Consider the following 72,089-nt stretch of genomic DNA (forward strand, 5'->3'; position numbering starts at 1 on the left):
TTAAGGGGGGCGTATTGTCACAAAGTAAACCATTTTGTAAATGATCAGAAGTGCTTTCAAGTACTTTGATTTTTACATAATTTGTAAATGCTCAGAAGTGCTCTCAGTACTTTGATTTTTGTAGTGCATGTATTCCATTTTCATACCGAACCTCAGTTTAATGCTGAATCCAATGTAAATTATTGCATCATTGTAAAATTCAGAGTTATGAAGTAAAATTACTTATTTCAGTAAATTTATTTATTTCTTAAATTTCTTGGTATCATTCCAAGCATTTTGACATATTTTTTCATAAAATTCGGTCCAGTAATAAGAAAGTTAGATTTTTTGTGATAAAGTGTAAATTTATTTATGGTCCATAAATTTGATATTATGGGCCTGTATATTTTGTTATACATGCGTTATGGAATGTAAGAAAATCGTGTAAGTTATGTTTCACGCTTTCTGCTCAGGATAGCTATGCATAGATATTGAACGATTTTAAATCTTCTTTGGGACTCACATTCAGACGTGTAAAGACGCACAAGGTCATTATATACAGACAAATTTATTCTTGCGGTGTAAATTTTTAAGCTTGCGCAAGGTAAATTTTCTTTTCTTGTTGTTTATTTAAGTAGATTTTTGTTATTTCAGAAGATCGTAATTCAGTTAAATTTTTATTACATATTCGTTTTATAGAAATTTTATTTTGCATTTTGACAGTAATGTTTCGTTCTCTTATTTTTTGTCTTCTGTAGATTTATGACTCTTGTGTTTCATTCAGTACTTGAATATTTGTAATTCTTTTTATTATCATTGATAGTTGTTGTATGTATGGAAGGCCGTTAACGCCTTTAGTGCACGTACGTTATTTTATCATGCATATGTTTCATGTTTATTTACTAAAATAAGTTTTCTTGTTCATGTTTAATACAGTAAAAGTCATTTATAATTAAGTCTGCTGCAGATGTTCTTTTTATATAATTCTTCTTTCTTAAAGTAATTTTCATATCACTACATCATCATTATTTTTTTGTACGAAATAATATTGATTCGATTCAGGGAAGGATTTCGTCGATATTTAGGTGACATCCGGTCTGCTTTTATGTTTTATATCTTACGACGTGCTACGATATATAATCAACGTTGAATTTATTACACCAGGGTGTATGGCGTTCCATAAGGGTCATTATATTTTTAGAAGCTTTGTTTATACATGTTATAGGAATCCGACAAAGGTCCGGCTTTTCCAAAGGGACATACTTATACCCTCATATTTGTGTACCATGGATATTTCCTACCAAGATTTAAAATCGTTCAATATACATGTATATGCATAGTTATCCTGAACATAACTTTCACGATTTTTTTTTGCATTCCAGAACACATGTATAACAAAATATACAGGCCCGAATATCAAATTTATAGACCATATATAAATTTACACTTTATCACAAAAATCTAACTTTCTTATTACTGGACCGAATCTTATGAAAAATTTGTCAAAATGCTTGGAATGATACCAAGAAATTTAAGCAATAAATAAAAATACTGAAATAAGTAATTTCACTCGATAAATCTGAATTTTACAAAAAGGTGATACAATAATTTATATTTGATTTAGTATAAAACTGAGGTTCTGCATGAAAATAGAATACTACAAAAATCAAAGTACTGAGAGCACTTCTGAGCATTTACAAACTATGTAAAAATCAAAGTACTGAAAGCACTTCTGAGCATTTACGAAATGGTTTACTTTGTGACAAAAGGTATATATAAAGAAAAAATCACTTTGAGAGATTTTTTCTATCATTTTTGTGAAGTTGGCGGCCCGGCGGCCCAGCGGCCTAACGGCCAAAAATTTTCAATGTTATTTAAACAATAAAACTGCCTTTAATGAAGTTTATAAGACAATTCTTGTTATTTAAATGATATATAAAAAGAAAAAAAATCACTTTGAGAAAACTTTTTTAATTTAATCATTTTTGTGGAGATGGCGGCCCAGCGACCTAGCGGCCTGAAATTTTAATGTTGTAAAAAAGTTTGGAAAAGATTTGTAAAGCGACTCTTAATTAACTTTTAAAGACACATCTTATCATTTAACAGTTATATAAAAGACAAAAATCACATTTTGAAAGATTCTCTAGCGACCTGGCAGTTGGAAATTTTACAGTTGTAGAAATGTTATAAATATGATAAAAACGGGACTTTTGAAGTTCTTAAGACTATTCTTGAGATTTAAAAGGTAAACAAAAAGAAAAAAAATTACTTTGAAAGATCTTTTTATTCTATCATTTTGTGGAGTTGGCGGCCTGGCACCCTAAATTTTTGATGTTGTAAAAGTTTGAAAAGAATTAAAAACGACTCCTCAAGTTCAAGTTCTGGTTTCTTTTTCGCCATTTCAAGTCTTAAAATATTTTTCCGATGCCAATTGCCAGCGACGAGCACGCTTTAAAGGGAAGTGAGAAGCTGTTTAGTTTAGCCAATGTAATTGTATTTACATGTATATGAGTATCAAATCAAATCGAATCAAATTTATATATATAAACATATCACAAAAACATAAGCTATGTATACATAACTTTTGACCGACATACATTTCACATTATATTTAAGCACCCTACAGACCCCTGGTAACCACTTTAAGTTCATTAGTGTTTATATTACTTATTGAACACGGCAATCATATGAAACTATATTTAATAAACAAATGTTTATCGACAATATTAATTCCTTTGCATAATTTACATTTGACCGCATGTCTGTCAGATACTAAGCATTTAACAACATATACAACATTATCAAAACATGCATAATACTTGTAAAAGTACACATGCCATTTTATACAGAATTATATGAGATATGTTAGCAAAGCTTACATACGTAAATATACTAGGACGAAAAAGAAACGCCAGGTACATAAAATATGCAACACATATTTTATTGCTTGGCCTAAAATAATGAAAATCGGTCAGATTTATATAATACCCCATGTCGCCAAAGTTTGCCAGCAATTTCTTGCCAACAGTAACATACACCCACTCGATTGGCCAGCATTCAGTCCAGATTTGTCCCCAATGGAACATTTGTGGGACGAACTGGATAGGAGGGTAAGGAGACGTCCAAATGCCCCCACTAATCATGTCCAGCTCACACATGCCTTGCATGAAGAATGGAATAACATCCCCATGGCCATGATTAACACCCTGGTGAATTCCATGCATAGACGGATCAGGTCTGCCCCAGCTGCGCATGGAGGACAAACAAGATACTGATATGTACGGCCGTGTTTCGCAAAACAAGAAGGGTCATCGTTAAAAGGGGGTATTTTTTTCACATAATCAGCATCGGAAATCGATTGAAACCTCAACAGCTGGTTCCATACAGATGACAATTCTTACAAAAATGAATATAATAATCCAATAATACAATTTATCCCTTAAAACCATCATTATAGGTTACCCGGCGTTTCTTTTTCGTCCTAGTGTATAATAAAAATCATATTTACATATATAATTATATACAATACACATATTACTTTAAATGTGTAGGGAATACCTTTTGTATCATTCATATTTCTTGTGAAATTAGGTAAACAAATACGAGTGTGGACTTTATTCTAATTAAATAAGATTACACATGACAAAAGACATGTAAATTGTTTTATCCTTTGTTTTTTGTAGTATGTTGTAATCATAGTACTTTTGTAGTGCACGAGTATTGCGAGCCAACTGAACTATAGTTGAAACAATTTGTGTAATTGTATGCAGTATAAGGTTTCACCAACTTGCTAGATATGCGTACATTGAAAACAAAAGAAAAAAAATGAAATGAGAAGAAAATAAAAGTAACACAACACAGTAAAAATAAACATATTATTCATACAAAAATATTTTTGCGAATCGAACCTGCCTTGCATTGATATTCAACTAGAAATTTAACTGACAGTCTTACCTAATGCGTTACGTGGGCAGTTGATGTAAAAAAAATGATAACTGTTTTACACCGTTATAGTGGACTTGACCGCCGTGTCACTAAATAATTTTTTTAAACGTACTCAACACTTTTACCTATGTCTCTGATAAAAATAATAAACACAAAAAAAAATATTGTTTGAAAATTTTTGTAATATTAGCGGGAAATCACTGACCCGCGCATTGCGTAGCTGATCTACACAAAAGATATCACTGATCTATTTGACTTTAATCTTTAAGCTACAATCTGTTTTAAACAACATTAGAACAGAAAAGGCCCTATATCGCAAATTATGAATCTTTTGTTTTTAATTTATAAGCGGCGTCTAGTAGATATGCATTTGTCCATACAGCAATGGGAAAAATTTTAGACTTGATTTTGTGTATTTTTGTTTTTTTGTTTAACAAAATCACATTGTTTTCAAATTTTCTAATACAAATAGCTTTTCTGATGTACAACATGTCATAGAGCTTTAAGTGATTAGAATAAACGTTTTAATGAAGTGATAGTGCCATGTTTGAATATCATATTCTTTTTATCATTATCTAATTTTATCTACATAATATATAACGTGCCAATGATCCAGTTTATAGTCGATTGTTCTAAAACTGTACCGTTCGGAGAGGTGGCGACTGAGGCAGTGTCAATTACTTCTTTTGCTTCGCCTCTGCTGAAGTTCGCTCCGCCTTAAATTGTCATATTAAATTTGATATTATGCACTCTATGCTAGCATTTAGTCTTTGTTGACGGGGCAAAAGGGAACCAGGACAACTTTGATCAATATTACTTGTCGAATCATTAAATAACAAGTTACAAAGCCTAAACCACGCCTACTACCAGAGAGGCGATTCTCCCTCAATCGTTAAGAAAGTACAACAAACCGGTAACGCTACGGCCTGTAAGGGAAGATCACTGCAGAACAGTTTGTCCTCATTATGCAATTCGTACCAATATTTAAATGGGTCTATTCTCGGCACATATTGTCTTGAATTTATTTTTAGTATACCAATCATTTCAATGTTATATGTTATCCAATTTATTTTGATTCGACCAGACGTTTCAGTCTTTGTCGCAACAGACAAACATTTAAGAATTTCAGACCTGGCATTACTTTGTGAATTTATGCTCTACTTTTCACAAAAATATGTAACTTATTATTAAACAAAGAGCACATACCAAGAACATGGAGAAAAAATTGATTTGTGCTTCGGATATTCAACAGTAATAGAGAATGATTTTCAATGCTGTTCACATTATTTGGCGGCGTCTTTGATGTGCAGCATCAACATTCAACTTGATATCTCTCATGATTAGACTCCAAAGAAAATAGAGACTGCAAGTGTCAACAATAAATATTTGCTTTGGAATATTGCTCTTGAGGGATCTCCACTTTTACAGAATACAACAAACATCCACACATTGAAGAATTTGTACAAAGAGGAAAGGAATATATATAGAAGTCAACACAAAAATAAATTTATTACGAGCTCGAAGAGCATGTACAATGGGCCTGCTTAATAATGAGCATTACTGTTACGCAAGTAAAAAATTATAAATAAATTATCAATAAAATGATGACTGTTAGTTATTGTTTGTAAAAGTAAACGTAAGTAAATGTTAGTAAATGTTAGTTACATCATGGGCTCCAATTCAGAAAATACTAGGTGATGAAATAAAGCTCAGCTCTTGTAAGTTGTATCCAGTATATATGTGTAGTATCAACTTGTCGTAGATCTATAATGTTTAACTGAGGATTCCTTTTAATTAACCTAGTAAAAAGAAACTAAGTAAAATGGTTAGACTTAAATGATCTGTCCAGTGACCGAATCCAGTAAGCTGAAGGATAACGCCGTACCGGCAATATATTGAAATTCCCGGCGTTAGGAACTAAGCACAGCTAACGCTCTCATCCACTCAGATTGCGGAACGTCCAAAGCCCTCCATATCGAACAATGGCTAGCTGTTCGACTCCTACAGCTAAAAGAAATAGGTCCGAACAGGCCACGACGATTTCCAATAAAATAGAATCACCGATTGCACTTAGTCATCAAAATATTTCTACTGAGTACAAAAAGGTAGAATTGAACACCTAATATGAGGTCATTTTATGATTTTGTATAGCCATGGTTGCTACTAAATATAGATATAAATATGCTTCAGCGAGAGCTAACAAACATTCTTCCAAAAATTTTAGTTCTCGTAATAATTTAAGTATCATATATTTGATTAAATCATCGAAACATGGTTTAATGAAAAAAAGTTATATTCCTTCTAACGTAAATTATCTGTCACTAAAAATTATGCCTTGGTGTGATTGATATAGATAAAAAAGAGAAGTGACGAATCTATTAACAATATATAAAATGAAAAATAAACACACACTGTTAGTAACGCGTCTATTGAGGAACCTCAGTTACAATTGTTAAAACCAAAATGGTGACTAGAGTTTTTATGTCTCTAGTGTTAGTAACAGCATTCTATATAATATTCTAATAAAACCTGTCAATAAATAGCCTAACTGGGAGTATATAACGAAATAGAAAAATGTATAAAGATAGCTTAAAAAAGCATCGACTTATACGAAAGTCAATTGTGTAATTAGAATTATAAGTAAAGATATTCTAATAATAAGCTGATCCTTATCAATAAAATGAGGAGTGGGCTTGGGTAATGAAAAACAATGAATCAATCTGAATCATATTTCTTTTAAAAAAATGAGTTTTCCCGATGTTCCTCAACCGAAACAAAAAAATGAAGAAAATGAACCATGAAATTCTCAGAATAATTAGGAGAATTGAATAAATGTTTTACAGCTCCTCCTCACCTTAGTGAGAGAGGTAATTCACTCAGAATCTTTTGCCTCAAATTTTACTATATTCTCGTTAATATTTCCTGTTAAGAAAACATATTTAATGTAAATATAGACAGAAAACATAACGAAAAATGATAAGAGCCGAAAACAAAGAAAGAGTTATGAATAGCTCAATCGGTTAACATCATGTTATATATGTGGACAAATTTCATATTTTAAAAATTACAGAGCTAGGTAATATCCAATTACGAGTAACGTATAGTCAATTCAAAAATTGTCTATAAATTCAAATAAACACCATTTCTGTTGAGAGAGACAGGTAAATCTTAAATCATTAGATGCTATAATGAAAATCTCAACGTATTTATGAACTCACCAATCAACAAATACACCAACCTCTATAAATAATCAATAGTTTATATTATATCAGATTAAGGTCTTTGGAACTTTTATCCCTCTAGGGTTCTGATGAATAACAACATCTATCATGAAGCACGAGACATACAATCTATGGAACATATTTTCGATAAACAAGATATATGTAGAGGTGTTTCTAATCACCCTTTTTGTGTTACGAGCCAACCCTTACAAACAACACAAAAATAAAGACAGTACTAATAATTATAATCATACTATGTGAATACCTACATCTGGTCTCTCACATGTCAGCACTACGACATATTTATATGCCAATAGAGATTCTAACACACGCAGTAATATTTCTTTTATAGAATTGCCTTCACGTAGCACTTTTAGTTTTGAGAATATTAGGTCCTGGGACTCATAGCTAAAACCATTTGATTGAGTTGAAGTATCCCTTTTATATCTAAAAAATACGAAAGATAAAAATATATATTATTTAGTCTCTGAAGAATTGTTTGTTCTCACATGGTATATGCTTTTTCTCATATCGTTTCAAGACGGAGTGCACAGTTTTCCATGTCGTCAATAGGCCTTCTATCCTGAGCGAGAGTTGCCAACCAGAGCTACAAATATAAGAAGTTACCGCATACTTTGTCAGCAGAGCTAATTTTAAAAACGAATATCTTTAAAGGAAAATGTCAGACCGTGGGTTATGAAATTCAATACCTATAATATGTTATTGTCCCTCTAATTAAATATGATAAAAGCAATGATTAGCTAATAGAGCCATTTTATTGTGTTCCAATTGGCTATCTTTTTCTTTTGACAATGTTATAGAACGAACTTTCGCAGTGTCTCATCACTTGGCATTAAACTGGAGAGAGAGTACGATCACTAAGAGACGTTCTATCTTCTCTTAATTTTTCACTAACACGAATCTAATAGCCTGCCATAAATTATACTTCTTTTTTTCTCTACAACCTCAGAGGCTGGGTACAGCAAGATAGCACCACCTCAGCAACAGAAGCACAGATCATGTCTATGTCAACAAATAGTATTCATAATGAACAATAACTCGCTAGAGCATTCTGAACATTTTTCTGCATATTGGGTAGAATTAATTTTAGGTATATATTTTTTATTCAATCGGTTCACAACTTTTCACTCATAACACTAGATTAGTACTATGTACTCTACATCTTCTGTTATTGTCCGCAAGTGTAACTCTTGCTCTCCATGTTACACTAATAGTTCGCGTGAGCGGGGCTGCCAATGTCCTACTTTAATGTTACCCTATCATTTACCTCCTTGCGCTCTTCACTACTAACAACTCCTTTCGCCCGTCTTTTTTATTCCTCTTATCAACAGTTGGGCAGTTTGAGTGTAGTTCAACCTCTGCAGAGCGCGCGATTTACAAATATATTCTCAGCAGCTATCTCCACACTATAAACGGTCTCCATCTTGATTCCGTACTCCATACTCTAGACATCTATCGGAGAATTATATCTGTAATGTTTAATGATAAAGTTCCTGTTGTTTGTAACGCTTTTTCTCCAAATCCATCTGAGTCGAAGAACTCTCATGAGGAAAGGATATAACTTCTCATCACTGTCCTAATCTTATTTTTAAACCAATCTCCTTTTCGAAACATTTAGAGATATATATTCTAATATTATTTTATCTCAATCTATTTGCTCATAAGCCGAAATTTAAACAACTTATACCGAATACCCCTATTCAACTTTTTAACCTTTCTATTTGAATATATTACCGTAGGATTATCTTTCTTGGAATGCGCATAACGATGCGCACAAGAAAACTAACGAAACGTCTTTAAAACAAGTTAAAGAGTAAAGGATGCGACACTCATATGTGCGACGAATAAATGTCCACATCGTTTCCAAATTCAACTAGGTCTGAAAAACATAATTCGACAATGAGAGTTCTTCCAATTCCTACTCTCATGCACAATTGAGTCATTGTCTTTCGGATCTTTTGACATGATGTATGCAATCTATCTATCATTTTCGTCTTTTCGAGAGCATTGTGAGATTCCGAGTTAGGAGCTCTCGCGTCTTGCTATGATTATGTACGAGTATATCCTATTATCCGCCTACATATGTCCACGACTATCAACAGTGTCAGGAACTCAATCATTGATGGAATAATATTTTACTTGTCTATCTGATCTACTGAGAGGTGTTCACTAGATGACTCAGTATAATCCCAGCCAACGTTCCTGCTTTCTCGTGTATATAGTCTTTCTTTTTTCATAACTCACAGAATTAACGGAAGGTTGTTGTTATATTTTGTTTAGAATCACAGCACTTTTATAACGGGCTTTTCTATTATGTCTATAGGTGCAAAAAGCCTCACATGAGAGACTAAGGGGCATATTCCACTATACATAGATGGTTGTTGTTTTGTTTCATGTCACATCATACAGGTACTATTTTTTGTCATTTCATGTCATGGTATAAATGTTCTCATTTTTGTTCCCTTCTCTTCACGCACTCTCTCAATTTGCTCACGATTATGCTTTTATTGTTGTTCGCGAGTCTTTTGGCCAAAGTTTTACTGATTTCTTTATCAACATATTGATTCTAATGTTCTTCAACAACAACAGGTCTGCTTGCTTGTTTAGCCTATTTTTGTCCCGGCAACAAAACGGGCACCTAATGTAGAAGCTCTGAATTTATTCATAAAGCCCGTAGCTGGGTACTTAGTTAATTTCAGTTGACGATCTCAATGGAATTCCGGCATCAAAGTAAATGTGCGCCATAGGATCTCTTCATCCCTCGGATTAGGGGCGATTGGTTTGGAAGGTCCGACAATCAAATACCTAAGTGTTACCGTTGAAATATAAATACTATATGGCAGTTATAAAAATTCTCCGCTTTCCCTTTTTCCCACATGGTCGTGGTCAATGCTTTTCTCTCTCTGTTACCTTTATTAATATGATACATGTCTCACCCATATGGCCGTTCACTTTAAAACTAATAGCTCTGATCTAACCCCTTCAGAACGTAAACCTATATTGTCATATTTTAGTGACGAGACACTACCGTAAATTGGAAAACACCCTCCTTCACTTTTCTCAAAACCGTTGTTGGTTATTAATCGAGTGAGTCAGTATATCTCATTTCCCGTTTTAGATATAAGTGAATCAATCCCTCTGCCCAATCTTCGGAAACTCCTCCTGGAGAGATGATATATGCTCACCTATTTCACTTCCATATGGGGACACCGACTCAAGTGGACCTTTTTGCTAAATAATCTATAGGCTTCATAAATTCGTTATCAAAAAAGTAAAAACAATGCACACTCGAGCGGGAAAGAGCACATCTTACACATTTATGCACCTCCAGTTAAATTACACTTAGTATGTTAGAATATATGCACAAGGGAAAATAGCATATAATGTAATATCGAGCTGTGATCAAACATGTTTGAAAATGCCAAAGGCTTTTAGGCTATTACGCAATCTAGTTCGATTGGTGCTATGGTTTATGGGAAGATGAGTCTGAGATTCTAGTGAATGTCTTCTCCTTTCCGTGACACCATGGACATACTACTGTCAGAAACCGGTGGGCAGAACCAATCAGATGCGACTTGAGAGCTCCCCAGGTGCGGAACATCGCAGGACAAAGCCAACATGATTCCCTGTAAAGAACACCTTCTGTTAGTTTTGTTAGTTATGTATGTTTATTTCTTTAAGGACACACAATGAAATATTTATTGATTTATTTTTGTAGCGGGAAATAAAAATTTAGGTTGGCAGCCCACAGGAGTTGCGACGAAGACTATACCTGCTCTGCTAAAAAAAAAAAAAAACGCGAAAGACTCCGTTGTGAAGAATTAACGTTTCCGATATTTTGTATTTATTCAAGTTTTAAAAAGGTTTTTATGTTTACATATGTTGTCTGTTGAACACATATACATTTATTTTTATTCATTTACTATTATGTTTTACATAGTTCTATGCATAAATTAACTGTGGAATTTTTTAACATTTGAATTGTTTATTAACATATATCGTTAACAGTAAAATCAAGTTTGTGAACACGTGACCAAGTCCTTTAACTATCTATCCTACATGTCATAACGTTGTTTGCCTTTCTAACCCAACTAGGGACCTTATTACCACAGTAGGGATATAATCTATCAATGTGATAAGCTTTTGGTTTGCCAGTTGAAGTCCGTTTTACTGTACAAACCAAATCGTCTACCGTCCTTGTCACAATGAACGGTCTTTTCCATTTGTTGACAAGTTTTGAGTTTCGACCTTCCTCGTTGGGTCGTGTAGCCAAACCAACTGCCTTTGCGAAAATGCATTGCGTTTCCGAGATTTGCAGTCATAATGCTTCTTTTGGTATCTAGCTGCAACCTTCAAATTTGTCTTTGCAATATCATGACATGTTTTCAGTTTGTCTTCAAGATTTAACACATACTCACTTAAGTCTGAATTGTTTTCCGGTTTGAGACGGCCGATAAATGCATGCATTGGTAAAGCCCCAGTCACATTAGAGCTTACGACCAGTGAAGACCTGTTCACGATCACCAGTGACCTCTGGTCGCGGACAATCTTTAAAACGTCTAACGACGGTCATCAGTGATCTTTGACAGTCTCAGGTTATCTTATTTAGGTCCCACGACCAATTTCAGTCGTAGAGAGGTTTTTGAGCTTGCACAAAAACCTCCTTGCGATCAAACAGGTCTTATAAGGTCTTAAGGCTGTCGCACGATGGTCGTTCGGAAGTGCGACAATCTTACGACAGTCTTTACAAATTTCCACTAGTCACTGATAATCTTAAGTAGTCTTCAGTTATCGTGTGATGGTCGTACGACAAGTTGTAGGTGATCACATGTTATGTCACGGGTAGTCGTAAGTAATCCCAGGCAATCTTGAGACCATCGTACGCTTACTTATGACCTGTCGTGCGATTGTCAATGATGACTTGTCTTACGATACTAGCAAAAGTAAATTTATTTGTGCAAAAATGGTTTTAGTCGCAGACAATCGCTGATGATCGTCAGTTTTACAAGTCGCCGGAGGTCGCAAGTAATCGTAAGCTCTAGTGTGACTGGGGTTTAACATGATCTCTCGACCAAACACCATCTTATTTGGACTAAATTTTGAACTACTATGCGGAGAGCTACGGTAGGCCATCATTACTTGTTGAAGGTAAGTGTCCCAGCAATTTTGTTGATCACTGCAATATGCTTTCAGCATCGAAATCAGAGTTTTATTAAAAACCTCAATTAATCCATTGGCCTGGGGCCGTAGGGATGTAGCATGTGTCTTTTCTATATCTAAAAGCTTGCATAGTTCTTCCATAAGTTTCGACTCAAAACATTTTCCTTGGTCCGTATATATCTGTAAAGGCACGCCAAATCGGCATATGTACGTTTCAACAAGTGCTTTAGCAACCGTTTTTGATTCTATGTCATGTAAAGCAACACAGTCAGTCCATTTTGTGAACCAGTCAGCCATAACAAGAATGTACTTGTTTCCATTTGTTGTAACCGGAAGTGGTCCAAGAATATCCATCATTTGCCTCTCTCCTGGTTCATCAACAAAGTATTGTTAAAGAGGAGCCTTATTTGCAGTTCTTGATAATTTTGCTGCTGCACATTTGTCACATTCTTGATAATATCTTTTAACAGTATCAACCATCCCCGGCCAATAGAATGATTGTCTGATATTTCCAAGTGTTTTCTCTATGCCAAGATGTCCATTGCATTTGGTGTCGTGGTGATGTCTTATTACATCGCGTTGTCTATCCTTTGGGGTAACCAGTTGATAAATTTGGTCTCCATCGTCAGTTTCGAATCTCCGATATAGCAAGTCACAAACTATTTCCAGTCGATCCCATTGCCGCCACAATGTTTTCAAATAAGAGGAATAAGCAGAAATGTCAGTCCAAGTTGGTCTTTGTTTACCATCCTGCAAGGCCATTTTAATCTTCGCTATGTCTAAATTTTGAGTTTGGCTGATTGATAATTCAAAAGGGTCCCACCCATCTAAAGAAAGTGATTGTTTGACGATGCAGATGATGCATCCTGCGTCTGACTTCTGGTAGAGATCCTGATATGTTCTGCCTTGTATTCATCTGACGGTTTGTTATTTTTCTCAAAGTTATCTTGTATCTCTTGTTGGTGTTTACATGATTTACATGGCCTTCTGGAGAGTGCATGTGCATTTGCATGGCTCTTCCCACTTCGGTGTACTACGGTTAGATTTTAGGTATTCAATTCTTGTAGCCGCCATCGAGCAACTTGTCCTGTTGGAACTTTTAAGGATCTCATCCAACTGACAGCTGCATTATCAGTCCTTAAAAGTACTTCCTGGCCATACAGATAACTGTGGAAAAGTTTCAAAGCCACCACAACTGCTAGCATTTCCTTTCTGAATACACAATAGGACTTTTCATGCACATTCATGGCTTTGCTCAAATACGCAATTACCTTTTCTTTACCATCTTGCATTTGACTTAGCACAGCTCCAGATGAAGTATCAGAAGAATCAGTATCAAGTATAAATGGTGCACCTAATACCGGATATGCAAGTATGGGCGTTGTAGTCAGTGCATTTTTCAACTGGTCGAATGACTCTTGACACTCGTTTTTCCAAATAAACTTACTGTTTTTCTCAGAGAGTTTGTGCAACTGTCTAGACATATTGGAAAAGCCTTTAACAAACTTTCTGTAATAAGAAGCTAACCCAAGAAAACTGCACATTTCCTTGCTGTTCCTTGATGAAATAAACCTTGGCTACTTGTAGAAAATGCTGTCTTCATTTTGTCTTCTTCTACCATTTTTATTTGCCAGAACCCACTACAAAGGTCCATGGTGTTGAACCATTTGGATTCAGAAAGAGAATCAAGACAATCATCTACCCTTGGTATTGGATATGCATCTTGAACAGTCACTTTATTTAGTTTCCGGTAATCAATGCAGAATCTAGTTTGAGCCATCCTTTTTCGACACAAGTACAATTGGCGAGGACCAAGGGCTGTTCGAAGGTTCGATGATTCCTCTGTCAAGCATTTTGTTTACTTCCTCAGTTTCAGTATCACGTTTTCCATAGGGTTGTCTTCTAACTGGTTGTCGTATGGGTGGGGAATTTCCTGTGTTGATCTTATGTTTTACCATATTAGTACATCCAAGGTCATCAGAACCTTTCGAAAAGACGTCTTGATATTTGTACAGCAATGTCGCAAATTTTTCTTTGTCACTTTCTTCCAAATGTTCTTTCCCTTTGTCAAACATTGACTTTATGTGATCCGGTAATATATCTTGCTTGGCTTTTCCTTGATCTTTACCGTCGCTGTACATTATTGCAGCACATGTTTGAGTTTTGTCATTTCCATAATCCATGTCCCCTGATACTTCCTTTGTAGGATAACACTGACCTATTTCTTGACCACTTTTCAAAGTATGCACAGCCCCACTCTCATTCATAACTCCTATAAATGCCTCAATTCGATGGGGATCTAATAAACCGTTGATTATCTTTACTCTATCTTTTTGTTCACCTTTTGTCTCACTGAAACGCAACTTCAGGAATCATTTGGTGTCTCAATATTCTCACTGGCACTTTAATGCATGTGTTTGATGGCACTTGTATGTCACTCTTAACAGTAACTCTACATACTCTATTGTTATTATCCTTCATCATCCTACATTGTATTTTATGTCCACTTCTAGTACCAAGCTCCAACGTTTCAAGCTCCCAATGTTTGATATTTCCCATTGTAAAATTCTGTACGAAGAGGCCTGGCAATGATATATCACATACGATAAGAGTCATTTTAACTCTGAAGGGTCCAAACCCTATTTCGACCTCTATCTGGCCATGTATTGTGATATTTGTTCCATCCACTGATTGAACATTAATTTTCCTTTTACTAAGTGGATATGTGCCTTCTCCTCCGCATTGCTCATATGTTTCTTTAGATATCAAAGATTAAGTAGCGCCACTGTCAAGAAGAAAGTCTATATGATTGTTGTTCATGCTACCCCGTATATATAATCCATTATCTTCAGAAAATTGTTTAACTCCTACCCGGCCAATTCAAAATGGCATATTATTTTGTTTGAATGTTGTTTCACAATGACTAGGTCGATTTCCCTCCATCTCAGCCTTTGTCATCACACGACCTAACGAGATGACGGTTTGAAATTTTCCTGGTTACTTAGGTGGGGTTTGTTTTGTAACCTATTCTTTTGTGGGCATTGCCTCCAAAAATGATCCCTGGCCCCACAAGTAAAGCAGGATCTGTCATTTATAGGCTTCCTATCAGTTGTCTTAAGTTTATCCAGGCGTGCCTCTATCCTCTGTATAGCTCCTATTATAGTCTTAAGTTCTGTGTCTTCTTTTAAGTCTGCAGGTCTGACATCTCTAAACTTTTCTGAGACTACACCACTTATCAGTCCTGCCGATGTGGTTGCTCTTCCTAGCACATCCTCGTATCGTTCGACTATTTCTACTGCTTCCCTGATTGTTTTACAACTTTTTTCCATCAGTCGACACATCATTTCCGGTAAAAAGCTCTTGTAGAAATGTTCCAGTGCTAGCATCTCTTTGGCCACTGGATCAAGTGCCACATATGCTTTTTCAGCATACAGCCTAATCTTATCTCCAAACTCGGCATCTGTTTCATTCTTTTGTCTAGTACGTGTCTATAATTTCTTGGATAGCCCATCGTTAGACTGTCTTTTTGCGTACCTCTAGGTTGGTTGTAATTGAGGGTTTTGCGGGTTTTGGTGTGTTGCTCTGGGTGGTTTAATATTTGCAACTTTACTGTGATATTATTAGTATCTTTGGTTAAGTTGGTTTAGTGTGGGTTTGAGCATGTATGTATATACATGATGTGCATAGATTGTAGCTCTGTTATTAGAATCGCCCCTAGTTTGCCATTATGAGAATACGCCTCATCTTAAGCAATAGCTCGTGATGTCGAGGGTAAGTAAATAATTACGAGTATATGAGATTGATCATTTCTGCTGTCCTGCCAGGAATTTCTTGTCATAGTTTCCTTGCCTATCTCTCTAGTGATACCACAGAAGAGGAGACATGGTATCAGTAAAGCGGTTTTAAGAAATAAACGGATCGGCACTTTCTTGACTTCGACATCACTCAATAGATTTAATGTAACTTAGAAGTTTATACAACGATGATAATACATTTAGAGCAAGAAAGAGTGATCAATAGGATTAAGGAGGTGTTTTTTATTTTATTCTGTCGTTGACAATTTTGAATACGGTGCTAGTGCTGTGTTTACATTGAGATCGAGTACCTCCTTTAGGGAGCTTATTAAGTAAGGATTCAAATAGTATAGGTCTCTTATTTTCTATAACTATCTCATACACGAGTGCGTCATAAATACTCCAGTAACTCAGTCGTGAATTTTTACGTGGATTTCATTATATATAACAGCTCAGGGAACGGTGATTGTATTAGATTGCCATTTATTGTTTAACTATGAGATATGGACTTTCAGAGACCGGTAATCATTGGTATGATCTGCTCATACTTAAAATTAATATTTTGAGGCTTCTGGGTAATAAGAGATATGAAGAATAAATAAAAAGAAAACACAACGTTCTCGTGTATTATGTAAGATATGCTTAATTCGGATCCAAACAGGTGCACGGAATCGAACGAGTGTAAGGCGTCGAACAGGTCCACGGATCCGAACAGGTGTACGGAATAAAACGGGTGTACGGCGTCGAACAGGTCCACGGAATCAAACGGGTGTACGGCGTCGAACAGGTGCGCAGATCCGAACAGGTGTACGGAAACGAACGGGTGTGTGGATCCAAACAGGTGTGCGGCGTCGAACGGGTCTAGAACCTTTTACTTCAAAGTTATCTCTCTAGCTGTGTTCTTCTATTCTCCCAGTCAAAGAGTATCTCTACGTCCAAAATTGCTCCGTAATTTTGAAAATATATCAAAATCCAACTTCTCTAACACCAGTGTGATGCTTTTTGGGAAGGAAAGATAGCCGTTGTTCGAGCCTAGAGGGAAAACTCCGACCTTTGGGTGCCTTGATAGAATAATTTCAGATAAACTACAAAGAGCTTGTTTTAAGAAAAAAAAAGATTTATTTTATTAAGTAATCTAAGGATGTGTAGCAAGATGAAGTAGAATCTATAAATAAATTATCAATTAAATGATGACTGTAAGTTATTGCTAGTAAAAGTAAACGTTAGTAAATGTTAGTAAATGTTAGTTACATTCGTTCCATCATGGGCTCCAATTCAGAAAATACTAGGTGATGAAATAAAGCTCAGCTCTTGTAAGTTGTATCCAGTATATATGTGTAGTATCATCTTGCGGTAGATCTATAATGTTTAACTGAGGATTCCTATTAATTAATTAAGTAAAATGAAACTAATTAAAATGGTTAGACTTAAATGATCTGTCCAGTGACCGAATCCAGTAAGCTGAAGGATAACGCCGTACCGGCAATATATTGAAATTCCCGGCGTTAGGAACTTTTATATTATTGGGCACCTAAGCACAGCTAACGCTCACATCCACTCAGATTGTGGAACGTCAATTTTGGCGCCAAAGCCCTCCATATCGACCAATGGCTAGCCGTTCGTCTCTTACATCTAAAAGAAATAGATCCGAACAGGCCACGACGATTTCCAATAAAATTCCCATACCTGGTTGTCTAAGTAACCGATATTATTAACCTAATTTAGTACTTTTTAACCTAAAAATTCTGTTCCGGAATTGATTAAGATTTTAGACAAAACTAAGCATGCACTGTGACGTCACTATTGACACAACATGAGAGGAAATTAAGTTTGCATTTCTTAATAGAAATAAAGAGTCACAATGCATGTCATCAAATATTTGTAAAAGGTATATTGTCCCTGACATATACAGTTTGTATACATGCATTTATTGCATCATATCCGTTAATTATTATTATGATATTACGAAATGTCATTTGTTTTCACGATCTGTCAAATTCTGCCGGTGTTTTAAAGCAGCTAATTGTGCATACCCTGGGTATCATATACCCAGTAAAACTTATCATGTTATGATTTTAAGTGTTTTAAGCATTTATAATTTAAAATGATGTGTTTCATGTGTAAGAAAAAGTTATTGAAACGCAACATAATAGAACAGCTACAAGAGGCCAAAGTATGGTTGACAGAATGTGCCATCGTTTAATTGGCTCAAAGAGTAAAAACACTAATAAGAAATACAGCAACGCATTTAACAGATGGAGGGTATATTGTTCCAGAAAGGGTTATTTATCTTAACCCGTGCGTCTTATTTTGATTGCACAATATTTAACTGAACTTTTAGATACTGGAAGTTAGTATCATACCGTGCCTAGATTTTCTACGGAATAACATGGGCACATGAGTAAAACGGTTTGCAAGATCCAACAAAAAACTCATTCGTGAAAAATTAATTAGAATAATCAAAGCGTACAGCAAAGACACATACACAAAAGAAAGATCCGGTGTCAACAAAACTCATTGTAGAACTTTGTGATAAATACAAAATGTCAGTTGACTTTTGTTTCGAAATTTATATGATTACATTGGCTTTTTCATTTTTTTGTTCGTTTTGATGAGCTCAGTAATCTAAAATGTTCAGACATCATTTTTAAAGACAGCTATATAAAAAAGAAATCAGATCAATATAGATTTGGTAATGAAGTATTAAGTAGTAAAGGTATTACTTCAGCATGTCCGGTTAAAATGTTACAGAGGTATATAAGTTTAGGTGACATAGATGTTTCTTCTATTATGTTTTTGTTTAAGCCTGCTTTTAAGTCTAAATCCGGTTTAAATCTGATTCATATAAACAAACAGTTAAGCTACACTAGAGCAAGGGAATGTGTTACATCACTTTTTAAGATTATCGCTCCAAACTTAAATGTTGGTCTTCTATCTTTAAGAGCAGGGGCGCTTCAGTAGCAGCAAACAATAATGTTAATGATCGTTGTTTTAAAAGACATGGTAGGTGAAAGTCAGATTTTTCAAAAGATATTTACGAGTATGTAGCAGATTCATTAGAAAAACGGTTAGCTATTTCTCAAAGTATGAAAATATAATATGTTGTTTATATTTTATGTGATTGGAGAATTATTTAGTCATGTATAACTTATTTCTTTTCACAAAAAGAAAAGGATTTGAACATATCATTTATCATTTCAAAAGAACATTTTTTTCATATCTTTTTTTTTCGTTTGTTCCTTTTTCTAACTTTGAATGGTTTCTAGCTATTGTGCAGAGCTACCAGGCGAAACATGTTAGTGTAACGTTATTTGTAGTAAAGGGACGACCAAAGATTTGTTTACAGTTGTGTAAATAAGTATAAGTATTATATGTAGAAAAAGTTAAACCTCTCATTCAATCGAAATCCCTCTTACAATATATACGATACAATTATTGGACAACACTGGATAGAACAGTAAAAGAACTCTTATCAAGGACTAAACACTATATAAAAATCTAAAGAATGGATGTATATGAATATGAAAGGATATTTATATATCAAAAAGGGAAAGCGACATTCACAGAACGCAACCATAAACAATTCCCTTGCCGCACAAGACCATTGATTAGGTAGTCAGCAGAGTAACTAACTCAACACAGAAGGGGCACTAGTGCGGGCAAGGAATTGAAAATTCAATTTGTACAATCGTAAGACATAAAAAAGATATTTGATTAAACGTGATGGCTGAAACGGGAATTTCAGTTTTAAGGGTGTTGGGGTTATTGATTGACCAAAATGACATTCATGGGTAAGAACCGTTGATAACTCACAAAATGATACACAAAGACATAAAGGTGCATTATGTAGTAGTTTCAATATAATGTTGAGTTATAATCGCTTTTGATGCTTTACTAGAAGCTATAGGAAAATATCCATGATCTATAATTCAACCCAGTTTATAAACCACATGTGCATAAAAACAGGTTTGTTTAAACTAAGTCGCGAAAGTTTTTTAGTTGCTTTTGGTGATGCACGAATGAATATAAAACAATAATTTTATACTGTGGAAACTGATCTAGACCTTATCTACATACTACTGCTTTATATGAATATTACGTTTGATCTGCCCAGGATATTATCAGACGATATGACTTTGATTGGCGACACCGTCTGTTCTGGCATTCCATTGTGTAACCATATATATTATATATTCCGTATTGAATTGTTTTACACATTATTTTTTCCAATGTATTACATGTAATTTCAGATGAACAAAGCCAGTCTAACAGAGGGAATCACGATAGACATACTGTCAAAAACCAAAAGAGGTTAGTAGCCATATAGTATATGGTCCATTGTATACGTTTAAATATGATTTCTTCCCGAAATATGTCGAGACATGCAAACGCCAAAAAATCTACACGATCGTATGGGTCGACTAAACAGTGTCAATAAAATAAAATTATGCACGATTGTTTTTGTTCAGCAAAATGTATTCGCACCACATTGTAGTAAAAAAAAGAAAATGTACTTAATGGCATTTGAATGCAAAACTGTGACCAAGTAAACACCAATAATTATCAGATTCAAACGGCAATAGCCTAAAATCTAGATAATAAAAGAAATATTATTTTAACAAATTGTTTTACTCTGACGCTTTAAGTGTTAATTAGATGCCCTACACATGTACATCAATCTACATCTTTTTAACAGATGTGACATTCTTGATTCTCTGTTGCAAACACAGCTTATCATTTTAGGTTTTCCATGTCAGATTGTAAGCCAAAATATAACTGCTTCTGTCGGATTTGTCTCGTCTGCTTAAAAAGTCAAAATATGACATTATTATTATCAAAAATGTGTAGGTTAAATGTATGTTTTCTTATACGAATAGAACAAAAGGCAAGTGTTATAAATACTCCAAATGATGTGATGATTGGGAAGCAAGTAATAGTTATAGGGGGAGGTTCATACAGATCTTGGAGCAAATGGCCGGAAGCGGCAAGTTATGGCATTAAGGTAAGATATTTGCATGACAGATATGAGCTGCGTCACGACAAAACCAACATAGTGCGTTTGCGACCAGCATGGATCAAGACTAGCCTTCGCATTCGCGCAGTATGAGCAGGGTCCATGTTGTTCACTTATCAACTCTATTACAAGTAGAGAAATTTATAGCGAACAGCATGGATCCTGATCAGACTGCGCGAACGCACTATGTTGGTTTTGTCATGACGCGGCTCATATTGTTATTATGCGAAAACTACATATAAAAGAGGAAAATATATCATATTCTGCGCAATTAAGAAGTCATGTGGTAATGATAATAATACAAAAACTTTAACATGAAAATAAATAAGGTTACAATTAAACCTTGTGTTATGTATGCAACATATTACATGAATATAATTTATATCTGACCAGTTGGTATTTCCAATATTATCATTGTTCTATTTTTAGAACATTTACTACATGTATGTACTAGAACTTTCTTAACTGTTGTAGAAAACTCATGCATTATATTTAGATAGAAATTTCTGGAATGATCTTTATTGTTGAAGTTGCTAGATTATGATTACTGTAGTAAATGGAAGTCTATTCTAGAAAAAACTACTTTGTTAATATATATAAGGAGACATTTTTCAGTACTCTTATCTTTAAGTCATCAGTTACCTTTTAAGTCATCAGTGATCTTTAAGTCATCAGTTATCTTTTAAGTCATCAGTGATCTTTTAAGTCATCAGTGATCTTTTAAGTCATCAATATATTTGGAGTATTATCCAAATTGGATATTAAGTGAATTATTGGAGCTTGGATTTTAAAATAAATTATTCTTGTGGATTTTATTGTGGGAATTTATTCTCAAGTGTTCGTGGATTTAACTTGGATTTAACTGTGCTATTCAAAAAGGATCATTCCAGGATCAGACTAGACTTTTGAATTTGACATTTATATTTGGACTTCAGGTATTTGTCAACGTAATTTGTTATTTTATTTTTCTTTAATAATTTTTTCTGTAATAAATTTGTTACTGTTACAAGTCTGTTGCTGGCTTTTCTTTCTTGTTACGCCTGGCTCGTAACAGAAATTGGGGGCTCGTCCGGGAATGAATATTTCTTTTTGGCTACATTATTGGAAATTATAACCGTTTATTTTACATTTTATTATTACCGTATTTACTCATCTGAGTTGATATCATAGTTGTTCTATTAAGTGTGCCTTTCAATTTTGAAATTTTTGAAACACATCACTTTTAAGTTTAAAACCAGCAGCAAGCAGTCATGTCTTTTGATTTAGAAAAGCTTGTAGCTGAACCTTCCCAGGAGGTATTAGATTTGGCTAAGAAAACTGATTTGCTTGATCTTGCAAAAAAGTATAATTTATCAGAAATTAAATCTTCAATGCGTAAACAAGAAATTAAAAATCTTCTGATTCATTATTTTGTGGATGAAGATATTTTTGGAGAAGATGCACTTTCTCACATTGTTGAAAAACACTCTGAAATTTCTGAATTAAAGATAAGAGAGCTTGAACTTCAATTTAAATTTGAATTAGAAAAAATGCAGTTAGACAAAGAAAGGGAAGAAAAAGAAAGGGAAAGGCAGTTTGAAAAAGAAAGGGAAGAGAGAAAATTAGAAAAAGAAAGAGAAGAGAGAGAATTTCAGTTAAGAATGAGAGAATTAGAAATCAAAGAGAGAACAAATCAGTTTGAACATAGAATAAATTCAAAATTTGATGTCACTAAAAATATTAGGCTTGTTCCACCTTTCCAAGAAAAAGAAGTTGATAAGTGTTCGTGGATTTAACTTGGATTTAACTTTGCTATTCAAAAAGGATCATTCCAGGATCAGACTAGACTTTTGAATTTTACATTTATATTTGGACTTCAGGTATTTGTCAACGTAATTTGTTATTTTATTTTTCTTTAATAATTTTTTTGTAATAAATTTGTTATTGTTACAAGTTTATTGCTGGCTTTTCTTTCTTGTTACGCCTGGCTCGTAACACTTGCGTAAACCAAGACAACGACGAGCAACAGTACGTGTGCTAATCTATTAAAGATGCATGTATTTGAGCATAAACAACACCCCCCCTAAAAAAAAAATAAAAAAAAAAATCCTTAGATACGCCCTTTCTTGTAAGCGTTATATATGAGCCACTTTTTTTGCTAATGTTAATGCAGGTCATTCTTGTGGACATCGAAGACAATCATCCATCAAGAGATATTGTCTGTTGTTACATATGTTACGATTTTTCTCATCACACGATGGACCATGCGCATGCGTGCAAAATCGTTCAACTCATACAAGATCAAGGAATCGTGGCAGATGGTTGTCTCACATTTTACGACGAGTGTACACCTTTAACAGCCTTAATATGTGACCAATTAGGATTGAAAGGTATATTCATTTAGTTAGGTATTTCCTTAGGAAAGACGCTTACATTAATTGTCTTTCAAACTTAGGAATGACTTGATTCTTTAATTTGTCTACATTTTTAGCTCTTTCAGCTATATGTATTGTGGGGCCCATGATGTCATCACAAAGACGAGAAATGATAAATTTTGATCAACTATCTTAAACAGTCCGAATCCAGGCCTATCCGAAAATATGGCATGCAAGCTGTCAGTCACATCATAATTACTTGGTTCTACATTAAAGTACAGGTTTAATTCAATCAATTACCGATCATTGAAGATACCTGGGGTGTAATTGTACACTGTCAACACTTAGAAATTCTGTTTTATCTGTGTAATTAATATTCATCGCTCTTCGTAAGATTTGCGGGTGTCTTGGTTGAAATTGTCGGAGTTTACGACATTCCGTTAATTAAATACCCCTTCCGGGAATCGGTAAAACTCATCATGCAGGCTATAAATATTATTTCATACATTGTCTAGTGTTATTTTTGCTATATATATGTAGGAAGATTTATTTCAGAAACAGCGACATGGTCTTTGAGTAATGTACATGCAAGTTTAATTTAGATTTGGCTCATTAAAATTTTATCGAGGAATGGCGGAACAGCGACCTTCCAGTTTCCAACGATTCCTGCAGAGCTTTCCTGCAATTCCAGCATCGTATGATATAAAAGCTCGAGCGCGCCCTTGATCGACCTCTTGCACGCCTAAAATTTGTTAAGGTTAATCCACGAGAGTGATTTCTAGAATTTTCAGACAGATTTTTGTTGTTTCTTGACTGCCTGTGTAACCGGATACAGACGAAAGTGAAAGTAAGGATGGCGTTCGATGTTTGGATTCACCAGTTGGAAGTTCCATGGTTCAGTTAAGTTGTTTCTTGTTCATTTTTATTTTTGTTATAGAAGAAGATGCTGACGGACGCTAAAGATGGCCGATGACCTTCATATTTTCTTAGAAGTTTTGATCTCAATTAGGAACTATTTTTGTGTGTGATGCGGCTGACCAATCAGAATCCAGGGCGTGGATGACGTTTGTTATTGTTTACATGTTGCACGTGTTATATTTTTTTTTATGAAGATAGAGAGAAGAATGTACATGCAGAAAGGAACGAGTTGGACAAGAAGCCATTTTAGTCAAGAAATCTTTTACAGTTTGACAGTTCAGTTGATGTTCATGCTGAAAATTTGATAAAACTTCATAAGCTGTATTAGAAGAGATATTTTTCATCTAAATATATATTAGGGTTTTTGGAATGGAAATCATTCATGAGTTATGCTCATGTCTCAGTCCTTCCTGTAATTTATAAGTCTACTTGAAGAATGTTATATTTGATACTGAAATCAAGAAGAGATTTATGCTTGTGTTCCTGCTTAAAGTTGCTTTTAATGTGTGAGCAGTGGTATATAAGTGTCTCACTTATCTCACTCTCACTGTGTATGTCTCTGCATGGCTTTTAGTGTAAGAGCAGTGGTATATGAGTTTATATATCTCATCTCACTCTCTTTTGCATGTGCTTATGTTCGAGCAGTGATATATGAGTATTTTACTCATCACACTCTCATGTCTGCGCAGTTTAGATGAGTTATGCTTATCTATGTGCTTATATATATTTTATCCAGTATAATGATGACCTAGATCTTGACCAACATATATGAAGCTGATGTCTATAAGAAGTCACAGATTACAGACACAGATATAAACGATTTATGAAATTTATATGTACACATTTTTTTTTGAAGATATTTTTCAATTATATTGTTGAAACTTAACATGATATGGCTTTTACTTCATCCCTCATGTCTCTCATTTATCATATTTAGGTTATTAGGGTATTGGGGTCTGGCTCCTTAAGCTTGATTGCTTAAGACGCCTTGCATGGACTAGGATTCGAACCATATTTGAAGTTATTTCTTAGTGCCGGCCCCACTGGACCCTGACATATTTTTCTGGTGTCAGAAGTGGGATTTAAAGAATTTATTTGATACATCCAGTAAAGGTAGGTCTAAGAACGAGATAGCAGACATTGCAGGGTTGCTCATACAGAATGCAGATGCTTTTTCTAAGCATGAATATGATTTAGGTTGCACGGATTTTGCCGTGCATGAAATTGAAACAGGAGATTCAAGACCAATCAGGGTACCACCAAGAAGAGTCCCAATTGCATTTGCTGATGAAAGAACGGAAGATCTTGGAGAAAATGGAAAAACAAGGTATAATTAGAAAGTCTAAAAGCCCTTGGGCCAGTCCATTATGTCTGGTATTCAAGAAGGATGGAAAAGTTCGACCATGTATTGACTACCGTGCACTTAATAAGGTAACCAAGTCTGACAGCTATCCTATACCAAGAACTAGAGATTGTCTTGATGCTGTAGCAGGTGCAACACTATTCTCAACTTTTGATATTACAAGTTCTTATCATCAGATACCTGTAAGGGAAAAAGATATTCCTAAAACAGCATTTGTTACAAAATATGGGTTGTATGAACATTTAACTATGCCTATGGGGATGAAAAATTCAAGTGCAACATTTCAACGTTGTATAGAGGCAGCTCTCAATGGACTTCAGTGGACAACTTGTTTGATATATCTAGATGACATTATTGTGTATGCAAGTACCTTTGATGATCACTTAAAACGAGTTAATGCTGTGTTAGCTAGAATAAAGCAAGCTGGTCTTAAATTGAAGCCAGATAAATGTCAAATATTTCAAGATTCAGTTGAATTTCTTGGACATACAATTTCAGCTGATGGTGTTCTCCCTTCTGTAAGAAATGTAAGTAAAATTTTGGAATTCAGTACTCCAGAAACTGTCACACAGGTTCGAGCTCTTCTTGGTATGGGATCCTACTACAGACGTCATATCAAAAACTATTCCCAGTTGATGAAGCCCTTGATTGACCTTACAAAGAAAGGTAAGAAATTTGAATGGACTAAAGAATGTGAGACAAGTCTACAAGGCTTGAAGAATGTTTGTTTAGTCCTGGGATCTGGTTTTACCCTATGAAAGATGGTGAAAAATACTGATTGCGACGCAAGTATTTTTCGGGGGGGGCGGGGTTGCTAGCAAATTTTCAAGAATGGTGTAGAGCGAGTAATTAATTATGAAGAAAAATATTGACTAAATCTGAGAAAAATATTGCGGACTGACAAAGAACCCACTCTGAGATTATTTTTTAATACTACAGACAATATACTTGGACGGAAATTTATAGTAAGAACAGACCCATAAAGATTGGGTGTATCGTTTTTTCTCAAAGAACCCAAAAGGGGTGGGCAGCGAGGACCTTAAATATTATCATCTATGGACTTTTAATCATGAAATCTTTTCGGGTAAAAAGCTTTTCAAATGCAGATTGTATGTCTAATGTGTGAAAGCCTTGGGGATGCAGTGTAATTTATTTGATGAATTTGGGAGCCTTTAATTGGTCCGTGTAAGAAGTGTGAAAAGATACAAAATGAAATCAAAAATGTTTTTTTAAAGAAGCAGTTAATGGGTAAAGGCAGGGTCGGGTGCCGTCGCGCGACAAAATTTTGTAAACCCCGTCGGGGGGCGCATACGGGATATTAAAAACAGTAAAAGGGGAAAAGGGTTACTATGGGGGCCCAAACAAAATGTATACATGGGGCCCATGATAGGGGCAAATACATATAGGGTAATTTGGATGGTGATAAAACGGGGTAAATTTTCTTTGAGACCACCCGGGCAGCCATGGTAAAGATGATAAAAATCTCAAAAGGGGGCAAGGTTTGAAAACTCAAGGGTTTTTAAATGTTTTGTTAATACAGGATCTTTTTGCTGGAAAAATTATTACATAAAACATTTAGGGCAGTAGTTCATAGAGGATCGAAGGCGAAAAGTTCAAAGGGGTCACAGGTAAAATAGGTGAGAGTTCAGACTTAGCAGGGGGTCAAGCAAGTTCAAGTTTACATGTTATGAACAAAGGTACAATTCTTCAACAAAGGTCAAACACAGATATTGTAAATCTACAGGCTACTGATGTAGATATCAAACCTATATATATGATGCTAAGATTTTAAACCTACTGAAAGACCACCTTTAAAAGAGATATCAATTACTGGACCAGCAACTAAACATTATTGGTTGCTGTGGGCTTCACTAGAGATTATTGATGGTATACTCTATAAGCAATTTTGTCCTAAGAATGGTAGCGAACCTGTATTGCAAATTTTAGTTCCTAGGGGCTTTTGAAGAATGAAGTCTTACATGAAGTTCATGGTGCAGTTTTAGGTGGACATTTGGGTGTAAAAAAGACCTATCAGAAATTAAAAATGAAGTATTATTGGTTTGAAATGAAGGAAAGATGCAAACAATGGGTATAAAGGTGATATTTTGGAATCAAAAACTCCACCGGGGAAACTAAAGCCCCTTTTGGGGAAATTTTTACTGGGAGGGATTATGGAATGTTTAAACTACAGATATTTGGGCCCTTTTCCCCTTTGACCCTCGACAACAGTTTATTTTATTTTGTTAAATTTCTTTTTTAAAAATTGTTGAATATTTGTTTCCCACCAGACACCAAGAACACTAAGTTTTTTTAAAATTTTTATTTCAAAAGGGGTCCCCAATTTTTCCTTACATATCCCTTTGGGAGTAATTTGGAGAGAAAATTTTGCGAATTTTGTTTTTTAAAATGGAGGTTCCGAAAAGCTCAACTTGGGTCAAGAACCAAAAAATGTAAGGTTCAAGTGGGGTTTTAATCCGTACTAGTTCGCATGATTAAAGCTTATCTTAAAGGGGAACAAAACAGATTGGGGACTTAAACTTAGGATGTCTTGCTGCTGATATAGGGCTACCCCCACATAGCTCTACTGGTATGACTCCAAACATGTTAATGCTAGGTCGTCAGGTTCGAATCCCAGCAGAATTGTCAAGAAACATTTATGACGATGGTAAGTCTGCAACATCTTATGGTGAGTATGCAGAAAATTTGCGCCAGAGAATGTATGTGGCACATCAGTTAGCTAGACAGAAATCTTGGTAAGGCATCACTTCGAAACAAGTACAGCTACGATGTTAAACTTTCAGAAAATAAATACAAGATTAGGAGACTATGCATGGTACTTTCATGAATCTAGGTTCCCTGGGGTGTGTCCTAAATTGCAAAAATTATACAAGCTCTGTGTAATTACAAAGCGTGTAACAGTCTTAACTATATGATCAAGATACAAGATTCAGAAGGGGTACAGTTCATCACATAATTTAAAACCCTTTATTAGGGGAAAGGTCCCAAAAGGGGGTCATTAAAGCGGGAAAAATTTAAAGGAAGTGGTAAAGGGGTAAAGGTCGGGAAAAAAATTTCTTTTTTTTTTGAGGGGCTTAGTTTTTTTTTGCTTTTTTGTTAACAGATGGCATGCTATGTTGAAGTTGTTCCCCAAGGGGGAAGAGTCGAAAAAGCCTACTTTAAGGTGGTGTAAAAAGCCCCCAATGAGGAGGAGATTTTTGGAAACTTAAAACAGGAAACGGGGGAATTTTTTTAAGGAAGGGAGGAAAAATCAAAACAGACGGAGGGGGTTGGACAAGGGGGGGATTTTAAAAGCATTAAAAGTTTTTGATAAACAAAAAATAAACTTTAAAACAGTTAACACCCAAAGACAAACAAATGTACGATATGGTGTGTTCAGTGAGGGGGGACGGGAAAGCAGAGGAGGGGAGGAGGAAAGACGCAGGGGAGGGGGACCGATCGAGGTCGAGGCTTTGAAATTTTCAGAATTTTTAAAAGGGGAAAAATAAATTATAAATCTGCTTTTATTATTGTTTTAAATATTTATAAATTTTTGTTTTAAAAGGTATAATAAACATTTCTAGGGGGGGGTAATGGGGGGCCCATATGATCAAAAAAGACGAAAATGAAAATTTTGATAACTACTTTAAAAAGTCCAATCCGGGCCCATCCGAAAAAATGGCATCAACTGTCAGCCCCCAATATAATTTTTTTGGTTTTTACATTAAATACAGGGTTTTAATTTAATCAAATTACCATCATTTAAGATACCGGGGAATTTTACACTGTCAATCACCCTTAGAAATTCTTTTTCTGTGTAATTAAGATTCATCGCTCTTCGTAAGATTTGCGGGTGTCTTGGTTGAAATTGTCGGAGTTTACGACATTCCGTTAATTAAATACCCCTTCCGGGAATCGGTAAAACTTATCTTGCAGGCTATAAATATTATTTCATACATTGTCTATTGTTATTTTTGCTATAAATATGTAGGAAGATTTATTTTAGATACAGCGACATGGTCTTTGAGTAATGTACATGCAAGTTTAATTTAGATTTGGCTCATTGAAATTTTATCGAGGAATGGCGGAACAGCGACCTTCCAGTTTCCAACGATTCCTGCAGAGCTTTCCTGCAATTCCAGCATCGTATGATATATAAGCTCGAGCGCGCCCTTGATCGACCTCTTGCACGCCTAAAATTTGTTAAGGTTAATCCACGAGAGTGATTTCTAGAATTTTCAGACAGATTTTTGTTGTTTCTTGACTGCCTGTGTAACCGGATACAGACGAAAGTGAAAGTAAGGATGGCGTTCGATGTTTGGATTCACCAGTTGGAAGTTCCATGGTTCAGTTAAGTTGTTTCTTGTTCATTTTTATTTTTGTTATAGAAGAAGATGCTGACGGACGCTAAAGATGGCCGATAACCTTCATATTTTCTTAGAAGTTTTGATCTCAATTAGGAACTATTTTTGTGTGTGATGCGGCTGACCAATCAGAATCCAGGGCGTGGATGACGTTTGTTATTGTTTACATGTTGCACGTGTTATATTTTTTTCATGGAGATAGAGAGAAGAATGTACATGCAGAAAGGAACGAGTTGGACAAGAAGCCATTTTAGTCAAGAAATCTTTTACAGTTTGACAGTTCAGTTGATGTTCATGCTGAAAATTTGATAAAACTTCATAAGCTGTATTAGAAGAGATATTTTTTCATTTAAATATATATTAGGGTTTTTGGAATGGAAATCATTCATGAGTTATGCTCATGTCTCAGTCCTTCCTGTAATTTATAAGTCTACTTGAAAATGTTTATATTTGATTTACTGAAATCAAGAAGAGATTTATGCTTGTGTTCCTGCTTAAAGTTGCTTTTAATGTGTGAGCAAGTGGTATATAAGTGTCTCACTTATCTCACTCTCACTGTGTATGTCTCTGCATGGCTTTTAGTGTAAGAGCAGTGGTATATGAGTTTATATATCTCATCTCACTCTCTTTTCCATGTGCTTATTTCGAGCAGTGATATATGAGTATTTTACTCATCACACTCTCATGTCTGCGCAGTTTAGATGAGTTATGCTTATCTATTGGCTTATATATATATTTTATCCAGTATAATGATGACCTAGATCTTGACCAAACAATATATGAAGCTGAGTCTATAAGAAGTCACAGATTACAGTAACAGATATAAACGATTTATGAAATTTATATGTACACATTTTTTTTTTTGAAAGATATTTTTCAAATTATATTGTTTGAAACTTAACATGATATGGCTTTTACTTCATCCCTCATGTCTCTCATTTATCATATTTAGGTTAGTAGGGTATTGGGTCTGGCTCCTTAAGCTTGATGCTTAAGACGCCTTGCATGGACTAGGATTCGAACCATATTTGAAGTTATTTCTTAGTGCCGGCCCACTGGACCCTGACAGTATTATGTTGCGATGTCAATGTAATGTTCATGTGATCGCGCGTTCACTTTATTTTTGAAATCTAGGGATGAGTTACAAAGCCGCGATGATCGCCAATTCAAAAACGGAAACGCACCACATTTTGGGTCTATATGTTGACAAGTATCAGACCAAGGCTTTTCTACAAAATCTTATCATCTCACTAAAGAAGAAGACTGCAAGTTGTTGCCACAAAGGTAAAAATCAAAGTTGATGAATGGTTGATTTTTGAATAATTATTAGTATAATAAATAGTATTTAGATTTAGTTGTATTTCAAAGACACTAAGATTCTTCGAAAACAAGTATTTTTGCGACATGAATGTCATTCAGCTTATATCACCACCATGATACTAGCATTACTGTATGAATGTATCATAATTTTTAGCAATAATAGTTATTGAATTATGTATTACGTCTTAACATAAGCAACCATTTAATATGATATGCAACCAATACAAGTTCATGTGTAATGCAAACTGTTCATGACATGCGTCTTTAATATCCCTTTAAATCTCGTCTGTTTGAAGTAAAGGAATATCCCGTGTAGATGATTAAATTAATTTCTTGTTTAAGCTTTAAGTTTCCTGCAATACTGAAGTTAGACAATGGAGCATCAGCTATCGGTACCTGTATTGTTGAAAGCAGAGCTGCCATGAAAAGTAAATTCCAACAGATTACGAGCACTCTTCGTAATGATTCCGACTTTCAAGGCATTGGTTTATGCTTTGGCAACTCATTGACAACAATGGAGTTCCACTGTGGCACAGAGCATAATATTGGCCTTTTTGTATATGATGGAAAGCTTATTTGCGCATTTATCTCTGATAGTGGTGTTGTCAGGCGGCCTTACTTTATTGGTAATTTCTTTTTCTCTGAGTACTGAATAGTTCATCGACAAACACCAAATACTAGTCTGAGGTTATTGTTAATTCAAGCAAGACATTTCAAATATATGTTTTTACACTTTTCCTTTTTTTTGACATTTAGATGTTTTGATATCTTGCACTTGGCATTCTGCGGTTTGGGTTTTTCAGAGATAGATCTTTGATGTTTTTTATTAAAAAAACATGTCTGAAGACCCTTGGGACGTATAAAGAAATTGCGTTGTTCGTTTGTCTGTCTCTCCGGCGGTACACAAATAGTTTCCGCAGCATAACGTCTGAAGAATTTATTGATAATGTTTATATTTGGCATGTAAGTTGATCATTCACAACAAAACACGGCATTTGGTGTTCCACTGGGTGGATTTTATTTATATGAAGGTGTTTCTTGGGGTCAAAACGTTTTAAGAATAATGGCTGCCACTTTGTCTAATAGCGATACTTTCAGTTTTTCATTTTAATCTTGTATCTTTCTTTTTCGAGTACTATTAATACCCTGAAATTTAACATACGCTACTGTCGCCACCATTTTTTTTTAATTTTGAGGATGTACATGTATTGTTAAAACAGGAGTTCCAAAATAAACGAAACATCTGCAATTAGTCATGTCTTCATGCATATGCACTTTTATTATTAGTGAAAATTGTATCACGGATGATCAAATGCTACCAAGATCATATTAAGAAATGGTAAAACAATTCCTAAATTTGTGGGCGAAACAGAAATTATATATTTGAAACAATGCATGTTTAATTATACAAAATAAGCTGCCTCCCTCTAAATTATCATTGTTTCAACTCTAATCCGTTCAAGAAGAATCCAAACAAGATAAAAACTTTAATATATGAGTAGTTCTGATTATTATTATTTATATTAACCACGTATTATAGCGCGATACATGCCCTAGCTTTATTTTTTCAACCCACTTTTTCAATGTTAAATTGAAACACACGGCACAGAAACATATGTTACCAGATTTTTTTAGAGAAATATTATAAATATAAAGTAAATTCAGGGCAACAAACTGCTGCAATAATAAACAAAAAATAAATAATGTTGCAAAAATAACAATGTTTTCTAAATCTTTACTTATATTTGAATTAATGAAACATACGTGACATGTAATAATGGAGATGAATTTAGAACTGCTTCGCAAAAATACACGTATGTCATGTTTTACAGCAACTGCAAAGCGTATTCCAACATTCCTATGTGCTGAGCAACAAACGATGCTTATAGATGCCGCTTTTCGATGCTGTCTAGCAATAGGTAATGTTTTAATTGTAAATTGTATGTAGAAAATTGGGTTTTCTAATTGACTTTTCAAGAAGAGCATGTAATTAAGAAATTAACGTTTTCAGCACGTGGTTGATGTGAAAATCTTTGGAAGAAATGTTACACCTAAACTGACATTACTATTTAATCTGTCATCAAAATCTAGATACTGTATTCACCATGTAATAAAGTGTATCGTTGGTAATGTCAATGTTATTAAAATATTATACACATTTTATACATGACTGGGTAAAACGAAATCTTAATCTATTATGTGTTAAATAGGTCTAAAAGATGGCACCTTCAATGTGGATATGATGCTTACAGACTATGGACCTAAGGTTTTAGAAATAAATACAAGAACAAGTGGGTATGTATTAACCAACTGGCTAAAGAAGTTATATGGAGTGGATATCATGCTATATTCAATGATGATTGCCTGTAGTATTAAACCTAAAGTTCCAGATCTGTGTTGCAAACAAAATGATGATGGTGTTATGCTGATACCGTCTCTACATTCACATCTTCAGACAGATGATCACTTCAAAAGCAAATTATTGCAAGATGATCGAAGATGAGGAAGTCATCTTTTTACAGTTTCGTAAAGTTCTTAAAGTATATGGTCCTTACGAAAGACCTTTCGGAAATATAGGTGTATCTGGTTCATCGTCGACCGAAACAAAGCGGAAGTTGATCAATGTATGCAAAGTACTTGCAATACATCAAGACGAATACAACGTGGAAAAATTTATAGAAAATTTCTAGAACAGTTAACAATGTGATACATGTACTTTCAGAGGACATTCATGCTATCATAAGACATTCAATAATCGATGAATAATAGTATTCTTGAACTTTTACAGATTTCTATAAACATTTCAACTTATATATGTAGCACGATTTAAATTTGTTGGAACTTAGTGATTTGTTGTGATAACGGTTAAAATAACAATCTACTAAGAATTCCAATAATCATTTGTTATCTTTAATCTTTTTTTTTGGTAAGTTCATGTTGTTCTCCTTCATAATATTCTTTAATCTGAGCCGCACATTCAAATGAGTGATGAGGACAAAACATTATGTTTTTATCCTGTGACGTAGAACGTAAAGACCAAATTTTGCATATTTTGATATCATGTGTGTTACAAGGTACTTTCTTGATCTACTCACTGGAAAATATTAAAATATCATATTTATAAAAAGAGGTCACTGGATCTACTATAAATATTGTCTTATAGGTTTTATTTGGTCTTTGTTGCATTGTTTTATGTTTATTGCTCACTATAAACAACAATTATCTTATCTACTGTCACTATAACAAGAGCCAAAATTCTGGAAACAAAGTGATCCTTCGGAAGCATTAATCACAACAAAATAACATAAGAATTGCAGACTCGGTTTGATTGAGTCTGTACATGAGGGATTATGTATAAGTGCAACATCCCTCACGCCCCCTAGCACCGGCTTGAGCGGTACTCAATTCTCAACACTTTATAGTGTTGGCATCAATGATCCCGAAGGACCAGAAAATATAACAACACTGAAGTGAAGTACGGGGCAACTTTTTACGGCTGCCACACGGCACTTGACACCTGCTGTTGTGAAGTACAAAATTCTGGAAACAAAGTGATCCTTCGGAAGCATTAATCACAACAAAATAACATAAGAATTGCAGACTCGGTTTGATTGAGTCTGTACATGAGGGATTATGTATAAGTGCAACATCCCTCACGCCCCCTAGCACCGGCTTGAGCGGTCAACATGGCCATCCTTTGCTCATTGGAAGAATGTATATGTAGTAGAGCAGAATAAATCAATTTAAAGAGGTCCGTTGGTAATAAAAACTGATGGCTAAAGTGATAACAGATTTGAAACCTATGGTTGAGATATCATTCTTGTACACTGCACACCTCCTGAGTGAGATCTATGCACCTATGAAGTTTCATGTTGATATCTCAAAGGCTTTTTGAGTTATTCTCTGGACAAAAAATAATTTGAAAAATAACAAAGGGCAATAACTAAAAAATCGTGCAGTGTAGAGTTATCATTTTTGTGCACTGCACTCCACCATATGAGATCAATCCACCTATGAAGTTTCAAGTTGATACCTCAATTTCTTTTTGAGATAAGCTCCCGACAAAATATATGAAAAAAGAACAAAGGGCAATAACTAAAAAATCATGCAGTGTAGAGTTATCATTCTTGTGCACTGCACTTTACCATATGAGATCAATCCACCTATGAAGTTTCAAGTTGATACCTCAAATACTTTTTGAGAAAAGCTCCCGACAAAACATATGAAAAAAGAACAAAGGGCAATAACTCAAAAATTGTTTAGGAAAGAGTTATCATTCTTGTGCACAGCATTCCTCCGCCATGAGATCTATCCACCTATGACATTTCATGATGACATCTCAAACAATTTTGAGTGATGCTCCACTCAGGTGAAAAAATAGATAAGAAAAATAACAAAGGGCAATAACTCAAAAATTATGAAAGGTAGAGTTATCATTCTTGTGCACTGCACACCTCCCGACAAACTCTGCGCACCGGTTACGCTACGGCCAGTAACTTCTGCCTTCACACAAATCACGTGATGATGGTCTTATCACATGACTGTGAAAAATGGCGTATACGCCAATGAAATCGTTGAAAAAATGTTTTATCTGTAATAAACAGCGACATAAAAACTTGAACTCTGGTCTCAAATATGTCGATTTGATAAAAATCATTTTTGTAAAGCGTATAGTCGAAATTAATAATTACTTAAATGATTTCTTTTTCGAGAGGGGCCAGTGTTTTTGAAATTAACGGTGCGGTATTAAAATTGTTTAAAATTATTTTCATAATAGTTATGTTTCCAAAATAATTCTTTATTTTAGTTCACATCTAACACCTAACTGTCTTGAAACATTAACAAAACCGTGTTTACCTTTCAAAATAAATATAAAAATTGAAAAAATCATATCGTCGAAAAAAATCTTGACTAAAATGTTTGATGGCAGAGATCTAATCCTGTAAGGGGTGATCACTGCGTCGGAGATTGACCTCCTGAGTGAGATCTATGCACCTATGAAGTTTCATGTTGATATCTCAAAGGCTTTTTGAGTTATGCTCTGGACAAAAATTAATTCGGAAAAATAACAAAGGGCAGTAACTCATAAATAATGCAGGGTAGAGTTATCATTTTTGTGCACTGCTCTCCACCTCAATAAAGTCTATCCACCTATGAAGATTCAAGTTGATACCTCAAATACTTTTTGAGATATGCTCCAGACAAGACAAAAATGTCGGACGGAAGGTCGGAAGAGCGGACGGACGGAGACTATTTCTATATCCCTCGCCGCCTTTTTAGCGGGGATTATAAACAATTATCTAATGTCACTATAATAAAACAATTATCTTAACTTTTGTCACTATAATAAACAATGATCTCATCTAATGTCACTATCATAAAAGATTATCTTATATTTTGTCACTATAATAAACAATTATCTTATCTTATGTTACTATAGTAAACAATAATCTTATCTAATGTCACTATGATAAACAATTATCTTATCGCATGTCACTACAATAAACAATTATCTTATCTAATGTCACTACAATAAAAAATTATCTTATCTTTTTGTCACTATAATAAACAATTATCTAATCTAATGTCACCATAATAAACATTTATCTTATCTTATGTCACTATAATAAACAATTATCTTATCTTATGTCACTGTAATAAACAGTTATCTTATCTTTTGTCACTACAATAAACAATTATCTCATCTTATATGTCACCATAATTAACATTTATCTTATGTCACTATAATAAACAATTATCTTATCTTATGTCACTATTATAAACAATTAACCAATAGCACTTCAGCGCTTCTTATGTAAAATTCTTCCAAGTAAAATTTCCAATAACCGTAAATTATACCTTACCCAGACTATTGTATAATTTTCAGTTTTGAAGATCGAAGGAGTAAGTGTTTCTGGGCGGAGCTATAGGTTAAAACAGATACACCATTGGTGCGTTGACGATTTCTGGGTCTTTCTTATGCAACCTCACGAGACGAAGTTAAGGCATAAGAAAGGTCACGTGATTATGGTATAATTTACGCAAACCCAGAAATCGTCAACGCAACAATGGTATATCTATTATTTATCTTGTCTTATGTTTTCTGATTAAAATTTTATCTAAATTTTCTACAATATCAACATTAATTTGTTGCGAAGTATGTCCGTATTCAGTTTGCCCTTTTTATGTAGGTGATCTATAAAATGCGATAATAGTGTTTCGAGACCAAATGATGACAATGTGACACTTTATACTTTAACATTTTAGTGTAATGATAGATACATTTCCAGAAGCAATTGGAACATAAACAGTCAACATCAATATTCGCTTTCATATAAAAGACAGTGTTTCATTTTGCACCGGTCTCACGTACTTGTAAGATAATATTCGACATTTATATGCTAGTTATGTGGTAGACACTTGTTACATATATTGAACTAGTCTAACCATTCATGAGTATCATTGAACTACACAAATCACACGTGTTTAATATACATGTTGTTAACATTAAACATCGGCGAATAATGGGTTATTGTTTTAAGGAAAAAGAAAACATGTCCGTCGACAGCCGCATATCTTAATTCACTTACAGCCGAATATCTGAATTCACTTAGAATAGCAGAATAGAACATTGGAAACTAAATTTGCACTAGTTCAATAGAATATTGTCTACTAAACAAAAATCTGGCCATTTGTAACACTATATATTGATTAGTATTTTAATTTAATGATGACATGTTTATAATTATGATACATTGTAATGAAACATCTGCTGCTGTTCTCATACTTTCAATGCTTGCATTGTATTGTTCTGTGAACATATTGAGATTAATTTTTATAGCCCTGAATTTTAGCATTTAAACAGATTGTTAGTAGAAAATATATAATAGTATATATATAACAAGTGGTATAACAGATGTGAACATTAAACAATATATTACATGTATTATATTAACAATATTGCTCGAAAATGTAATGTCACGGAATATTCAATTTCATTAGAAAATAATTTTGTTTTTGAGTAGGAAATAATTCAAAGATAATTATTATATGTGACAATATATGTTTTCCTCTATAAATCGTCACACATAAAGGTAAGGCACAAGACTTTCTATTGTATGAATTATTTAAACTATCATTTATGACGTAATTTGACGTAACAATTTCCAGGTTTTGTCTATGTTTTCTGAAAACAATAATAAATAGTTTTGGAAATTTATATTTGGACAGTTTGAAAGGTTATTGTAAAGTACATTATAATTTTTATCTTAATAGAATCAGAAAATGTATTGATATGTACCGGTTTTTATATTTGTAAGTAGATTACGAATCTTTACCTTAATAGCTTTTCACTAATTTTATTTTTCATTCATGATAAAATTATCGTAAAATAATCGACCTCTGCTATTTTGTTTTCAATCGCTTTCATTAGTTTGGTATTTTTTATTCTATTTTCTTTGATGTTTTCAGTCACATTAGTAACGTGAGTTAGAAGTCCCTATTATCGATCTTTATATACTATAGAGAAACCAAACTTTGTTTTACAAGAAAAGTAGACACTTTAGAGGAAAAATCGTTTGTTTCTCCTATGGTATACTCGAACCCAACCATTCAACTCGATGAATGGAAAACCAGGACACATAAGAAAATAGAACGCAATTCCATTGTTGTTTAAGCAAGTGTTGGTGTGTACGTAACCAATAAACACGATTTACGAGGTGACGTCACCTCATAACACAACCAACGTACTTTCAACGTCGATGTAGCCCTCCCTCGCGCAACCGATTGTACACTGTTTTAGTAAATGGTATACGGTATACTGTTGTTGTGTGCACTATGGGTGTGAGCAACAGTAGCCGGGGAAGTTTGGAACCAATTGCGCAGGTAGGTGTTCCGAATATAGCGGTCTTGGGCACGCGTCGTGACGCGCAAACGTCCACTACGAGGCCGATCTTCTTACGCCCTATTGCTTGAAAACGTTTTCTAAGGTATCGAATAGCACGAGCATCCAATATTCATAGCGACGGCATTCATCGTCACATCAGCATTAAGCATAATAATGACACGTTCGCGCAAACTTTGCGAAATTCTATGCATATCAAAAATAAAGAAACTTGAAAACAAAAATCAACGTCTTTTTCTTATTGACATGAAAGTTGAAAAGTTTCATAAAATATACACGAATCTACTTCAATTATAAATGTTTCAATGTAAATTATTTTCTATCAAAACAGCATGCCTCCAGATGAGCCAAAATATTTTATAAAAATCAAACTTAAGAAAAAGTACTAAGTTCTTAATAAAAGGTAATAGCTTCAAGTTATAATTTACATGCTCTGTGCAAATAATGACTGACTTTGCTGTATTGATTATCATATTTCTACTGCAGATCTCTTAACAAGGACTAGACACTTTATAAAAAAATCTTTGAGGTATATAATGAATGGATATGAATGTAAAATGATATTGATATATCAAAAGGGAAAACAACGTTCACAGAACGCAGCCCAAAAACAATTCTCTTGCCGCACAAGACCATTGATTAGGTAGTCAGCAGCGTAATAAACTCAACACAGAAAGGGCACTAGTGCGGGCAAGGATATTGCGTACACATAACTGTTAATAACTGAAAATTCAATTTGTACAATCGTAGGACATAAACAGAGATATTTGATTAAGCGTCTTGACTGAAACGGGAATTTCAGGTATAAGGGTGTTTGGGTTATTAATTGACCAAAATGACATTCATGGGTAAGAACCGTTGACAACTCACAAAGTGAGATACAAAGACACAGCAGGTGCATTATGCAGTAGTTTCATTATAGATGAGTAATAACCGCTTTTTATGCTTTACTAGAAGCTATAGGAAAATAGCCATGATCTAAAATTCAACCATGTTTATAAACCACATGTGCATAAATACAAGTTTGTTTAAAGTGGCGAAAGTTTTTAATTGCTGTTTGATGATGCATGAATGAATATAAAGCAATCATTTTATACTGTATTAGATCTAGACCTTATCTACATACTGGTGCTTTATATGAATAATATGTTTGATCTGCCCAGGATATTATCAGACGATATGACTTTGATTGGCGACACCGTCTCTTCTTGCATCCATTGTGTAACCATATATATTATATATTCCATATTGAATTGCTACACACATTATTTTTGCCAATGTATTACATGTAATTTCAGATGAACAAAGCCAGTCTAACAGAGGGAATAACGTTAGACATTCTGTCAAAAACCAAAGGAGGTTAGTAGCCATATAGTATATGGTCCATTATATACCTTTAAATATGATTTCTCCCTGAAATATGTCAATACATGCAAACGCGAAAAAATCTACACGATTGTATGGGTCGGCTAAACCGTGTCAATAAATTCTGCACGATTGTTTTTGTTCAGCAAAAGTTATTCGCAACACATTGTGTTAAAAAACGAAAATGAAATTAATGACATTTGAATGCAAGTTAAAAAATTCTGACCAAATACACACCCATAAGGGCAATAGCCTAAAATCTAGATAGTAAAAGAAATATTATTTTAACAAATTGTTTTACTCTTCCGCTTTAAGTGTAATTAGATACCCTATGTTACAAATGAACATCATGCCATCGAGCCATTCTTGATCCTATGTTGCAAACACAGCTTATCATTTTAGGTTTTGCAAGCCAAAATATAACTGCTTCTGTCGGATTTGTCTCGTCTGCTTAAGAAGTCAAAGTATGACTTATTATCATCAAAAATGTGTAGGTTAAATTTATGTTTTCTTATACCAGTAGAACAAAAGGCAAGGGTTATAAATACTCAAAATGATGTGATGGTTGGGAAGCAAGTAATAGTTATAGGGGGAGGTTCATACAGATCTTGGAGCAAATGGCCGGGAGCGGCAAGTTATGGCATTAAGGTAAGAGATTTGCATGACAGATATGAGCCGCGTCACGACAAAACCAACAAAGTGCGTTTGCGATCAGCATGGATTCAGACCAGCACAGCCTGATCAGGATCCATGCTGTTCGCTTACCAACCCAATTACAAGTAGAGAAATTGAAAGCGAACAGCATGGATCCTGATCAAACTGTGCGGATGCGCAGGCTGGTCTGGATCCATGCTTGTCGCAAATGCATTATGTTGGTTTTGTCATGACGCAGCTCATATTGTTAATATACGAAAACTACACATAAAAGAGGAAAATAAAGTAAATATCTCGTATACCGCGCAATTTAAAAATCATGTGGTAAAGATAATAATACAAAAACTTTAACTTGAAAATAAATAAGGTTTCAATTAAACCTTGCGTAAACCAAAACAACGACGAGCAACAGTACGTGTATTTGAGCCTTAAAAAACTCCTAAAATACGCCCTTTCTTGTAAGCGTTATATATGAGCCACTGAATCTTAATCTTTATTCAGGTCATTCTTGTGGACATCGAAGACAATCATCCATCAAGAGATATTGTCCATTGCTACATACGTTACGATTTTTCTCATCACACGATGGACCATGCGCATGCGTGCAAAATCATTCAACTCATACAAGATCAAGGAATCGTGGCAGATGGTTGTGTCACTTTTTACGACGAGTGTACACCTTTAACAGCCTTGATATGTGACCAATTAGGATTAAAAGGTATATTCATTTAGTTAGGTATTTCCTTAGTAAAGATGCTTACATTAATTGTCTTTCTTAGGAATGACTTGATTCTTTAATTAGACTACATTTTTCGCTTTTTAGCTATATGTATTATGTTTGCGAGGTCAATGTAATGTTCATGTGATAGAGCGTGCACTTTATTTTTGAAATCTAGGGATGAGTTACAAAGCGGCGATGATCGCCAATTCAAAAACGGAAACGCACCACATTTTGGGTCTATATGTTGACAAGTATCAGACTAAGACTTTTTCTACAAAATCTTATCATCTCACTAAAGAAGAAGACTGCAAGTTGTTGCCACATAGGTAAAAATCAAAGTTGATGAATGGTTGAATTTAGAATAATTACTACTATAATAAATAGTATTTAGATTTAGTTGTATTTCAAAAACACTAAGAGTCTTCGAAAACAAGTATTTTTTGCGGCATGAATGTCATTCAGCTTATATCACCACCATGATACTAGCATTACTGTATGAATGTATCATAAGTTTTAGCAATAAAAGTTATTTAATAATATATTTACTCTTAACATAAGCAACCATTCAATATGATATGTAGCCAATACAAGTTCATGTGAAATGCAAACTGTTCATGACATGCGTTTTTAATATCCTTTTAAATCTCGTCTGTTTGAAGTACAGGAATATCCCGTGTAGTTGATTCAATTCATTTCTTGTTTAAGCTTTAAGTTTCCTGCAATACTGAAGTTAGACAATGGAGCATCAGCTATCGGTACCTGTATTGTTGAAAGCAGAGCTGCCATGAAAAGTAAATTCCAACAGATTACGAGCACTCTTCGGAATGATTCCGACTTTCAAGGCATTGGTTTATGCTTTGGCAACTCATTGACAACAATGGAGTTCCACTGTGGCACAGAGCATATTATTGACCTTATTGTATATGATGGAAAGCTAATTTGCGCATTTATCTCTGATAGTGGTGTTGTCAGGCGGCCTTACTTTATTGGTGATTTCTTTTCCTCTTAGTACTGAATAATTCAGCGACAAACGCCAAATACTAGTAGAGATTACTGTTAATTCAAGCAAGACATTTCAAATACATGTTATTAGTATGTTTTTACACTCTACATTTTTTTGACATTTCGATGTTTAGATATCTTGCACTTGGCATTCTGCGGTTCGGGATTTTCAGAGGTAGATCTTTGATGGTCTTTTTATATGTCTGAAGACCCTCGGGACGTAATAAGGAATCGCGTTGTTCGTTTGTCTGTCCATCCCACGGTACACAAATAGTTTCCGCAGCATAATTTTTGAAGAATTTTATTGATAATGTTTATATTTGGCATGTAAGTTGCTCATTCACAATAAAAGACAGCATTTGGTGTTCCACCGGGAAGATCTTATTTATATGAAGATGTTACTTGGGGTCAAAACGTTTAAAGAAGAGTGGATTCAACTTTGTCTAATAGCGACGCTTTCAGATTTTCATTTTTATGTTGTATCTTTCTTTTTCGAGTATTATTAATACCCTAAGATGTAACTTACGCTTTTGTTGCCGCCATTTTGTTTTTAATTTTGAGGATGTGTTTTTGAAACAGGAGTTCCAAATTCTACGAAACATATGCAATTAGCCATTTCTACATGCATATGCACCTGGATTATTAGAGAAGATTGTATTTGGCCGTTAAAACTTGACTGATATCACGGATGATCAAATGTTACTAAGTTCATATAGACAAATAGTAGAACAATTCCTTAATTTGTTAATGAAACAGAAATTATATATTTGAAACAATGCATGCTTAATTATACAAAATAAGCTGCCTCCCTCTCAAAAATAATTTATTTTATTTATTTGTTGTTGAAAATTTTATTTTGAATTCACATCTTTTTCAAACGCATTAGATAGAAACATAATTTACCATGGTTTTTACTCCAATCCGTTCAAGAAGAATCCAAACAAGAAAAAAACCTTAGTATCTGTGTAGTTTTGATAATTATTATTTATATTATTCTACGTTTTCAGTATTTTTCAGTCTCAAAAAAACTTTCATTTTAATAAGCATGAGCGAACTTTTATGTTATATTAAAACTCTTGTCAAGTTCAATTTTGACTGCAATCAATTTGTTATTAATACATGAAACATATCTAAGTGAAATTACTGGTTTCTGCAGCATACCTTATGAAGTATACCAGTAATTGTATTTATAGTTGATATTTCATTATGTCATATCAATACTCAGGTGTAGTTCGATTTTAGCTGCAATCAATACATATAATCATTTCAACGAAAGCTAACGCTTTTCTGTAGGTTTCAACTTTATGTCTTCTTCTGAAAAAATGACGTTAATAAAATAACAAATGACTCAACGTCCGTTTAACTGTACGCTAAACGGAATCAACAAATTATTGATAGGTAATGTCTCTTTAAAAGCAAATTTTAAGCGAAATTACTGGTTCCGCAGAATAACTTATGAAGGATTTAGTGATTGCCTTTATATTTGGCATTTCATTATGTTATATCAAAACACAGGTGAGTTTCTATTTTCGCTGCATCAAGTCCTTATTAATACATGTAATAGGGTAATGTCTCTTAATTTTCTGTGAATACATGTATTTGTCATGCAAGTATATTTAATCACAATACACGTTATATTCGTGCGATCGACTTATTATTTAAAAAGTTTTGCCCCTTTTCAGCAAATTTTCTGTGAAATAGTTTCTTTCCACAGAATAACTTCCAAATGATTTCGCCGAATGTGTTTAAACTCGACATGCAAGTATGTAATATAAAAACACAGTTCAAGTTTGTTTTTCTCTGCAGTCAGCTAAGTGCAACGATGATTTATTTGATTTCTTTTAATCCAAATGAAATCAAGTTTCTTCTATTAATAATATGTTTACTTGTTACTTACAATCGAATTAGATATAGTATATTTTTCTTGTACATTGATTAAACAATTCATTATCTAAGCCATTTTCAAAAGAAATTGCTATCTTTCTGTAAGACACATTAATTTATGTCCATGGTATACCTTTTTTGTAAATTTGCCATACGCCACATTTGTGTCCATGGTACCTTCTTGCCATCAGGCGTATATTGCCCAGCCTTAGCGGAGCTCTTGTTAAAGGATCACATGAAGGTAAATGTCTTTGAAAAACAAAATCAACATGTGAAAATCTTCGTGTTCTAGTGCATGAACCGCTTATTGTTTTTAATAAAGTCAACGCAAAAATACACTTATGTCATGTTTTACAGCAACGGCAAGGCGTATTCCTACATTCCTATGTGCTGAGCAACAAACAATGCTTATAGATGCCGCTTTTCGATGCTGTCTAGCAATAGGTAATGTTTTAATTGTAAATGGTATGTAGAAAATTGGGTTCCTAATTAACTTTTCAAGAAGAGCAAGTAATAAAGAAATTTACACGTTTTCATCACGTGGTTGATGTGAAAATCTTTGGAAGAAATGTTACAACTAAACTGACATTACTATTTAATCTGTCATCTTAAATCTAGTTACTGAATATTCACCTATATTGCAGATATGCATGTAATAAAGTGTATCGTTGATAATCTCAATGCTATTAAAATATTATTCCGCTTTATAAAAAGAAATCTAACATATAGTGTGTTAAATAGGTCTAAAAGATGGCACCTTCAATTTGGATATGATGCTTACAGACTATGGACCTAAGGTGCTAGAAATAAATACAAGAACAGGTGGGTATGTATTAACCAGCTGGCTAAAGAAGTTATATGGAGTGGATATCATGCTATATTCAATGATGATTGCCTGTAGTATTAAACCTAAAGTTCCAGATCTGTGTGCAAACAAAATGATGATGGGTGTTATGCTGATACCGTCTCTACATTCACATCTTCAGACAGATGATCACTTCAAAAGCAAATTATGCAAGATGATCGAAGATGAGGAAGTCATCTTTTTACAGTTTCGTAAAGTTCTTAAAGTATATGGTCCTTACGAAAGACCTTTCGGAAATATAGGTGTATCTGGTTCATCGTCGACCGAAACAAAGCGGAAGTTGATCAATGTATGCAAAGTACTTGCAATACATCAAGACGAATACAACGTGGAAAAATTTATAGAAAATTTCTAGAACAGTTAACAGCCTGATACATGTACTGTAAGAAAACAGCACTGTCATGGTTGGTAATTTAAAAAGACATGCAATAATCGATGAATTATAGAATTCTTTAACAAATATCTATATATCACTTATAACTTATATTAGTTGCTCGTTTTTAATCTGTTAGAACTTAGTGAATTGTTGTGATAAAAAAAACTAATGTTACCGTACACTAAGAGTTAAATAACAATTTGTTATCTTTTATAACCATATGAAGTTATGAAAAAGACGTTAATGAATTTGGGCGGATAGCAAATAACAACACTGATGTCTTTCAAAATATTCTATAATATGCGCGCATTCAGATAAGGAAACAATTATTAGAAATATGAAAAAAGCCAATAAATGGCATAAAGCTGTTCATTGCTATATTGTATTTATTATATTTATCATTATATCTAACAGTGTAAATGCCAATTTTGCATACTTTGATATCGCGTGTAAAGTAAAATGGTACTTCATACCATTGTATTTTTTTCACTTGAAGATATTGAAATACTATATTCATACACAGATGTCATAAGATCTACTATAAATGTTGACTAATAAATTTTATTGGGTCTGGTGCAAATTCTTTGTTTGATTGTGTTATGTTTATGTCACTATATTAAACAATTATCTTATCTTAACATTATGTTTTCTTATGAAATGTTTATGTAAAAATTCTACAATATCAGCATTGGTGTATTGCTAGGTATGTCCTTATACAGTTTACCCTTTTTATGTAGGTGAAGGAATATTTATTATCTTCATAAAGTTTACAAGATCATATATTTGTTGTTTTTTTCTCGTCACAATAACACTGTAAATGTCAAATAAAGGTCAAATGATGACTTTCAATTTTTACTTGTCCCTCGATACGTTATTTCAGGCACAAACGGGCACCTGAGTAGAACCACCTTCATATATATGTTTTCCTTTGAACCAATCTCTCCTACTTATAGGATAATATTCGACATTTAGGGTTTACTTAAAGAAACTTACCAATGGTTCCTACCATGAATATTTCAATACATTTTCTTTTTATTTTATCTGCCAATTGAAATTACTGAACGTAAATGAATGATCTACAGGTGACCATTATATTGTCGTGTGCAGATGACCTCGTTGGACATTATTTGAAAATGTGGATCTATAAATTTAAATGAGCCTTTAAAATGTATGGGCACACATTAGCTTGCTCGAACATGTAACCTGAATTCTATAAAGAAATAAGTTTTCAGTTTCAGAGTATTGCGCACGGGTGTATCTTCTGTCGTCTGTGCTGCAGCTACATTTATTTAGGGCACCCCAATGCCAAGCATATCGTGAAGCAGTTCATCTTATTCACTGTTCATGGTAGACTTTCATATTTATACATTATTTGTTAAATAGGTCCCACTTATGGCTGAAGGGTTGCCTTTAAGGATTGAGGCAACAGAATTGCAGTCAACTTTCATCCTTACGTGATTGCCTAAATTGTGTTGTTGCGCCATAAAAACCAACATAACAGTTTAATGAGTGCGACGTCTTCAAACGCCAATATTTTTGTATGTAAAAGTTGACACTCATGGATAGGTTTAGTGCACGAACTTTGCTTAGGAAATATTAAAATTAAAACATTGTATCTTTCTGATTATCATTAAATAAGGACGGTACGACAGCTACACAATATGTACATTAAACATTGGCGGATAACGGGTTATTGTTTTAAGGAAAAGAAAACTTGCCGCCGACAGCCGAATAACTTAATTTACTTAGAATAGAACAATTGAAACCAATAAATTTGCACTAGTTCAATCGAATGCTGTGTTATGTTCATATTTAACACTATATTGAATAGTCTTTACTTTAATGAGAACATGTTTATACGATTGTAATTTGGTAGACATTAGTTACATATATTGAACTAGTCTAACAATAAATGTGAACTACACAAATCACCCTTGTTTAATATACATGTTGTTTACATCGTAAACATTTTATCAGATATAAACAATTCATATTGAATATAATGTTTCTAATAAAGTAGTCGTATATATTATGACAACCTGTCAAAATGTAAAATGTAAAAACATTATAGATAATTAAGACAAGTACACAAAAACCTATAACAATAAGCGCAAGTCATGTCACTGGTCATTGGTACCGTACAAATGTCTGTTTTCCTTCTTGCTTGACAACATAACGACACATGTTAAAATTATGTTTGACCCTTTTTTATATATAGACAGTTTTTCTATTATTTGATAGTTATAAATATGTTGTCATTCTGAACTGCCCTCATTATGTTTTTCCAGTATTTGAGGTAAACGTTCAATTTAGTGATTAACAGGTATTTATTTTTGAAAATTTATCTTTTGTATTGTTTAAATAAGGATCAGAAATATCGTTTTTAGAGTGTTTAGCATCGAAACCATTTATTTAACAAAAGAAGACATTTTTTAAGTTTAATTTTTACAGATACATTTGTGTAGATATAATTTCTAACTTCTGTTCATATTCGACTGTACTGCCATGTTATGCGTGTTATAGTGTCCCGATTTTAAAGTTTTTATATGGGTATTAACCATTGTCAAAATTTGGGTATGTTTGGGACAAATGTTTTACAAAATTAAACGTCACCACAAACAATACTTGATGCGGCATTGCAAGGAACTATTGATATCCAACTATTCAACACTGTTCAAGCGTCGTATAACAAGATGCAGTTTATCGCTATATAAGTTACACACTGGTGCATTATAAAAATTTTCAATGGTTATATGTTTTTAGTTTTCATTTTTTTTTCGGACACAAATGAATTTATTATACATACAATGATACGTTACGTCAATTCCCTTTTTTATCTGAATATATTTGCATGTATAATAAATGACGCTAAAGAAGAAGCCGAAAGGTCGAAAACTACGTCAAATTCAAACTAGTACTATATTATATATACAAATAACAATAATAATGTTATGACAAGGACTTCCTGATTTGTTTTAATATCAAAACCTAAACGTATACATTTTACTACACGGTCTTAGTGACGATTTTTTCTGCTATATATGCTTTTACCTTTTATACATTCATTTTAACACTGAATGTTATTCGATTAAAATGTTTATATTTCAGGAAAAGCAAAGATGAAAACAGCATTAGCATTGTGTCTCACCGTCTTACTGTTATCTGTATGTTCTACGAATGCACAATTTCGATGTAAGTAGATTCGGAATTCTTAACTTCAAACTTATTTATTCTGTTGTATAAGTCACCGGCCCTTGGCACATAAATGTACAATTCAAACATAATGTACAATAGAAACATAATTCGTGTGTACACAATAAATACAAAAGATAAGTATAAATGACATGTATAAGTTGCACAGTTATAAAAACGATGCGTATAATGAGTTTGATATATAAGTAAGTTGCCAACAAAGTGTTGTTAAAGTTTTAATAAGTTTTTTTCTGTCTAGTGCTTGAAAACGAACGAATCTGTCTTATGTTTTCATTAAAATATCATTTCTGCTGCTTAACAATATAATAAACTTGTATAAAAATGGAACAAGAAAATGATTTTTTTGCGTTGTATATGTTTCGTAAGTCTTGCATTACCGGACATTTGAACATCAAATGTATTTTGTCATCGATTTAAGACCTATTGCATAATTTCCAAAGTGTCCTAGACATACTGTCACACGGCTCATATTACTTGATTTCTTTTATTTAAGCTTGATAAATTTTACAAAATATATAACAAAATCAATTTTGGCTAAAACTGAAGCGTAAATGCCTTTAAGGTATTAGGTAAAATATGCTGCTTTATACTCAACCAAATAGGAGCATTAAATCATTAAGCAATTTGTTTGAAAATATTTAGGAAATACATGACAATATAATATTGTTATTATAGACGGATACCCAGGTTACGGTTGGAGAGGGGGTTTTGGACCAAGATGGGGACAAGGTAGAGGACTTGCGTTTCTTGGAGCAGCCTCGCTGTTGAGGTTCGGAAATCCTGTAGGTAGAGCAGTCGGCGGATTGGGTCTGTTGGGTTTGATAGGCTGAGTTTGAAACAAACTATTCGACTTGTATATACATATAACACAGCATGTACACGCAACGTTTGGAAGGATTGTTGCACTAAATGTTAAATAAAACGTATTCTCCGTGAGAATATACAATCGTTATACTTAAGACAATTTTATTTGGAACTGAAACAGGGAACTTGAAATTTATTTGAATTTGATTTCTTAGAAATGTTGTTAACATCTTGGTTGAATTAATTAAAACTGAACTTAACATTTAGACAGTGATCAGTTTTGTGGACATTATATCATTTTATTGCTGTTTTTGTATCTTTTGTAAATGATTAAAAAATTAAAAGATACATCCAATTTGTGTATTTTATTATATAAATCTTGTCGTAAATTTGATGTTATTTTTTCATAAACATCAATTTTGACCACTGTTACATACACTATTATTGATATAGATCAAAGAAATCGTGCGCATTTGCATTGCAATAATATAGATATCTTAACAACTTAATTTGATTTTTATTTGCATTAAAAAAAAATCATGGTATGTATGACTATGTAAAGTTTCATTGGATAATTTGTGAACAGTAGTATCTCTTAAGGCAAAATTTTATTAATATCATGCTTAAAGTATGTCGCAAAAATAAATATAAAAAAATTCTTAACCCCCCCCAAAAAAACTGAAATATTGTTACATCACAAAGCTTGATCAAAAACTATGATAAACAGTTTACTAAAAATGATGAGTTATAAGCTACATATTTAGACGCGTAAGATCGCCTTTTGTTATTTTCTCTATCTCATTTGTATATTAGTCATTGACCGATATAAAACCTGTCAAGGTATCTACTAAAGTAAGTGCTTGCCCTTGCTGACCAGGTTTTTTTTATATGGACGATGGCAAAATTGATAAGCAATGAAAAATATACGTATCATAATAAAGACGCCTGTCATCTGATACATTAGATTTTCTTGTTTTGATATAATATATTATAATAATGTTATATAATCCGTCTTCGTATGTATATTGTCCGGCTATTGTCTTTCTCATAAACACATATACATATATAACATACTTATTGTCATAGATATAACAATTAACTGCCAATTAAACGGACACCACCTATGCAATGATTGGTCAGTTGAAGTAATAAGAACCGGCAAATATATAGAAAAATATCAGCAAAAAATTTCAGTACGTTATTTCTAAATATCTCGTCTTATTTGTTCAACATAGTTGGGGCATATTTGATATCACCAGGTAAGTTTTTTTCCTTAAGTTTATAATTCCTTTCCTTTCATAAGTAACATAGAGTAATTCATATACTCAAAAATATAATTATGAAACGAATATTTGATTCTTATGTAAAACAGTATTCTTATATATAAATTATTTTGATGTTCTATTGCAATTTATATTTTATACATTATTTCATTGAATGCTCAGTTGTTGACCTAGCAAAGTGTACGTAATTTTGTTCATGTACTCTGTAGAAAATTAATAAAATATAGATTGTTTACACATATTTTAAGCGAATTATTAATGGTTATGTTTCTTATAAAGAAATAGTATGTGTTCGTTTCTTGATACGGTAAGAGAAAAGTCTTCAATTTTGATTTCAGTGTTATCAAGATGAAGTCAGCAGCTGTAATTTGTCTTGCCATTCTCTTGTTGTCAGCTGTGACAACGAATGCACAAGTTTTCTTTGGTGGATGTATGTATATCGTATAGTTCTGTTTTTACTCGACGCAGCTTAATTTATTATAAACTGTCTGCGGATGTTTTTAAATGAAAAGTTTCACCATTACCATGATTAAATGTTTAATTCTGCTTAAGCCGGTGCTTTGGGCGTGAGCGCTAACTTGCACTTACCAGTACCGTCCAAGAACAGACTCAATCAAACTGAGCCTGCGACATTTTCAATATTGTCGATTTGGGCGTTCTTTAAGGATTCCGTTTTTATCTATTTATATAACGATTAGCTATTATTTTACTGAAACATTACACTCATTATTTCCAATTCATCCGAGACTGTCAGACAAATATGTCTTGCATTCATTTGTCGATAACATTAAAAATAAGTAATTTTAAAAGAAATGTGAGTTATTATATGTCTATTAGGAGGCTTTACTAAGTTTGAAACATCTCACAGATTTGCCGGAAAATTACCCGAGAAAACGTACAGAGTAAATGATTATAACATTACTTCTACTGTCATGTAATTATAAAAGTATTTTACATGTCTTGCTTGTTTGAGTAAACTCTTAACTCATAAAAAATTTAAATGTTTGAGCAATGTTCACAATAAAAAGGATTTGGTTTGCTCCCGATAACGATAAGTACCCACTTGCATAGTTGCTGTTGTCACAATATTTTCAATGGACAAATTTCATGAACAGGATTTGATTGACTAACACACGTCTATCTATTTTATTTACGGATGTGTAATTATATGTATTTTTTTATTCAGATCCCAGGTATGGGTACCCAGGTTTTGGATATCCAAGATTTGGAAGAGGAGGATTTTTCGGTGGTGGTGGTGGTGGACGCGGATTAGCTGTATTGGGTGGTGCGGCTCTTCTAGCTGGTGGCGGTAGTCCACTCGTTCGAGGTATTGGAGCTGCTGGTCTTCTTGGAGGATTGGGCTTTTTTTGGTAAGAGTAATATGTTACTAGGACAATATTGTTGTAAATAAAAAATTTAAGTAACCTGTTATATGCATTATATTTCAATTGATTGCCCCATACCACGTAGATATACATGTACATGTATATATATACCGGGGTATAAATATATTACAGAAGATAATTATATCCTATTTCCTTTGACAGGAGCAAGTGCTCTGTTTGGTAATATAATTATATAGATTACTTATATGTCAATTTACAGAATGTGTTCATACATTAAACACATGTTATATAAAAGGAATACCAATTTTAACTAATATTAAGTTTTTAAATGATCAGGATTCCGTCCAGCTTTTTTATTATTATATCTTGACTAATTTTTATGTGACTTTGAAGTATATTGCTCTTTAAACCTCGGTTGAAGATCGATATATAACTATTGACAGATTTAGCATGCGGTGTAATGATTAATGTGATCATATAACAGTTATTTATTCTCATCAAATCGCCGTTAAAAGCTAATATAGTATGTCATTACAACTAGGCAAACGAACAAATACAATATATTTTAGTTTCGAATCAGTGTCGGTCTTGGCAGAGAAGACTGTTTGCATTCTGTTTCGCAAACATAAGCAGAAAAGGCATTCTGAAAACGACGTTCAATAAGTCTATATATTATTAGTTATAAAGATCGTTGACAGCTTATATGGCCCTATATAAACGGCTTTTTGTAAATATAACCCGAGCCGTTAGGCGAGGGTTATATTGCAAACAGCCGTTTATATACGGCCATATAACCTGCCAACAATCTTTATAACGAATTTATAATACAGCACGCATCATTTTAAGAGAGAAAAAAGGTAAAAAAAAATCGTGAATCGACAGCAGCCGTGTATATAAAACTATATAAACGTCACGAATATCCAATGAAAAATGACGTTACAAACGTGCGGTATTATAAAACCTATACTCAAAGCATACTCTTTTGATGTTAAAAGTTTATTCTTTGTACTGAATTCTTAAAATACACTTCTACCAGGTTATATGTTTTGATATAAATTTTACATAGCACATACTCCAACTGAAATCTCGACCGGGTCGACAGTGAATAAATTAATATTATTTTTCATTTTTTTACAGTACATGTGTATCTAAATTTTACATTTTATTCATTTCAGATCTGGTTTAACAGATTGCAAGAAAACATTAGCCATTCCTTTCCAGTGCTTTGTTTGAACTGTTACATACATTATTTTGATAAAAGTAAAACATTTAAACTTTGTCTGTATTTCTCTTTTATGACCTATCCTTTCTGTGTTTTCGGTCCATTTCGACTTCGATATGTTTAGGGACTTAACTTAGTGCATATTCATCTTTACTTGCATTTGAATTTTTTTGTCCAATGAAAAGGGCTTTATTTGAAAAATTCTAATTGTCTTTATCGTAGAGATGTTGAGTCCCTTTGGACAGCAAAATTTAGGTAGTCGCTCTACTGTAAAAATCAAATCATCTATTTTTTCTCATAAGCGTTTAACTTTGATATAGATACAGACATTTTAGTAGACTTTCTGACATTCAGAGGTTGCTCATATGATAGTTAATAACAAACACGCATCAAGTTTAGTGGGTTTTTTTAATTTGCAACTTTGAAGATTTTTAATGTTACTGGCTGACTAACTGACTGAATGAATGAATGACTGACTAAAGCAGAGACTATAAGGAAGTGATTTTGATATAACTTGTGTGTGTTAAATCATTTAACGAAAATAAGCGCAACAGGTTTGACTAATATATTGTGACTGATAGTGCACAGTGAAGCTATAACGGTAAAAGTATTTTATACCTATGGATATGCTTACAAAAACATACATTTGCCGAGTTCCGGATAACATAAATTTTCCACTTCTCCCCGCCGTATCTTACCGTGATGATATTATGTATGTACCTCGATGAGATATCATTGATTAATTTGCATGTGTACATATCTTTAGTAGAGTTCTCCATACATTATTGTTAAGTCGGTATCATATACATGTAATACCTTGTGGGATGTAGTTTCAAATTTGAGATTTCCTGATCAGTCTAGACGAACTCTTTTAAAAGGCACCTCTATTTAAATTAATACATGCATTTCTTAGTGTCGATTGATATATATCAGTATAAATACTTTATCATAAAGGTATGTTGAACCTCAATATTCACAAAAACGAATTCGTCACACCAGTGAAAAATTCAGTCGAATTCCTCATACGTGTGTGACAAGTTCGTGCGACTTTGGCACACATTTGTGAATTATTCGTTCAGCACCTTTACCCCCCCCCCCCTACCGCACTGGAAGCAGAAACGAATTCGTCACACGTAAAATAAAAATAAAAAGCGTCATGCTAAGATATTGCCAAACGAACTTTTCACACATTCACAGTTATTATCACCAAGTTAGATCACTGGTAGATTGTTATCCCCAACGATTTAATCGCGAAGGCTTTGGCGTTGTCCGTGTGTGCGATCATCTGTGCGTCCGAGTTTCGTTTCCGTTCCAGCTCTTTAAAATTAATGGCTAGACTTCAATGAAACTTCTTTATCAAGAGGTGATGAGAACATCGTTGAGGTAACCGAGTTCGACCATTAAACCTAGAGTTATTACACCTGATTAGTTAAACAATATACGTTTGAAGTATTTTCGTTTCCGGGCTATTTCTTGAAAAACTATTGGCTAAATTTAAGTGAAATATGACGTTGTACTGTGAAATAACAAACGTGAAAGAACAATGAAAATAACAAGACGTAATAATCATCCATAAAAGCATAAAAGAAACAGAAAATGTGTTCAGTTCAGTGAAAGATCGTTTGTTAATTCACTTGTGAACATAAAAATCAATATTTTCACTCGTGGCAGCAGTAGCCACGAGTGAAAATATTGTTTTTTATAGTCACAAGTGATTTCACTGAACTGAACAAATATCCACTATCTTAAACTATGTTGTCGTTATTTAATGGACGACTTCATTTACATTTACACACATTCACATTTACATACTTCTTAGCAGTTATCGCAATAAAGTCAGAAAAAGCATGCTAAGGATATTTATAAACACTATACACATATAATGTTATGGACAGAATATGTTATGAAAGTACATTGTAAGTATCAAATAATACCACTCATTCGTTATGCAGTATGTATACAGTTATATTCATTTTTGTACTATTTTTCGTCATCGGCTTACTGGATTTCAACAAAATTTAAAGGAACCATCAAAAGGCATTTTTGCTTGAGATTGATCAATTTTGTTGGAGGTTTTGTATTATAAGTAATGATAATAAATTATATTCATCAATATCTGAGGTACATACTACAAAGAAACTTCAGTCGAGTGATAAGAATCATGCGGCGGGGGATATCAATTCAACGAATTTGCTTGTTTTACTTAGTTTGCCAAGACCCGTATACATAACGGCAGGGCATGTTAAGCAGAGAAAACATGCAACATTTTGATTAGTGAATCACAGCGGGTAAAATGAAGTTTTCAGCATTGTTTATTTGTTACTCATACACCATATGTTTCCAATGTGTATGTTATTAGGGCCATATAGACTGAGGGATATGTCATAAATGGTCATAAACATGAAATTCTGTTACATTCACTATCTGGATAAATATTTTATGCTCATTAATGAATGGATCTCTCTCATATTTGGACACAATAATCCCTGTAACAAGACAGTCAATTACGCATATTAAAGGTCAGGTGATAAAAAAATATATCCTCGTAATTACTGTTTACTTGATGGATTTCTTTCAAACTTGTACTCACAGACGTTTAATTCTTCCGACTTTTGTGTTAACTTGACCGTTTGCTGGCCTGGAATCTTTAAGATATGAAAACTTTAAAGTACATGTATGTCATATCTTTATCCTCTTCCGATTAAACTGAGAAGGGATATTGTCGAACCTTTAAACATAGAGTTATGGCCCCTGAATAAATATGGTTCTGTATACAGAGCATTATTCATTTTTGCGCCGCTTCTCGGCAAGTGCTGACTGGATTTCAAGGAAACGTTATGGGAACTGCGGTTGCTGTTGTTAATAATAACCAGCATTTGGCGGTTGATAGAAACTATACGATTTTGCTTGGACGCATTTCTTTAATTGGACGGAGGGCGATTTGGGGAATTAAATTTTATATGCCCTTCTTTTGGGGATATAAATGGGTTATTCTGTACAAATATTACAGAAATGCTATGAGCTCCAAACAACAAGGTTTCGTTGTTTTGAGCTCATAGCATTGAAGTTTCGTCTTTAACATCGTGGTATCATTGCTTCAGTAATTCATTATTGTTGTTTCTAGCTATCGTTCTTTCTTATCTAGAATAATAAATGTACTTCGTTAATGCGCATCCTGATCAAGACGAGATCTCTCTCGTGTACTCGAGTACACATTTTCAGGTACTCCTGAACACTCAATATGAATATCAAATTTTATCTGTACCCGTGTATCCCCCAGTATATTAAAGTACTCGGTAGTTATCAGTAAATCCGAGAACATAAGAATAAATATCATAAATGTATATGATAAGGCTATTATTATTATAATTATTATTATCATTATTATTATTATTCCTAATATTATTATTATTATTACAAAATATTATTATTATTATTATTATAATAAAAAAAGTGTTATATTCCAGTAAGTTGGACATTTGACCTATTGAAATCAATGTCAACTGTTTCTATAGTGTATTTCAATTGACCTAACGGGACGAAGTTAACCCTTGACCTATGTTATAAAGAAATGTTTATTGGTATGAATGCACAAGTTTTTTTTTCATATTTGTCAACTTTATCATGTCTTATACAGATCTATGCAATACCTTTGCATTTATATAACAGTTTGAATAAGTCGAACTGAAACGTTCATCGATCATTTAGAAAAAAAAATAATAAAAAAATAAATAAAATATATATATGAATGGGAGGGGAAATACTTGCCGTTAACGACAAATTTACAATTTAGACATTACAAAGCATGCAAAAATACACGACATGTAAGAATACGCATGAAGGAACACATCATGACAGTGTGTTAAATGTCTCCACGCAGGACATTTGATATGACAGGGTTAGAAATATTATTACAAGATTATGATGTACATTGAAAATCTGTTTTGCAAAATTTCATATCAACTGATCACTTCCATATTTCAAGAATTATCATTTTTACTGTGTAAAATGACCTGAAATTGAAAAATGTTTAAACATTTGTAACTAAAACCGTGCTTAGACTCACATCTCATTGTCATGCTTTTTGTATATTTGTCTGTTTTAAGTGTCCTAGTTAATCTTTGTTAGAATTTTTAAGAGAATAATTGCTGTAAGATTTTGTTTAATTTCTGGAGGATTATTCCTACAACAGTGTTGAAAAAGTTTTTCTTGTAAAGTTGTGTGTTTCATATGTGACTGTGGATGATTCTGTTTGTCATCATATGTTGTCTATATTGTTATAATATTGTTTATTAGAGTACATGTATACATAGTCACAAATATGTTCCGTTATGTTTTGCTATATTTTATAAAGAATATCTTAAGGCGTTTACAATATTGTAATATTGTTAAAGTGTCTTAACCTATATATCCGCTGCAAAACATATTGTTTGAATGTAAAAAAAAGAGAATTTTTCATGTACATAAAGTTAGTTCCCTATTCCTTATTCGTTTTCGAATAAGTATGGTCCACACAGTACAATCCAATGGGCAGACATAAGTTCCAACGTCGACAGCTGTACCAGTATATACATGTCGGTGCAGGAAACACAATTGACGGACGGCAAGTATTCATCTATTTTAAAATATCCCAACTGTGTTCAGTAAATCAATGTTATGGATTCATAGTCAACATCCAAAGGAGCATAATTACAAATTTCTGGCCCTGTGCAAGCTTTACTTCACGTGAATTGTGTCTGAAAATAACCACACTAACGGATGAGATGCGGCATTTTCATTTTTAGGTCACAAATTCTTATATTTTCTCATGATAATAAATACTTTTATCATACGATTCGTAAACGTCAACATTTCGTCATTAAATATTCCAAACCATACCTTAAGAAAAGCTTTTCTGTTCAAGCCGTTCAAGGAAACAATTTTCAGCGCTTTTGTGCGACAGTAACTAGGAAAGAGTAAAACTTTTTTGTTCATTTTGAATATTGATTTATTCATGATACTTTCTTATAGACGTCAGGCTTACGAAATCAATCTACTCTTCAATAATTTCTAAATTTTCCACCATAATAAATGATTTATTTTACAGGATGTAAATTAATTCAAAGTATGAGTATTAGTTAGTTAGTTAGTAAGTTAGTTAGTTAGTTAGTTAGTTAGTAAGTTAGTAAGTTAGTTAGTTAGTTAGTTAGTTAGTAAGTTAGTTAGTTAGTTAGTTAGTTAGCTAAATTAGTTAGTTAGTTAATTAGTTAGTTAAGTTAGTTAGTTAGTAAGTTAGTTAGTTAGTTAGTTAAGTTAGTAAGTGTGTTCCTGAGTTCTCTTGACCGGCTATTATATGTTGTATCTTAGTTGAGAGACCTATATCTCTGTAAGAAATAGATGAAAACTTACCGTCCGTCAATTGTGTTTCATGTATATACTGGTATAGGTGTCGACGTTGGAACTGCTGTCTGCCCATTTGATTGTACGGTGTGTTGTCTGATAAGAAAAACTGATTCCTTATTCCTTTTTCGAATAAGGAATAGGAAACTAGAGATTTTTTTCCATTCTTTTGTATGTGGTCTGATAAGTAGGAACTGATTCCTTATTCCTTTTTCGAATAAAGAATAGGAAACTAGAAATTTTTTCCATTTTTGTAAGAAATAAATATGGTTGTGAACTGCCTTAACCTTTTACCCCTTGAGCATATTGCGAAAAATGGCCGTTTTCATTGAAAAGCCTCCTATAACAAGTTAAAACTGCTATGAAACTATGGACAATGCTTCAATACTAATGAAACTTGGCACAAATGTTGACTACACCATAGCCTCTGTAACAGCATGCTCAATGGCAAATTTCCTGTTACCATGGCAACAGGGGGACGTCTCAAAGTTGCCAAAAATCACTTTTTTTCATTTTTTTTTTCATCAAAACTGATTTCAAAGTGCTGCATCTTCTCAGTGAATTGACATAGAGTAAAAGCCTTTTCAGCGTAGGTTACTTGTTACCCTAAGATCAATCTGAGGCCATTTTAAGCCTGTTACATGTCCAAAATTTTCTTGGCGATGAGAGGGACTCCGCCCCCCTTGAACCCCCCAAAACACAAGCGGGCACATCCCTTCTGGCAACCCCCTGATGTAATATTTGAATGGGGGACAGCGCCGAAAAAGTGGTCACTTTTTTAACAACATTTCTCAAACGTTTTAGGCCTCAAAAAAGGGGGAGGGGAAGCCGTCGCAACAAGCTTATATAAGGGAAAAGGTTAAAACGGAATTGCGCATCCATGAGATAATTGCTAACCTTAAGATAGCAGAATATTTTGTTCAGGAACAAATTATTTTCTTTACGTACAATATTGACGTGTGTTAATAATTGAGACATCCTATGTTACAACACTGTTTTTAAAATCAACTTTAATATAATGGAACCAATATAATGTACTGTTAATAAATCTTATAAAAAATATTTCGTAAGATATATCTTTAGGATAGAAAAAAAACGACACAAACAAAATTTAATGATTTGCACCTTCAATATTTGTTTTATTTTTAATTAAAAAAAGACAAGACTGTTTCATGATTAGATAATAATTTAAAATTTTAAGAAGAATATCTGGGAAATAGTGTTTAATCTATTATATTTTTATAAACAATTAAACTTTAAATTGTGACTTAACTGGCTAAATATACGAGTATAGTCTCTTATAATTCTTATCAGAATGACCATACAGGCAATTTTATGATTTTATGTTTTAAAATTTGTAATTGAAATATTGTAAATGTTATGTATGGATGAGACTTTAATAAAGATTATTTATATAGTATACCAGTAAATGGACCAGTGTAGACAAAGTGTAGATAATAGCTTTCACACCTTAAAGGTCTGCTTAATCCAAAATTTCACCCAGTTGATTTGTAATCATAGTTGGCTTAAATTTATGTTGGTACATCATGATTATGTACAATTACATTCAATCTGTGTAATCGACAGCAGTGTATGAAAATTGAACTTTAAATGTCAACAACGTGAAAAAAATCTTGGAAATGTATGATACTACCAAATCCTCAATACAATGTAAGTTTCATTCTTTATTTTATATGAGTTTACAGTAATGTTAAATATGAACAAAACTTTAATTTTCTAATGCAACTTTTGCAATAGAATATTAAGACTCTTAAATTGTTAATATTTTACTGATATTAAAAGACTTTGCATACTTAAATGCCCTGTTATAGTTATTGTTACTGTTCTGTTAACTGTTACAGTTATTTTACTGATACCGTTCTGTTATTGTTACTGTTCTGTTAGCTGTTATAATTATTTTACTGATACCGTTATGTTATTGTTACTGTTCTGTTAACTGTTACAGTTATTTTACTGATACCGTTCTGTTAATGTTTACTGTTCTGTTAGCTGTTTATAATTATTTTACTGATACCGTTTATGTTATTGTTACTGTTCTGTTAGCTGTTATAATTATTTTACTGATACCGTTCTGTTATTGTTACTGTTCTGTTAGCTGTTATAATTATTTTTACTGATACCGTTATGTTATTGTTACTGTTCTGTTAACTGTTACAGTTATTTTACTGATACCGTTCTGTTATTGTTACTGTTCTGTTAGCTGTTACAGTTATTTTACTGACACCGTTATGCTATTGTTACTGTTCTGTTAGCTGTTACAGTTATTTTACTGACACCGTTATGTTATTGTTACTGTTCTGTTAGCTGTTACAGTTATTTTACTGACACCGTTATGTTATTGTTACTGTTCTGTTAGCTGTTACAGTTATTTTACTGATACCGTTCTGTTATTGTTACTGTTCTGTTAACTGTTACAGTTATTTTACTGATACCGTTCTGTTATTGTTACTGTTCTGTTAACTGTTACAGTTATTTTACTTGATACCGTTATGTTATTGTTACTGTTCTGTTAACTGTTACAGTTATTTTACTGATACCGTTCTGTTATTGTTACTGTTCTTGTTAGCTGTTATAATTATTTTACTGATACCGTTCTGTTATTGTTACTGTTCTGTTAACTGTTACAGTTATTTTACTGATACCGTTCTGTTATTGTTACTGTTCTGTTAGCTGTTATAATTATTTTACTGATACCGTTATGTTATTGTTACTGTTCTGTTAACTGTTACAGTTATTTTACTGATACCGTTCTGTTAATGTTACTGTTCTGTTAGCTGTTATAATTATTTTACTGATACCGTTCTGTTATTGTTACTGTTCTGTTAACTGTTACAGTTATTTTACTGATACCGTTATGTTATTGTTACTGTTCTGTTAGCTGTTATAATTTATTTTACTGATACCTTCTGTTATTGTTACTGTTCTGTTAACTGTTACAGTTATTTTTACTGATACCCGTTTCTGTTTATTGTTACTGTTCTGTTAGCTGTTATAATTATTTTACTGATACGTTATGTTATTGTTACTGTTCTGTTAAACTGTTAAAGTTATTTTACTGATACCGTTCTGTTAATGTTACTGTTCTGTTAGCTGTTATAATTATTTTACTTGATACCGTTATGTTATTGTTACTGTTTCTGTTAGCTGTTACAGTTATTTTACTGATACCGTTCTGTTAATGTTACTGTTCTGTTAGCTGTTATAATTATTTTTACTGATACCGTTATGTTATTGTTACTGTTTCTGTTAGCTGTTATAATTATTTTACTGATACCGTTCTGTTATTGTTACTGTTCTGTTAACTGTTACAGTTATTTTACTGATACCGTTATGTTATTGTTACTGTTCTGTTAACTGTTATAGTTATTTTACTGATACCGTTATGTTATTGTTACTGTTCTGTTAGCTGTTATAATTATTTTACTGATACCGTTCTGTTATTGTTACTGTTCTGTTAACTGTTACAGTTATTTTACTGATACCGTTCTGTTATTGTTACTGTTCTGTTAACTGTTACAGTTATTTTACTGATACCGTTATGTTATTGTTACTGTTCTGTTAGCTGTTACAGTTATTTTACTGATACCGTTATGTTATTGTTACTGTTCTGTTAGCTGTTACAGTTATTTTACTGATACCGTTATGTTATTGTTACTGTTCTGTTAGCTGTTATAGTTTCTGATACTGTTACTGTTCTGTTATTGTTATTTAATGTTACTGTTTCGTTACTGTTCCTACTTTGTTATAGTTATTGACTGTTACTGCTTTGTTAAAGTTACTGTTTTGTTATAGTTATTTTCTGTTACTGTTCTGTTCATTACTGTTACTGTTCTTTTACTGTTCCTGTTCTGTTTTTGCTATTTACTGTTAATTTTCTGTTACAGTTCCTGATATGTTATAGTTATTTACTGTTCCTGTTCTGTTAAAGTTATTTAATGTTACTGTTCTGTTATTTTTTTACTGTTACTTTTCTGTTACTGTTCATGTTCTATTCAAGTTACTGTTCTGTTACTGTTCTTGTTCTGTTATAGTTACTCACTGTTACTGTTCCTGTTTTGCTATAGTTATTTACTGTTACTGTTCTGTTATAGTTATTTACTGTTTACTGTTACTGTTCTGTTAAAATATTACTGTTCTGTTACTGTTCTTGTTCTCTTAAAGTTATACACTGTTACTGTTCCTGCTTTGTTATAGTTATTAACTGTTACTGTTATGTTATAGTTCCTATTCTGTTACTGTTTTGTTATAGTTATTTACTGTTACAGTTCTGTTACAGTTTTTGTTTTGTTACTGTTCTGTTATAGTTATTTACTGGTATTGTTATGTTTTAGTTATTCACTGTTACTATTCTGTTATAGTTACTCACTGTTACTGTTCCTGTTTTGCTATAGTTATTTACTGTTACTGTTCTGTTATAGTTATTTACTGTTTACTGTTACTGTTCTGTTAAAGTTACTGTTCTGTAACTGTTCTTGTTCTCTTAAAGTTATACACTGTTACTGTTCCTGTTTTGTTATAGTTATTTACTGTTACTGTTATGTTATAGTTCCTATTCTGTTACTGTTTTGTTTTAGTTATTTACTGTTACAGTTCTGTTACAGTTTTGTTCTGTTACTGTTCCTGTTCTGTTATAGTTATTTACTGTTACTGTTATGTTTTAGTTATTCACTGTTACTGTTCTGTTTAAGTTTTTTTTTATAGTTATTTACTGTCACTGTTTTGTTATAGTTATTCACTGTTTCTGTTCCTGTTCTGTTATAGTTATTCACTGTTCCTGTTCTGTTAGAGTTATTCACTGTTCATGTTCTGTTAGAGTTATTCACTGTTACTGTTCCTATAAAGTTATTCACTGTCACTGTTCTGTAACAGTTCCTATTCTGTTACTGTTACTGTTTCGTTATAGTTATTTACTGTTACAGTTTTTGTTCTGTTGCTGTTCCTGTTCTGTTATAGTTATTTACTGTAACTGTTCTGTTTTAGTTATTTACTGTTCTGTTAAGTTCCTGTTTTGTTACTGTTCCTTTTCCTGGTTTGTTATAGTTATTTACTGTTACTGTTCTGTTACCGTTCCTATTCTGTATAGTTATTTAATGTAACTGTTCTGTTATAGTTCCTGTTTTTATAGTGATTTACTGTTACTGTTCTGTTATAGTTATTCTCTGTTATTGTTCTGTTACTGTTCATGTTCTGTTATAGTTATTCACTGTTCCTGTTCTGTTATAGTTATTCACTGTTCATGTTCTGTTATAGTTATTCACTGTTACTGTTATGGTAAAGTTATTCACTGTTACTGATCTGTTACAGTTCCTATTCTGTTACTGTTTCGTCATAGTTATTTACTGTTACAGTTTCTGTTCTGTTGCTGTTCCTGTTCTGTTATAGTTATTTACTATTTCTGTTCTGTTTTGGTTATTTTCTGTTCTGTTACAGTTCCTGTTTTGTAACTGTTCCTTTTCCTGGTTTGTTATAGTTATTTACTGTTCTGTTGCTGTTCCTATTCTGTTATTGTTATTAACTGTTACTGTTCTGTTTTATTTATTTACTGTAACTGTTCTGTTATAGTTCCTGTTTCGTTATATTTGTTATAGTTATTCACTGTTGCTTTTCTTTTACAGTTCCTGTTCTGCTATAGTTATTTACAGTTTCTGTTATGTTACAGTTCTTGTTCTGTTATAGTTATTTACAGTTTCTGTTCTGTTACAATTCCTGTTCTGTTATAGTTATTTACAGTTTCTGTTCTTTTACAGTCCCTGTTCTGTTATATTTATTTACAGTTTCTGTTCTGTTACAATTCCTGTTCTGTTATAGTTATTTACAGTTTCTGTTCTGTTACAGTTCCTGTTCTGTTATAGTAATTTACAGTTTCTGTTCTGTTACAGTTCCTGTTCTGTTATAGTTATTTACTGTTCCTGTTCTGTTACAGTTCATGTTCTTCTGTTATAGTAATTTACTGTTACTGTTCTGTTACAGTTAAAGTTACTTTACTAAAAGTGTTTCTTTGGTGTTTCTATTTCTTACTTTTACTGGTATTGGTTTTCTACTTTAATTATTTGTTTCAGCATCAATGATTTATAACTGCTAATTTTATCTTAAAGAACTTTTAAATTTTTTAAAAGATAAGTTACTGGTTAATATTTGTTTAATATTTTTGAAAAACTTCCTGTATTGTTTCAGTTTAATTACTATTATGTTACTTACTAACACTTGTTAACGTGTACTTTTAATTATTGCAGGAATCACGTGACAGCGATATTTGATCAACCATTAACGGAAGAACACTGAGGATTCACTAGATTTGCAACATTGGTGCTGACTATTTTGTACTGAAGAGATTAAAGAACGGAGCCCTTGAATATTTGGCTGTTCAACAAATCTTTGAAGTTTTGCTGGATCACCAGGGTTGAGAATACATTATAACTTGCATTCAGGGGTATTACACTTCGTATATGTTAAGAATGATACTCAGAAAAAGTCACATGTTTACAAAGATCACATAAGTTAGGACCAAGTTGCCGATGTCGTCCTTAATGTCGTCTGGAGAGGAATTCGCCACATAATCGGCATACTTTTATTTTCTAAAATTTGACTGTAAAAAGTTAGTTATCTTAAAATGTAGTGTAAAAAAATCTTTTATCAGGACAGTGTTACATAAATGAGTAACAAAAATTAAAAAAAAAATATTGACCTCACACCTTTTAGAGGAAGTATAACAAATAACATATAACTGTGTATGCAGTATCTTGATTTTTTGACATCATAATGTGTTTTTTCTGTAAATAGTGCGTTTTAAGTCATTTTTCGTACACAGGAAAAATAATACAGGTTGAAAATATGTTTTTAAGATAGATTTTTCAATAAACTAACTTCCAGTCGTCTAAACACTTTAAGTTTAATCGACAACATTTCTCAATTTCTGTAACATTTTAACGCCGGATGTACGCAGTATCCAGAATCAAAGTCGCATTCAACGCAAAATGCTGACGAGAAAGGGAAGACAATGGAATACAAAAACTAGAAGTAATGGCATCTTCTTTGCAAAAGAAATTAAATTCAAATCTATTCTGATTGCTTTACAGGACTCGGTTTTGTTCAAAATACCGGTTAATAAAGTGTTCGCGGTATCAGAATTTTGGGGATGCGCGCGCATCGAATGACCCCCTTTAAAAAAGTACTAATTGACGATTTTTTAGCGTTCTAGCAGGGGAACAGGGGCAGGGTTAGGTGGGGGTCCAAACACTAATACTGCCATCTGTGGATAAAGGTTCGTCTTGCACCGCAGATACGATCAGGGCACAACAGATACAATCAGACGATAAAACAATTTATTGATGTACCCGAACTTTTAATATTGTAATGTGAACCACTGAACTGACCAAAGAGTACAGGGATGATATCAAAGTTTAGTCATTAAAGATAAGATTAAACTTTTTTATTTCACATGAATAAAACCTTTCTTATTTTATCGATCATTATAACTGTATATCAATACGCATGCTCAGCTAGAGAGCTATATTTACAACGCTATATAAGGAGCTACGTGACCAGGCTGCGTCCTTTTCGTTCTGGGACTCTATGACAAAAGGAAACGGCTGATCATATTTTAAAACTTTTTGTAAAAAAAATAATAACAAATTAGCTTTTTGATTTCCTTCCCTCAGCAAACCTTTTTTTCTGCTGTACCTTGTTTTATATTTCAGGAGGCAACAACAATCACCCTACACGTCGTCATGACTGGAACAAACAATATTCATGACGGAGACAAATGTTATATGCTGGGCGACGGGGTACTTCAATTACAGACGATTGCTAATCAAAAAGGTAGTGGTCAATTGCTTGTTTGCAACCGATGTCGGTGCTCTTGCAACACTATGATATGATCCAAAGGACACCAAACATGTCTGTGTGAAATATCAGACATACATAACACGCGTGACTGTTGTCGGTGCATATTAATTGTGTTAGCAACATTTCATATTCGACTACTCCTCTCAGCTGAAATTTAAAATAACGTTTTTTCTATTTGCGACCGTTGTCGGAGCAAATATGGTGTGTATATAAAGTTCTCAAATTTTATATACCCAGTCATGATGTAAGTTATGCGCAACAAGGAATAAAAAAGTCATTACAAAAAATGATGTATTTCTTCTTGTATAAGACTGATTTGCGATTTGCAATGGCCTCTCAGGTTCAAACAAGCAAATATCTTCAAGAATTCTCTTATTATACATTCATCGGAAACTATTAAATTTATGTTCCATATTATATGTATAATTTATAATTACATTGTTTGAGATATGTATTTTCAACTGTTTGCACACTCAGTTTGAATGGAATGCTGTAGGGCGTTCTCCTACGGAATGCCGTTAGGGCCATCGCCTATAAATGTGTTGATCTAAAACGCGATAGTCGATAGTACGATGGTGAAAACGCGAAATCACGAAACTACAATGGTGAAAACGCGAAAGCACGATGATGAAAACGCGATAGTACGATGATGAAATCGCGACAGTACGATACTACGATGATGAAAACGCGATAAACTATCGTGTTTTCACCATCGTACTGTCGCGTTTTCACCATCGTAGTTTCGTGATTTCGCGTTTTCATTATCGTACTGTCGAGTATCGAGTTTCAGACCAAACCATTCATAGGCGATGGCCCAACGGCATTCCGGAATGCCGTAAAGGCCATCGCCTATGAATGTGTTAATCTGAAACGCGATAGTCGATAGTACGATGGTGAAAACACGAAATCACGAAACTACGATGGTGAAAACGCGAAAGTACGATGATGAAAACGCGATAGTACGATGATGAAATCACGACAGTACGATGGTGAAAATGCGATAGTACGATGATGAAAACACGACAGTACGATGATGAAAACGCGATGGTACGATGGTGAAAACGCGATAGTACGATGGTGAAAACGCGATAGTACGATGATGAAAACACGACAGTACGATGATGAAAACGCGAAATCACGAAACTACGATGGTGAAAACGCGACAGTACGATGGTGAAAACAAGATAGTTTATCGCGCTTTCATCATCGTAGTATCGTACTGTCGCGTTTTCATCATCGTACTTTCGCGTTTTCATCATCGTGCTTTCGCATTTTCACCATCGTAGTTTCGTGATTTTGCGTTTTCATCATCGTACTATCGACTATCGCGTTTCAGATCAACACATTCATAGGCAATGGCCCTAACGGCATTCCGTATTCTCCTGGTTCTTTTGTGTGCTCAGGATATTTTTAAAAAAATATTTTCTATGACACCCAAAGCTAATTCAAATTCATTTGACTAGATAGACACTTGATACGAACAAATTAAAAAAAAAAAAAAAAAAAAACCCTTCAATTACATGTTAACGTATCAATTCACGATTATCATAGGCCAGATATTTGTATATTTGCAAAAAATACAAACATCAAAAATTAAATAAATGTGCCAACTTAAGGCAACAAAGTCTATTCTTATGAATTTTTTCTGTCAAATATTGGCCCATTCAATCAAAATACTGAAATGTATTCATAACGACGCCTTTACTTAAAGTGAAAAGCATTTCATCTATGAATTTTTATCATTAAAATTTGTTTTAACGTAAAGATAGGCGTTAAGACCTTTACGTTTAAATCCACTTTAAAGGAAAATGAATATAAATTTAAATTTTGGAACTTATTTTCAGGTACACACTTAAGATTCTTAAATGTAATCAAAACTTTCAGTATATTTAAGACGTTAAGTGACTTATTCTTTAGGGATGCGATAGGTAGTTACTGTAGTAAAGCGGCAAAATGTAATTTGAAGATATATGCAATTGTTGATCTTTGAGCAATTTATTTGAAAGATTTATCAATATCAAATCATGTTAGAATTTATATAACTTCTTTTTCAACATGTGACAAGCGTAAGGTAAAGTTTGTTGTAATTATGTTCATTTCTTGTGATTATTTCATTGATATTTTTTTATCAGTGCTATAAATTACTAAAGACTTTTCTGGATGGAAAAACTGAAAGTGTTGCAGGCCTGGTTTGATTGATCATTTTGATGGACCGTAATTTAAAGAGAAAGCTACACCCCTTGCACCGGCTTAGGCAGAATGCAACATTTTATATGAAGTTGAGAAACATCCACGGATGTGTTCGTGCGGCGGTAATCACCGAAACTTCAATGTGACACATGAGTGCCATTCCAAGATAACCGGTACTTGGTCCCCAAGTAAAATATAGCGTGTGCACTAAACGAGAAAACAATCCAGACAAAACTAAATGAAATGCAATTTTGAAGGGGATAAGCGGTTATGAAATAATATATGATACACGATAATACATTTTTCCAGCATTATATGATTTTAATTCAGCGTAGCGTAGCGCATACAAAACAGTAACTCTGAAAAGTTTTCTAGGAACATTTAATTATTTTCTAAATTAGTAACAAAACATGTTCAATGAAGAAACAACAATATAAGCTGTTATCCCTCTTAGCACAAATCGTTTCTGAAAAATACAATGAAATACAGACTACAATTCCTCTTTGTTGGAAACAAAGAAACACAAATAATTATGTTATAATAATGTATATGAGAGATAGTACGGTATTGTGGTACTGTATTACTCTAGTAAATGATGGACGCATGTGTACACAAAATATACATGCATGCTGTGAGACAAATACACAAATACAAGTATGAATTATCATTTTTGTCAAAAACCACATGCGGTCAAATTACTCTTATTATTTCTTCAAGAGTTTAATGTTTTATGTATTATGTATCCAGGAATGTATCTAAGTAATAAAGGACATTACATGTAGCTTTCTAGAAAATCAGTGCATATACTGCAATTAAAAATTTACGACTGTTTTCAAAAACTTTTAAAGTCTACTTTAAATTTGTCAATTACGTCAAAGTCGTACATATACACTATGTATTTGGTTTAAAAGTGATAGTTTTATGTTTTAAAGTACCGTACTGTGATGACCAATAATAGAATTTAAGACCGGAAATCACAAAGAAAACCTACATTTAAACTAGTATTTTCCGTATCTCTTTCCGCCTGTTCGTCTGAAGCTTCCTCCGCCAAATCCTCCAAAACCGCTACCGAAACCGCCACCGAAGCCGCTACCTAATCCAACACTATAGCCGCCGTAACGACCGCCATATCCACCGTATCCGCCGCCGCCATAACCGCCATATCCACCGAGACTGCCATAGCCTCCTAGAGATCCATAACCACCATATCCTCCAATACTTCCATATCCTCCAATACTGCCATATCCTCCAATACTGCCATATCCTCCAATATTGCCATATCCGCTACCTAGCCCAATGTAACTGCCACCTAGTGAACCATAACCGCCTCCATATCCTCCATATCCACCGCCGTATCCACCATAACCAATACCTCCTCCTCCATAACCCAATCCACCATAACCTCCCCCGTATCCTCCATAGCCACCGAAACCTCCATAACCACTGCCATAACCTATTCCACCCCCACCATAACCTGATCCAAAGCCACCGCTTCCGTAATAACTACCTGTTACGTTAAGATATACGTTAATTTTATATTTTCTTTATGACAATTTGAATACTAATATTTATTATCCCACCGCTGGGCTTTACATTTTTCGTCTAAATGACTATTGACATCGGCAGCTCCAATAACAATACAATTCATAAAATATCGCAGAATGGACGGTTTTTTTATTTTAATTTACAAGACAGCATAATTAAATCTGTAAGTTTTTTTTGACAAATGTTAATAGTTTTTACGAGTTCTCGGAATGTTCTAATATTTATCCCGGGAGGGACGCTGCTACAAGTAAAAAATATTTATACACCTACCATAACCGGTCATAGCCGAGGATACCGCTATACATAGTGCTAGGCAAATAAGTTTATACATCGTTAACGGCTGAAATTAGAAATAGGTTTCAAATAATCATTTATATCGAATTTCCTTCTCATATTGAATCAGAAAGAAAAAGAATTTTAGATATAGATTAATTAACAGAATGAAACGGCAAACTAATATTTTCTATTTTATTTTCAGTCATCGTCATCATTGATAAATGTCTTACAGAGAATGTGCTTTAATTTGTTTTATGACTTAAAACATATTTTAATATTTTCTTGCCTAAAAGTTGTCACTTACACACTTCTAGTAAAGCTACAGTCTCACTTACATCCCGGCAGAGCCCCGGTAGACGTCCGGGGTGATCCGGGAACGACCGGGAACAACCGGGGTACATCCGTAACTCTGCCGGCAACGTCCTGGATGATCCGGGATGATCAGGGAACATCCGGCATTCGACCCCGGATGGAATAAAATATTTAATATCACCGGGTTGGTCCGGGATGATCCGGGAAGGTATAGCTTTGCCGGCTTCATTCTTAGCTCTGCCGGGAACGACCGGGGTTATACCGGGAAAGCACCATAGCTCTGCCGGCACAAACCGGGGATGATCGGGTGTATGATTTAACCGGTAGAGCTACGGTAGAGCCTTGGGATATGCTGGCAGAGCCCCGGTAACTACAGGCAGAGCCCCGGAGGATAAGGCCGCTTTTCCATTTATACGTGATCAGTGGTCCGCGT

General features: G+C 33.5%; 4 protein-coding genes and 1 long non-coding RNA gene across 5 annotated transcripts in view; 4 read left to right on the plus strand and 1 right to left on the minus strand.

The window, feature by feature from the left end:
* Window positions 1–456: 456 nt before the first annotated feature.
* Window positions 457–33,854, plus strand: LOC132745598 (carnosine synthase 1-like). The gene is made up of 8 exons (XM_060734556.1): window positions 457–583; window positions 20,371–20,431; window positions 20,998–21,122; window positions 23,287–23,503; window positions 31,265–31,414; window positions 31,793–32,076; window positions 33,283–33,369; window positions 33,661–33,854. Exons 2-6 carry the CDS (start codon window positions 20,371–20,373, stop codon window positions 31,813–31,815), a joined length of 576 nt encoding a protein of 191 aa, XP_060590539.1. The 5' UTR covers window positions 457–583; the 3' UTR covers window positions 31,816–32,076; window positions 33,283–33,369; window positions 33,661–33,854.
* Window positions 33,855–40,611: 6,757 nt separating this feature from the next.
* On the plus strand, window positions 40,612–46,685 carry LOC132745599 (carnosine synthase 1-like). Its single transcript, XM_060734557.1, has 7 exons — window positions 40,612–40,712; window positions 41,242–41,366; window positions 41,874–42,090; window positions 42,269–42,419; window positions 42,799–43,082; window positions 45,337–45,423; window positions 45,721–46,685. The coding sequence occupies exons 1-7, from the start codon at window positions 40,652–40,654 to the stop codon at window positions 46,197–46,199; spliced, it is 1,404 nt and encodes a 467-aa protein (XP_060590540.1). The 5' UTR covers window positions 40,612–40,651; the 3' UTR covers window positions 46,200–46,685.
* Window positions 46,686–48,489: 1,804 nt separating this feature from the next.
* On the plus strand, window positions 48,490–50,529 carry LOC132745600 (uncharacterized). The gene is made up of 3 exons (XR_009627868.1): window positions 48,490–48,543; window positions 49,329–49,412; window positions 50,109–50,529. It is a non-coding gene; the product is annotated as an uncharacterized LOC132745600 (long non-coding RNA).
* Window positions 50,530–51,280: 751 nt separating this feature from the next.
* On the plus strand, window positions 51,281–54,144 carry LOC132745601 (acanthoscurrin-1-like). The gene is made up of 4 exons (XM_060734558.1): window positions 51,281–51,496; window positions 51,859–51,950; window positions 52,707–52,890; window positions 54,042–54,144. Coding segments are annotated over exons 2-4 (267 nt in total). The 5' UTR covers window positions 51,281–51,496; window positions 51,859–51,868; the 3' UTR covers window positions 54,043–54,144.
* Window positions 54,145–69,887: 15,743 nt separating this feature from the next.
* Window positions 69,888–72,089, minus strand: part of LOC132745589 (acanthoscurrin-2-like) — a 4,491-nt gene continuing 2,289 nt past the window's right edge. The window contains exons 2-4 of the mRNA XM_060734537.1: window positions 71,335–71,408; window positions 70,515–71,026; window positions 69,888–69,989 (exon numbers count right to left, since the gene is read on the minus strand). Of these exons, the coding sequence (XP_060590520.1) occupies window positions 70,522–71,026; window positions 71,335–71,399 (570 nt within the window). The 5' untranslated portion in view covers window positions 71,400–71,408 and the 3' untranslated portion in view covers window positions 69,888–69,989; window positions 70,515–70,521. The remainder of the gene's footprint in view (window positions 69,990–70,514; window positions 71,027–71,334; window positions 71,409–72,089) is intronic.

This window comes from Ruditapes philippinarum, unplaced genomic scaffold (genome assembly GCF_026571515.1).
Source record: "Ruditapes philippinarum isolate M1 unplaced genomic scaffold, ASM2657151v2 ctg2403_1_1_1_1, whole genome shotgun sequence".
Classification (NCBI taxonomy): domain Eukaryota; kingdom Metazoa; phylum Mollusca; class Bivalvia; order Venerida; family Veneridae; genus Ruditapes; species Ruditapes philippinarum.

Bases quoted from the DNA above. Each gene is read 5' to 3' on its own strand.
- LOC132745601 (XM_060734558.1), top strand. From the start codon at position 51,869: ATGAAGTCAGCAGCTGTAATTTGTCTTGCCATTCTCTTGTTGTCAGCT. The intron at 51,951-52,706 runs GTATGTATATCG...TTTTTTATTCAG, and splicing joins ACAAGTTTTCTTTGGTGGAT to ATCCCAGGTATGGGTACCCA.
- LOC132745599 (XM_060734557.1), top strand. From the start codon at position 40,652: ATGAACAAAGCCAGTCTAACAGAGGGAATAACGTTAGACATTCTGTCA. The intron at 40,713-41,241 runs GTTAGTAGCCAT...TTATACCAGTAG, and splicing joins TCTGTCAAAAACCAAAGGAG to AACAAAAGGCAAGGGTTATA. The intron at 41,367-41,873 runs GTAAGAGATTTG...ATCTTTATTCAG, and splicing joins CGGCAAGTTATGGCATTAAG to GTCATTCTTGTGGACATCGA.
- LOC132745598 (XM_060734556.1), top strand. From the start codon at position 20,371: ATGAACAAAGCCAGTCTAACAGAGGGAATCACGATAGACATACTGTCA. The intron at 23,504-31,264 runs GTATATTCATTT...TTTGAAATCTAG, and splicing joins TGACCAATTAGGATTGAAAG to GGATGAGTTACAAAGCCGCG. The intron at 31,415-31,792 runs GTAAAAATCAAA...TTCTTGTTTAAG, and splicing joins TGCAAGTTGTTGCCACAAAG to CTTTAAGTTTCCTGCAATAC.